This window comes from Prunus dulcis, chromosome 1 (assembly GCF_902201215.1).
Source record: "Prunus dulcis chromosome 1, ALMONDv2, whole genome shotgun sequence".
NCBI lineage: Eukaryota > Viridiplantae > Streptophyta > Magnoliopsida > Rosales > Rosaceae > Prunus > Prunus dulcis.
In genome coordinates, this window is record NC_047650.1 from 25,649,708 (window position 1) to 25,710,655 (window position 60,948).

General features: G+C 36.9%; 7 protein-coding genes and 1 pseudogene across 8 annotated transcripts; 4 read left to right on the plus strand and 4 right to left on the minus strand.

Moving 5' to 3' along the window:
- Positions 1-8,351: 8,351 nt before the first annotated feature.
- On the minus strand, positions 8,352-13,466 carry LOC117614037 (cytochrome P450 CYP749A22-like). Its single transcript, XM_034342709.1, has 5 exons — positions 13,098-13,466; positions 12,124-12,347; positions 9,755-9,987; positions 9,261-9,639; positions 8,352-9,140 (listed from the first exon to the last, which is right to left on the minus strand). The coding sequence occupies exons 1-5, from the start codon at positions 13,381-13,383 to the stop codon at positions 8,712-8,714; spliced, it is 1,551 nt and encodes a 516-aa protein (XP_034198600.1). The 5' UTR covers positions 13,384-13,466; the 3' UTR covers positions 8,352-8,711.
- A 10,107-nt stretch (positions 13,467-23,573) lies between these two features.
- On the plus strand, positions 23,574-27,433 carry LOC117614703 (annotated as a pseudogene).
- A 597-nt stretch (positions 27,434-28,030) lies between these two features.
- LOC117617276 (cytochrome P450 CYP749A22-like) lies at positions 28,031-29,787 on the plus strand. The gene is made up of 4 exons (XM_034346597.1): positions 28,031-28,416; positions 28,504-28,691; positions 28,753-29,034; positions 29,136-29,787. The coding sequence occupies exons 1-4, from the start codon at positions 28,131-28,133 to the stop codon at positions 29,562-29,564; spliced, it is 1,185 nt and encodes a 394-aa protein (XP_034202488.1). The 5' UTR covers positions 28,031-28,130; the 3' UTR covers positions 29,565-29,787.
- A 2,923-nt stretch (positions 29,788-32,710) lies between these two features.
- On the plus strand, positions 32,711-34,722 carry LOC117615324 (cytochrome P450 CYP749A22-like). Its single transcript, XM_034344390.1, has 5 exons — positions 32,711-33,002; positions 33,088-33,311; positions 33,439-33,671; positions 33,812-34,190; positions 34,294-34,722. Exons 1-5 carry the CDS (start codon positions 32,711-32,713, stop codon positions 34,720-34,722), a joined length of 1,557 nt encoding a protein of 518 aa, XP_034200281.1.
- An 827-nt stretch (positions 34,723-35,549) lies between these two features.
- On the minus strand, positions 35,550-40,060 carry LOC117614399 (dentin sialophosphoprotein). The gene is made up of 5 exons (XM_034343199.1): positions 39,709-40,060; positions 37,114-38,742; positions 36,524-36,637; positions 36,166-36,315; positions 35,550-36,021 (listed from the first exon to the last, which is right to left on the minus strand). Exons 2-5 carry the CDS (start codon positions 38,734-38,736, stop codon positions 35,875-35,877), a joined length of 2,034 nt encoding a protein of 677 aa, XP_034199090.1. The 5' UTR covers positions 38,737-38,742; positions 39,709-40,060; the 3' UTR covers positions 35,550-35,874.
- Positions 40,061-43,601: 3,541 nt separating this feature from the next.
- LOC117614338 (ACT domain-containing protein ACR4) lies at positions 43,602-46,785 on the minus strand. Its single transcript, XM_034343120.1, has 8 exons — positions 46,701-46,785; positions 46,147-46,219; positions 46,001-46,046; positions 45,786-45,900; positions 45,595-45,662; positions 44,922-45,512; positions 44,691-44,795; positions 43,602-44,270 (listed from the first exon to the last, which is right to left on the minus strand). Exons 1-8 carry the CDS (start codon positions 46,702-46,704, stop codon positions 43,929-43,931), a joined length of 1,344 nt encoding a protein of 447 aa, XP_034199011.1. The 5' UTR covers positions 46,705-46,785; the 3' UTR covers positions 43,602-43,928.
- A 7,956-nt stretch (positions 46,786-54,741) lies between these two features.
- Positions 54,742-57,081, minus strand: LOC117637452 (translin-associated protein X). Its single transcript, XM_034372340.1, has 8 exons — positions 56,962-57,081; positions 56,769-56,875; positions 56,567-56,646; positions 56,324-56,465; positions 56,090-56,239; positions 55,638-55,839; positions 55,117-55,218; positions 54,742-55,027 (listed from the first exon to the last, which is right to left on the minus strand). Exons 1-7 carry the CDS (start codon positions 57,023-57,025, stop codon positions 55,118-55,120), a joined length of 846 nt encoding a protein of 281 aa, XP_034228231.1. The 5' UTR covers positions 57,026-57,081; the 3' UTR covers positions 54,742-55,027; position 55,117.
- A 584-nt stretch (positions 57,082-57,665) lies between these two features.
- LOC117616614 (D-aminoacyl-tRNA deacylase) lies at positions 57,666-60,523 on the plus strand. Of its 2 annotated transcripts, none has more exons than XM_034345989.1 (8): positions 57,666-58,005; positions 58,087-58,416; positions 58,525-58,588; positions 58,686-58,738; positions 58,912-58,967; positions 59,149-59,223; positions 59,787-59,975; positions 60,215-60,523. In XM_034345989.1, the coding sequence occupies exons 1-8, from the start codon at positions 57,742-57,744 to the stop codon at positions 60,300-60,302; spliced, it is 1,119 nt and encodes a 372-aa protein (XP_034201880.1). In that variant the 5' UTR covers positions 57,666-57,741; the 3' UTR covers positions 60,303-60,523. The 2 variants fall into 2 exon arrangements, with proteins under 2 accessions (XP_034201880.1, XP_034201879.1); XM_034345988.1 differs by having other exon boundaries at positions 57,807-58,005; positions 58,912-58,979.
- Positions 60,524-60,948: the final 425 nt, after the last annotated feature.

The window sequence follows — 60,948 nt, forward strand, 5'->3', positions numbered from 1 at the left end:
CTTTCGAAGTGCTTTTGGGGCTTAATTTTTGAACTCAGGCACAGGGGGCAATTCCAGTAATTTCCGCTTTACGGCAGCCCAACCCATTTGCAGCTGCCGGAAGAAAAAGACCCCCACAACTATATACACTGGCCAAACATTGTACCTCTGCTGAAAAATTTATAGGTTAATCGGTGCTTGTTCCTACTCAACACCACCTCTGATTGGGCCTAATAGTATACTCTATACCTTAATTATTCACATAAAATATTTGTCACGTCAGTTGGTATATAAAATATTTATCATGAGTAAGGTCTAAAATATCGGTAATCCAAAAACATGAAAATTTCAATGAAAATATCAAGAAACTATCGATATCGGTAAAAATCACGGAAATTGTAAGAAAAATTTAAAATTTTTTATTGAAACTTTGGAGGATGTTTATTTAGTCATTAGCTATTAGTTTGTGAAAAAAAATAAGGAAATGCTTTGCATAATGAGTTTAACTGATTTAAGTTGATTATATAGCGGGCTGACAAACACTGCAAGTGTAAAAAATATTAATAATTAATTAAAAAATTAAACACATCATAATCATTTATTTATATTATCAATATTTTAAACCTTAATTCACGAGCAGCGTCGTTACTTGATCGGCATATAATTAGTTGACCTCTTTAGTATTATTAAATTAGGAACTAATGTCAGTTTTATTTTTATTTTTTTTTCAAACTGATGAAAGTATAAATTGCTGGCGGATTATTTGTGCGCCGATTGACAATAGCATAAAAATAATTAAAAATTCATACATCGCTAACTCATACCATTAACATGGGGAATATATATTATTATTAATAATCATGAGTGAGCATATTTAAATTGTGGAGTGCTGAAGGGAGAAACAGACGCAGAAAGGTTGAATCAGTCACTACTGGCATTCCGAATCAATTCATGAATTTTTTTTTTGGTGGCTGTATATGTATTTCCATTTAGACCCGGCAATTGTGCGGTCGTACACGGTAGACCCATCAATTTATTCAGTTAACAAAATTTCTAATTGTTGACCAATAATATGCGCATGTTACAACTAGAAACTATTTTTTTTTTTTTTTTTTTGAAGACCTTTCATATTAAACTTTCACATACTATATGGATGCTAAGATTCGAACCCAAGACTTTACCTGAAGGAGCAACTAGAAACTAATTTAATATGATTAATCCGACCCAAAAAAATTTAAACATGAGATCAACAGGTGCATTGTTTGTGTCATAATTGATAGATAATTATTCATAAATGATTACCTCATGGAAATTAACTATTATTATAATTTGGATTAAGAAGACTCAATGTTGAAACAGATAGCAGCAGGTAAATGTACAACTTGATTGAAAGATTCCGATCCGTGATTTGTTTGGTGAGCAGTACATAACATACTAGCAAGTTGTCTTCAAGTTTGGCAAAGTCTAAAATAATTTCGTACATGCCAAGGACATTTTAAAGAAATTACATATTTCATAACAAACTACAGAGTGCTGTCACTGTGAATCTATGATCAAAAGGGTCAGTTCACATTCAAAAGGTGGCCCGTTCGTTTGATGGTGCCCGAGATGGCTTCCTTCTCGATGGCTAACACACTTTCAGCAAAGGGTGGTCCCTCATATGGAAAGCACGGGTTTTGATTGAAAATTAACTTCTTGAATGAATTTTAATGTAAGGCCAATTGGAGAAGAAATCTAAGACATTGAAGATTAGGGGTGGATACGGTTTGGGTTGGATTGGTTTTTGCCTCAAATTAGAACCGATTCAGTACTATTCATCCGATTTGGTTCGATTCGATCTTAATTTAAAAAATTCAAAACTGTTCGGCTCGAGTTGAACTGGTTTTGATCCGGTTTCGGTTCCAGTTCGGTTTTAAACCGGATTATAAAAATTATTTTTTAATACAATTCTCAACTGAAATATTATTTTTTTAATTGAAAATTAACAAATTATTCAATTTCATATAAAAATAAATATTAAAGTTAGAAAAGATAGATATTTTGAAATTGAATTTGGATAAATATTAGTTTTTTTTCATGACATGATATAATTATACATTTCACATATCCATCTATCTCACAACAATGTAACATTTAAAACATCACCAACATATATATATATATATATATATTTATATATATTATTATTATTATCTACCTTACGAAGAACAAATAGAATATGATTCTAGTAATGAAATAGATTATAAAGATTGGAATATCCCTAAAATTCCTAGTCAAGAAATTTACCCAAAAAAAAAAATGGTCACTCTCAAGCTTCAAGTCAACTACCCATGTGAAAACAGTCGAACAAGTTTATGCCTTAAGTAAAGAACATGAAACATGCCAATTGTTGAATCTTGAGTCAATAAAGAAACACAAAAATGACGGAAACAATTTCCTTCACATTGGTCTAGTCCAAGTTGCAGTCAAACCTCTTATCAGATTAGGATTAAACGCCTCTATTCTACTCTGTCTAAGAGATGCTAGATTCACCAATTTTAGTGACAGTACCTTAGGAATAGTCGAGTCAAGTCTGTTTAATGGTCCAATTCATTTTGATTGTTACCCAAAATTTCACAATAAGCCTTAGTGATCCTCACATATTGAAAACATTAACATTAAATATTAAAACTTCAAGATATAAAGTCCTACCAGGTACCCAACCTTTAGCTTTAGTTTATAGAATCTATTATAAAGTCACAAGAACCAACATGAATTTCCAAGCCCTTAATAAAAGTCCCAAAGATCAAACTTTGCTAATTCATAGTAGTAAAGCCGATGCCAATATAAGAGTCCCTTATACAATCAAATGGTCAGAAGTCACCCTACCTCTAGATTGGACATTAACCACAGAAAATCAACCTGCTCCCATTCAGCATAGTTTAAATAATTTAGATTACATTCAACAATACTTAGATGGCACAATCAAAATTAATTTTGGTAATCAACCATTCAAAAGTCTTCAGTTCAATCACACCAACACCCAACACCCAGTCAATCTCAGAGATATATTCCTGCCAGACATTCCTTTACATCGCCTCTACTCTAGAACAAGACCTAGAGTTAGAAAAAACATTAATTGATTTGAAGTTAGAATCCTTAAGAAAAATCTCTCAAGTCAACCATCCTTGTTATGGTAAAAAACCAGTTAAAGAAGATGAAAAATCAAATTCGCTAGATTCTCCCACACAAACCGATTTTGAAGTCGAAGCCATCCCTGTAGACAATCAGTTAAGAACTCTTAATAAAGAATTTAGAATTAATTGGAAAATTTTAAACAGTCTAGAGAGGAGAAATACCTACCATACAGTCTACCCATGTAAAGAACAAAGGCAACAAATCTTTAATGAGTGGAAATTTTTTATGAAAAGCACTAAGTCATAAGTCTTCTATCTTGATTTTGTTGAAAGTCACCACATGCCCAAAGAGTTAAAAACTTTAATGCAAGAAAAATGGAAAAAAGAAGATAACACTGAAGTCATAGCCAGTCATCCCCCAGTAGAGACTATACTTATAAACCATAAAAGTGCCAAAATTACTGCCAGTCCTTTTAAAATTCCCGAGTCAAATGATAAAAAATTAGTTGAACAAAATAACTATGCAAACCATAGTCTAATCGTCATTGGAAAACAATTAGATAAGATAGAAACTAAAATTGACAAAATAGTTCCCCAACAAATGTCCCATAAGTCTCAGAAAGAAAAACCTTTAGTCAAATTCCAAGATTTAAATTCAAGCCCCACCTTTAAGACAAAACCCACGATGAAAAAAATAGACGAAATGCTTGAACAACTCACACCAGTCAAAGAAAAAATTGAATCCTCTACTTTCAAAGTCCTTGAATCTTTTGTTCTAGCCAATTCCTCTGATTTTGAGTTTATAACTAGTGAAACAAATTCCAGAAATATATCAAAAATTGAAAATGCTTTTAAAAATCTAGAAATCGATAGTAATCTGAAGTTTAATAGATTAAGAAACAAGGTCAATCCTACTAGTCTAACCAAAAATTGGTATCCCAGACCAACTCCCCCAGACATTCAATTTGAAGAAAGAAATTCCTAAAGTCAATTCTCAGTCTCCTCTGATAAATTATATGAATGGAATATTGATGGTCTTTCTGAAAAAGAAATCCTTAATAAACTTCAACACATGTCAATGTTGGCCAACAGTTACATAACCAATCACAATTTCAGAGAGTCGAAAATCATTCCCCTTATAGAAACAGGATTCACCGGAAACCTACGTTCTTGGTGGGATAAACACTTAGTCAAGACGACAAATCATTCATGCAGTTAAATTAAATGAAGAAGGTCTCCCTATATTTGATGAACAATTAGGAAGAAAAATAGAAGAAGGAGTCAACACTTTACTTTATACAATTATTGAACATTTCATAGGAACACCTAGTAACACTGCAGCCAGAATCCATGATCAACTTAGTAACCTAAGATGCCCAAAGCTAAGCGATTTCCGATGGTATAAAGATTTTTTCATTTCCAAAATCATGCTTAGAGACGATAGTAATCAACCTTTTTGGAAAGAGAATTTCATTAACGGTCTCCCTAATCTGTTTGCCCATAAAATATGCACAGTCTTAAGTAATGATCAAGGTCATATAGATTTCGATAATTCAACTTATGAAAATATTATTAGCACAATCAACCAAGTAGGAATGAAAATGTGTGTTGACATGATAATAGGTAGACAAATTCAGTTAGAAAGGAATTCAGCCAAGTATGAATTAGGAAATTTCTATGAACAGTATGGTCTAACATCCATTCCCCCTTCCAGAAAAGCCAAAACTGGTTACCATGACCGACAGGTTAATAAACGTCGACATTACTCACGCAAAAAACAATTCGACATAATGATGAATTCTATTGTAAAAAGAAATTTAACCCCAAGAAAAACTGGTCAAAAGCCCCAAGAAAAGATAAGAAAAGTAACTTTAAGAAAAATACAGACAAAAGAAAAATTGAATGCTGGAAATGTAAGAAACACGATCACTATGCTAATGAGTGCAAAGTAAAAGACACAAAAAAGCAATTAAAAATCACGGATGAAGAAAAAGACAGACTAATTAAAGTTTTAGAATTAAAAAACTCTGAGTCTAGTGAAACCGACATCACAGTAGCAAATTCAAGCTCAGTAGATTATAGTTCCTCAAATACCCAGTCTAGCTCCCCAAAAGTCCAATTTGGATGTAAAGATAAATGCTGTAATGTCCTCACTAAGTCAATAAAAGTCCTTACAAAACAAGAGGAACAAGAAGAATTATTAATTGATTTGATTAGTAAAGTAGAAAACCCATAATTAAAATCCGAGTATTTAAAGAAATTAAGAAAAGTCATTAGCCAAGAAAACCCAAGTCAGCATATGCCCTCAAAGATAAGTCTAAACACTGTCTTAGAAAATTCAATAAAAGAAAAGAAGCCACTTTACAGGATTTATGAATGGAAGTAAAAATAGCCAAAAAAGAGATAATATAGTTAAAACAAATGAGTCACAAATTACAAACTGAAAATTTTGAAATTAAACAAGATTTGATTAATTTAATTGAAAGCAACTGTGAGTCCAAAATTCAGCCAGAAAGTCCAATAAATTCATACGTGAACCCTCAAATAATGATCAAACTATTAATTTAATAAAACAAGTAAATTTTAGAAAATGGTATTCTAAAGTCACAATATTTGTAAAAAAATTTGAGTTAAATACAGTAGCTCTTTTTTATTCAGGAACCGACCTTAATTGCATCCAAAAAGGATTAACTCCTATCAAATATTATAAAAAGTCAAAAGAAACATTAAGTACTGCCTTTGGCAAATCACTCCAATTAAATTATGAAATTCCAAAAAGCCCAAGTCTGTCAAAATAAGATATGTTTCAAAACCTCATTTGTCCTAGTCAAAAACATTACTGATGAAGTCATCTTAGGTCTACCTTTTATAGCCCTCTTATACCCTTTTCAGGTAGAATACGATGGAGTCATATCTACCCACTTAGGAGAAGAAGTCAAGTTTGAATTTTTAACTAAAGCTGAGTTGCATAATTTAAAAGCCTTACAGAAAAATGCAGTTTCAAAAATAGTTAAGGTAATCCAAAAGAAAAATAAACAATTAAATTTTCTCCAAGAAGAATTAGATTTAAAAGAATTGAACAGCAGCTTCGTGATAAGTCTTTGCAGTCACAAATTCATAAATTTGAAGAAAAATTAAAACAAGAAGTCTGTTTTGATCTCCCCAATGCCTTCTGGCATATGAAACAACACGTCGTCAGTCTGCCCTATGTCAAAACCTTTAGTGAGAAAAATATCCCTACTAAAGCCAGACTGATTCAAATGAGTCAAGAAATTATGGAATTTTGTAAACAAGAAATTACATAATTACTTCAAAAGGGGATCATCCGTAAAAATAAATCACCATGGTCATACCCAGCCTTTTATGTTCAGAAAAACGCTAAGTTAGAAATTAGTCATAAAGTATAAACCCCTTAATACGGTTTTGGAATGGATTAGGTATCTAATTCCCAATAAGAGAGACTTAATCAACAAATTAGACAAAGCAATCATCTTCTCTAAGTTTGATATGAAGAGTGGATTTTGGAAGATCAAAATCCGAGAGTCAGATAGGTATAAAACTGCTTTTGTAACCTCATTTGGTCATTATGAGAAGAAATCTAAGACATTGAAGATCATTGTATCAAAGTTTCATAATTTTCTACCAAGCCAAATACTCCAGACTTGCAAGTCAAGACAACCTAAGTTGAAATCCAGTCAGAATTGCAGTGCTGTGGGAGATTGAAGATTTGAAGACTTTTATGATTTTTCCTAATGGCGTGTGATTTTTCCTTGTTTAATGTGATGGGGATTACATGTACTTGGATGCCTATAAAAATTCAATCCTCATTCACATATGATATACTAATATAATACCATACCCCCACAATACCACATACTAGGTGTGGGCATCTAAAACCGAAATACCGAAACCGTACACTAATCATACCAATTTCATACCGTTTCATTTGGGATAGGGAGATAATCCGTACCGTACCGTACCGTACCAATATAGTATGGTATGGTAGCGGTATCAAGTATTTAGTACCAGTCAATACCGTACCGTACCAAAATATAAACATGTTTAAATAGAAACATATAGTTGTTGTGATGAACTGTGAAGGAAGGAATGAGATTTTCCAAAGTCCCATTTTGCAAATTTGTACAGATAAAAGAGAAGAATTTCTTGAGGCTGCTGGGGATTTGAGTAGTTGTTGTTTACTTTCGTTGATCAATGTCTATGAATTGTAATTTTCTTTTTGCATCTTCTGTCAAATTTTCTCGGATAATCATATCTGTAAGTTCATTTTCATGGCTTAATTAATGTAAATTTCATTTCCTCAATTTTTGTTTTCCCCATTTATGCAATTGAGTTGGGTTTTTTTTCCCCATAACTAATGTCTTGCACATATAAGAAAATGTTGTAATTTAATCTGGGTAGCCAGCATTATGATGAAAAAAGTTGTGCTTTGGATTCTCAGGGCATATCAGATGAATGAATTATGAAATTTAGTAGCTATTTTTATTGTCTTATTCATTCCGTCTTGCATTTTTTAGTTGTCATTTTGGTACCGAAATGGTACTGATACCATACCGATGTCGATTTGGCATGGTACGATACGATATCAACTTTGACAAATAATAATCTCATACCGTACCATACCGGTTTTAATTTCCGGTATCGGTAGCGGTACGAGCTCAATACCGTACTGTGACCACCCCTACCACATACCACATACCACAATCTGATTCTCCCTTTTTTTACCTTTCATATATTCTATACTTATATTATTATTTTTGGGCAATGGTTTTGTGATTTGGATCCCTATCTCCAACTGTGAACGTGCTCATAGGGGACCTTGAGCCTATGTATTAGGGGTCATATCTTGGAGTCTTATAAACCGTCAGTATTGCACATAGAAAGACTACAAAGACTTTAAGACAATGTTTTTTTACGTACTTCACTATACAAGACTTGCTTTCATAATCTAAATGATTTTACTTTTATTTACTTATTATTGGTTTATTATTTAATTTTACTTTACCTGAAAAGAATTTTCAATTTATTTTATATATTAAATTGCGTATGAAATACGCACAAAGACTCTCATGTCTTTCTTGGTTTTGCTTTTGACTTTTACGGAAGGACAAGAATTATGATTTTTTTAACATGCTAAACAATAGCCACACAAATGAATAAAGATTACAAAGAGTAATCCAGAACTCCACAAAAGATAGTTGCTGGAAACATTAGACTATATGTCGTCAAATGAGAGTGAAGAATGAAGAATATTCTAGAACAAGAGTTGTTGCTTGATATGGTGAATGATCTAAGGCGGTGAAACAATAGCAATTGAAGTTTGGAGAATTATACATGCTTTACAATAACGTACATACCCTGTTTATGGCAACGAAAATCTGATAAATGATGGTCTCTAATGGTACGTACATAGGCAGCTTCATCTATTCATTTAAAAATTCCAATCCTTTTATCACATAAATCAACTCGGATTTACCGATGTTTTTTTTTTATTTATAAAAAAATTATGTTTCTAATTGAGCCTTATTTCCGTGATGGGCTTTAAAGCATTGAAGTTTTTAGAGAACATTATATATTAGACAAAAAAAACTTGACGGTTCACAGCGAGTGTAGTATGACAGGAATTCCATGCTGTGGGCGAACTGTCATAAACTGAATCGGCGAGTGGACATAACCAGGGGAAAGGGTGAAGCTGTAGCGCTGTAGAATCATTGCCAGAGCAATCTTTGATTCGACAATCGCGAAGTTCATGCCCACACAAGTTCGAGGTCCCAATCCAAAGGGTATGAATGCGACTATGTTGTTGTTAGTAGCTTTAGCAACCCCTTCTGAGAATCTCTCTGGTTTGAAAACGTTCACATCTTCTCCCCAATATTTGGGATCATGATGAAGTGATAGATTTGGGACGTGCACTTCAACATTAGCCGGAACAACCATCTTTCCCAGCCTTACTTCCTTTTCTGTTTCCCTAATAAGTGAAACGACTGGAGGATATAGCCTTAGAGATTCATTGAAGATCATACTCATCTGCATATGCATGCATCCAAATGAAAAATTAGATGACAATAAATTAAATGAGAATTTCAAAACTTAACCACTGATTAGATATATAAGTTAGCAATTAACTGATTGAGTTTCTTTTCTTACCGTTTTTAGTTTGTTAAGGCCATCAGGGTTTGGATTTTCTTTTCCAAATAATTGTAGGACCTCCTTTCTTGCTTCCTCTTGCCAATCCGTATTCAGTGCAAGAAGAAAGACGGTCCAAGCAAGCAAAGAATTAGTGGTTTCTTGTCCAGCAAAGTAAAACGTTTTGCATTCATCAACGATTTCATCCATGGAAATCCTCTGGTTTTCATCGGTATCATGATGAGCCTTCAAAAGTACTCCAAGAAAATCACGCCCAAACCCGTCTGCATCTCCAGTCATTGCTTTGCTTTCTCTTTTCCTAACAATCCCTGCTATGGTGTCGCGTACTCCTTTCTCAAGCTTCTCCATCTCGATCTCATCACGGGGTTTGTAAAACCGACTGCAAATTTTGAACAAAAGACTAAACATGAGTGACAACTCCAACTCTATTGTTGTGAATAGAAAATATTCCACCATCGTTGATTCTTTAGGATCATTTAGTTAAAAGAAGCTACCTGATGATAGGAAGTCTGAGACTGAAATTATTTTTGAATATAAGGAAGGTCAACTGCCCCAACATTTCAAAAATGTTCTTCCCGTCTAAGTAGCTGGTGCCAAATGCTGTCCTGGAAATAACTTCTGAGGTGAACAACCTAAATTCTTCATACACCTCGATCTCCTTGCCTTCATGATTTACCCACCTTTCTAGCATTGTCTCAGAGCTAGTTATCATATCTGGAATCATACTCTGGTAACACAAGATCATCATACAGTCAATTAGCAAATTTACATTCAATGGAATAATGTGTATGTATATATTTCTCATTAACAAATGACAAAACTACTGGTACAACTATAAATAAACATGGCTTATTTACTGTAGTGGCTTCCGAAACTATATTCAAATATCATTTTATCTCTCTTAAAGTTAAAGTGACCTAGAGTGCCTCTTTAACCGATATTTTGCTTCTCACTTTACCCATATTGTAAAGTCCGTTTCAAACTTTGTTAAAAATAATGACATGACACAAATAAATCCATTATTTTGTTAAAATGGATGACGCATAAGTGCACAAAAAATTAACAAATAGGAAAAAAGAAAAGAAAATTGCTTCTCTCCTCTCTCCCTTTTTCTTTCTCTGTACCCGACAACCCCTACCCCCACCAAGTTCAAGCAAATCTCCGAGGCCTACGACGTCCTCAACGACCACGCCAAGCCCCAGATCTACGACCTTTACGACAACGAGGCTCTGAAATCGAGCCAATTCCCGCCGCCTCTTCTTCCTCCTCGTCTCATTTCGGCACTGCGCCCCACTACTACACTAGCCACGTCCACCACCACCACCTCTACTTCATTTCAGTTTTCTGAATTAGTAGGTCAAAACTTGATATCAACCCTCGAATTGATCCAAGAACTTCAATTTCTGAAAACCCAGTTCTATATGTGGTACAATAGGAAAGTATGAACAAATTCCCATTTCGTCACTTTTCTAGTTTGCCCAATCCAAGAACTTCATTTACCCCCACAGAACAATTCCTTTACCCCTCCCCTACCAAAAAAACTTGATTTCATTTCATCAAAGCAGAGCTTGGTGGAAAATTTGGGAGAATATGGGTTTGATTTCATTTCATCAAAGCAGGCTAGAGGAGAGAGAAATGAATTTCAAAACCAACGTTGCACTGATACAACAATACGACACGACACATTGATACGGAAAAGCTTTAAAAATGAGAATTTGACTACGGCAAAAAGATGGCAATTAAAATAATATATAATTTATCAATAGGATATTTTTTTATCAACATAATTTATCAATGGGTTAAAAGGGTTTTGTTTATGGGCTAATCTTTCTATGTATTGGCCAACAGGAAATTTTTTATTTTAAAATCTAATCATTATCATAAAACCCAGCTGAGAGGTGTTTGTGCAACCAGACACTAAACAAACCGTTCAAATAAAAGGAGGCAATGGACACAAACGGTGCGTAGAATTTATTAGGTCACCAACAACACTCAGAGATCGTCTTCTTCGCGAGGCAAACAACAGCTCTACAAAATTTCAGGAAAAAAAACCCTTGTATGGCTTTGAGTCAAAACACACAAGAAACCAACCATAGCCGAAAAATTAGGGTGCGTTTGGTATCCTATTCAAATAGGAAATTCAAAAACTTTGATTTTTTTTAAAACTTTTATTTTTCTTAAAAATGAGGAGTTCTTAAATCTATTTTTAATATTCAAAAACTTGTTTGGTATACAACTTGAAAACTGTTTTTAAATCTTAAAAAATTGAGAACTTGTGGATTATTAGAAAAAAAAATTGAAAAACTAAATATTTTTTGTTTTTAATAATTGGGGTGTTTTTTGAGTTACGAAACAGGTTTTCTTTGTTTTGGACTAAAATTTTATTTTTAAATTTAAAAAGTTGAATTTAAGTTAAATACTACAAACATGCTTTTAAATTCCAATTCAAAATCATTATGAGTTTTATCTCTCTCTTTATTTGAGGCATTTAGTCAAAAATGTGGTGGGCAACAGCATAGGGGCAGATTCCGACCTCTCCAAAAGTCTGCCGTTGAAGGGGGAGGCAACGATGGCTGCCCCAAGTAGTTGGTGGAGGGGTCTCACTTATGTCACCTCAGTCACCAAGGGAGTCCCACTTGGTGGAGGAGAGAAGTAAACTTTTTTTATAAACAAAATATTTATTGATTATTTTCACACCTCACTTACCTGTATCCATTTCAATAAGGGATTGGGTTCTACTTGTGTCATATCAGTATTTTTAACAAAAATTTTGATGGATTTGACGACATGCGGTACAGTGAGACCTAATTTAACTTTCAGAGATAATAAATAAGCCTATAAATAAGTTTAAAGAAGAACTTACTTTTAAGCTCTCTCCATGGAAGGCATGGTTTGCGAGCCTTCTTAACTTGACCCATTTTTCACCTTCTGACATGGAAATGCTCTCTCCTAATATCTTCTTCGTATAGCCTTGGGACTTCTGTTTTCGGAAGATTCTATCTTTGTTGTTCATTACCTCCTTCGACAACTCAGGTTCTGCAACGACCAACTGAGGTTGAGTGCCATACCACTGAAGAAAATTCCTCCCTGTTGCAACAAAATCAATAAATTTAATTATCTTTGAACTGATATAAGACTATAAAAAATATAGTAAATTTGGTTTACACCCTTCAAATTTAACTTACTTTACCTTACCTGCAACCCTTCACTTTTTGTTCCTGTTAATATCCAATTTTTATAAGCAAAAACCCATGACTATAATCCAACTCATCAAGTTACCTTATTAAGCTCAATATCTGATTTATTATAATTTTTTTATTGCCAAAATACTCCTATTTATATTTCAAATTGTAATGGGGTGGTGTTTTAATTTTTGGTCCCTAATTTATTGTGGTGATTCTCTCTAAAAATTTTGTCCACAATTAATTATCCGTTTTATTATTAAAGTTTATCAATCAACAATGTGTTGGCCGAAAAATGTACCTATATTTTATTTAAATAATATACCTATATTTTAAGAAGTATATATTTATATTTATATTTTTTATAGGTACATTATTGGATATGTAATTTGCGGATTTTTTTTTTGTTTGCAATTTTAGGGGCAATAAGTTAGAGGGAATATGGCAACCAAAAGAAATGGGGTGATTGATATACTATTAATAGGAAGTATTAATTACAATTATGGCAGATAATAAAATGCTTGACATTTTACACATAGATTTATAGAGTGATAGATATATGTCTAGAAAATAAAAAATATAAGGACCTATATTGCACAAGCCCAAGAAAATAAGAATAAATAATCATGGTTAATGAAGAGTTTGTAAGACGTACCAAACATCTTGGACCATTTGTGAGTATGAGGCTGAACTGCAGAGAATATGTCATGTGATAAGCTTCTGGGCCTGCTCATAGCTTCCTTCTTCATGCTCATGATTTCTTTGGTGTTTCCATGGACAAGTGTGTAAGAAGGGCCTTTGACTCCCTGGAGATCCATGAATTTCTGGAAGCGGTTTGGGGTCCACCATTGTTTGTAAAATAGCCTGATGAGAGCTACAAGGAACACAAGCAGCATGCATGAAACAGTGAGTACTGGCATTCCAATTCCGAACCAACTCATTTTTCTAGCGTCTTTCTTTCTTTCTTCTTCTTCTTTCGGGTAAATGTGATGAGCCAAAACCCAAGAGGGAATGCTAGCTTGTATGTCAGTTTTCTGTGTACGGCATGCATGCAGCTCTCTTCGGTTTATATAGTAAATGCTTGAGCGAATTTTCTCTTAAAAAGTATATTAAAAAATTGAAAATGAAGCAAAGCTTGGCTAAAAGCAATAAGAGGAGCAGCCGAAGAGGACCGAGATAATATAATTTTTTATATCTTCTCATTCAGTCCAGTGGAACATGAATGTTATCAAAATGTTTTGTTCAACAATGTGGGCTACAATAAATAGAATAGCCCCAGTTGGCTCACTATCAAGCTCAAAATAATAACATAGTTATATAAATATATAATATTGCTACATAAATAAATATTATAATATTTATGCCCACATTGTCACCATTTACTTGTCTGCCACTTTTTTAGAATAATAATAATAATAATTTTGGTGGTGGAATATTTGGGCAATCTCCCATTCAAAAAAAAAAAAATTTTGAAAAGTCATAAATGGTGACCTCATACCATGAGATTTACCATCAATACTAGTCGTGAGTGACCAAGGTTGAATTGTGGGCTGGTGAAGGTCAAAAGCCAAGATAATGATCAAAAGAAGAAGAAGCCAATATAATGATCAAAAGAAGGAAAAACAGACGGAGAAAGGCTGAATTGAATCAGTCACTATCGTCACAAAATTCAGAGTCTCCTAACTTGACTTGAGACCCCCATCAATTTATTCTGTTAATATAATAATTTCATATTTTTGACCGATACATAGCGGAACATGCCCGTTACAATTAAAAACTAGTTTTTTTTATGGGAGATTCACTATTATACCCAATATGGGGGTCCAAATTATAAAAATACCCTATATAAAATGGACTTTAGAAACACACCCAAAGCCCATTTACAACATAACAAAAAAGCTTTTAACTTCTTATAAATTACAAAACTGCCATCAATTTCTTAAAACAAGCCCAACCCCAAAATCTCATAAAAATACCCAAAGCACTCAATAGGGCATCAAAGTAATTTAATAATCAATATTAAATTCAATAAGGCTAGCTATCATTTTTTGGATTTTTTTTGGGTTTGTTTATAGGAATTCAATTGTGTAGGGTTTATTTATAATATTAGTGCTAGAAATGGGTATATCACTAAATATCTCTTTTTGTATTTATAGAGGAACTAGAAACTAGTTAAACATATGATTAACCTGACCAATAAAACTTAAACATGATTAAGGTCAGCAAGTGGAAAGCTGTTTGTTTGAATCATAATTGATAATGTCCATAAAATAATGGATAATTCGTAAACTAAGTTCTATCTCTTTTTCAACAACACCTAGCGCGATCACCACTCCCTTTGCTTACATCTCCTTCTCTCCTCCCTCAAAACCAAAACAACACCCAGCGCCTCCACCACCACAGTCCCCAGCCTCGACTCGGCGGTGTCGGAACCTCAAGTATTGTAGGTTTGGGTGTGCAAAACATATCATTGGCACACCCAAAATCTAGAATATGAGTTTCCATCATAAAGAAGTAAAACAAGCTTTCGTGTTCTCAACTATTTTCCGAATCACGAATTGGTTAGCATGCTCAAATGGTTAAGAGATAGGATTTCACTTACGGATCATAGATAAGGCACTCACTATAGAATGACTCCACGAACCAAGACTTTGTCTTTCTTGTGTTGAGCCTGTTTTCTTTGTTGGGTTTGGGCCTCGGTTGCCTTGTTGGGACTTTTAGCCGCCATCTTGCCAAACTTCCTGTTGATGCACAAAAATGATCAGACACTTTTGGGTCCAACTTAGTGATGATGTCACCTTCGGCACTACGAGCTCTTCGGCAAGCTAAGCGAACTGCGAAACAAAGAATGAGCAGTGAGACCTTAGGAACCGGTGTGGTACCGGCCGAAGGCTCTCCGATGCTTAAGTTAATATTAAGTACGAAGTGAACAGGGATCTAGACATAGTATTGGCTAAGTAGCCGAATGTAACAATTACCTTGTTTTTGGGGGGTTTGTGCCCTTATTTATAGATTTTAGGAGGCGTGCATCTTGAGCAAAATTTCGATGTGGGGCTGTAGGCATTACTTGAGGAGGTGCCACGTGTCCTTGTGAGAAACCATTTAGCGAAGCGTGGTCTTTAGCCACGATTAGCAAGCCAGGGTGTCGAAGGCTCCAGACCTGCCGATTGTACTTTGTGGGACGTAATAAATTGCCATGCTTAGTAGGTCCCTTGTTCTACGTGTCTTTCTCTGATTGGCTTATCAGATACAGTATAAATAGAAGTCCCCCAAGTTTTCGATTAAGAAGGACTTCTTGGTTGGGGACTTGTTCTTGTCTTCGACATTCTAACCAGCTGATAATTGCCATGAGGATGATGAGCTAGACTCATCTTGCTGCCAATGGCTCTATCCTAGTCCCCCAAGTCTCCAAAGAATGAGGCCTTGCAGAGGAAAGGGCTTAGGGCAATAGTGCCTAACGGTAAGAGTGACAGGCTAAATGACATCGTGTAATTGGGCCTGACCTGGAGGTAATAAAGGCATTTTGCCGAACGGTATGGTGATGTAATCGTCAAATGATGCTAGATTTGGCCGCACATAGTATGTCTTTGGGGGCATAACATGACGCTTAGTCTTCTATGCCTAGAGTGCTAGTTATCCTGAATCCCAATGGGCCACATGTCTAGAGCCTCGTGCTACAGGTGTAGTAATGATAGTGTCGGTTGGTGTAATCGAGGTGAGCCCTTTGGGTCTATCGTATAAAAGGAGGTGGCTCGTGTTTGAAAAATCACTTGGCATTTGAGAGCGATTTTTGAGCTACAAGAGAGGCAATTTTCAGTGATTAGTTAGCCGAAGGAAAGGCGATTTTTGGTGGCTAAGCATACTGCGGAGCAATTTCCTCCTCCAATGGAGAATCATCAGATGATGATCAAGGTACCGACAATAAAGTACTTGAAATTGATAGTGTTGTAAGTGAGGGTGCCAATGATGAAGGGCCCGAACTTGAAAATGTGGATGATAGGGATCTGCAGGTGCCTTCAATCGACCAAGAAAATTTGAAAACGGCAATAGGTGCACTGTCGTTGGCTACTGTTCCATGTGGTGTTGAGTGTGCCAGCACCAGCTAATATTATGAATATCTTATGAGGGATACACATGTGCTTGATCGACATGTGAGTTACCATTTGGAGACTTCCACATATGGCAGCGTGGAAGCGGCTGCCGAATCTTCTTTTAGGCCGATACTGACTGCCGAAGTGGTGTGTACAGGGAATCCCAGGATACCAATGGGGCAGTCGAAGGGGCCGTTGTTTGGAGTTGATTATTTGGATCCAAATAAGGTTACGGAAAAGGAGCTAATGGAATACTGTGCCAAATACCAGATTCGGTAAAGTGGCAGATTTATGGAACTATCAAATCTCTGAGTACCGTTGCAACCTGCGGTACAAACCAAATCGGCCATACCCCTGACAAGCCTGTTCGGTTCCATATCCCCAAGACCTTTTAGACGATCGGTAGGTTATAAGTCAACCGTTTGATATAGGGGTGGGCACTCAAACCGGCGAATCGAAAATCCGAGCCGAATCGCACCGAACCAAATAAGAAAAAAAATCGAGTTGACCAAAAAGTCAACAACCGGTCAAAAATCGAACCGAACCAGTTTGGACCGGTTCTGGATCTGGTTCCATGTCTTCAAAAACTGGACCGGGCCGAACCGAACTGGTCAAATTAAAAAAATATATAATTTCAATATATAATTATATTTAATGCTATATTTTTAATTTCACAAAAAAAAAAAAAACTAATATTTATCTAAGTTCAATTTAAAAATATCTCTGTTTTCTAACTTTAATATTTATTTTTATATGAAATTGAATAATTTGTTAATTTTCAAGTAAAATAATAATATTTTAGTTGAGAATTGTATTTAAAAATAATTTTTATAATCCGGTTCAAAATCGAACCAGAACCAGAACCAAACCAAAATCGGTTCAAACCAAACCAGATAGTTTTTGAATTTTTTTATTAAAATCGAACCGAACCAAACAGAATGAATAGTATCGGATCGATTCTAATTTGAGGCAAAAACCAGTCCAAACTGAACCGTGCCCACCCCTAGTTCGATAGGTCTATAAGATTTGACTTGTTATGGCCGTGTTTTTACCAATGATGACATGACTTGTTATTTTGTTCGAGGTAGACTAAAGCAGTCGATTACAACAAAAGAGGACATCCAAAAGTTGAGCGTGTAAGGAGATCCGTATCAGCTGCCGATCGCTTATACCCGATTTGTTGTGTACTTGGAATTTGCGGCGGTCAAGCTTGTTGGAGAAGAGGAAAGTAAGTTCATCTGAAGTGTTGTTTGGTAATTTGCGAAAATTGTTCTTGTTTTATTCTTACTGAATGTTCTCTGTCGATGTTGTAGTGACAAGCGCAAGGGAAATGTCTGAGTCCTCCAAACAGCGGCTGATGGTGGGGAATCAAGTCCGACAATAGCAACGGCAGCCCAGGGCCAAGGGGTCTTCGCAGAAAACCCTGGTTAAGCAGTCTGAGTCAACTTTGGACAACCAGACCCTTGGTGGCCAACTTCAGCAGAGGCAAGCTGAAGAGGTGGAAGCCAACCGAGAGGCATATCGGCAAATTACTGTTAAAAGGATTGCCGTTATAAAAAATAAAAACAAAAACTGTAGAATGTATGTCAATGGATTTTGATTCGAATTCGATTTAATTAATAGGAGATGGATTGGACTTCTCAATCCGATAATCCGATTACAATTTGAATCCGATAATCTGATTATAAATGGATTCGGATATGGATTATAGTTGATCTGATTCGATAATAATATGATCTGACTTAGTATGAAGTATTTAGTTTTTCTATGCTTTATATTAATATTTTATATGTAGAAATGAGTAATTTTAGTTTTATATGCACTAAGAATACACTTAAACTAATTTTTATGATAAAATATTAAAATTTGATATAAAAAGTAGTGTTTGGGTCATTTTGTTGAGAGCTATAATAGGCTTGTTGGACTATTAGGAAATGGCTCGGGCTCTCTTGCGCCCATGTCTCAATTTGTAGCACCATGCCCCAAAATATCCCAAAATAGTTGAAGCCTTAGGGAGTGCTTTGGTCTTCTTCAATGGCTCCTTTGCACATTGCAAGTTTTGATGAGAAGGTGTTGAGGCCCAAAAAATACAAGGTTAGGCCCAAATGAATTCTCGGCCCAATGCAAAAGTTCGTCATTCACGCTTTCACGAGCCACGACCACGTGCCATGCCAAATAAATATGCAATTTATCACGCTAAGAATTAAAATGAGCCTATAAAAGGCACTGGCTCTACAAGCCCATGCTAATTATTCCGTCAAACATTATTTCTCTTTTCAAAGACGATAAAATTCAAGCACGCCAATCTACATATCATGCCAAGCAGGAAATCATTATTTCACACCTAGCCATGCTACAAGCTTAAGTTGGTCTAAGCCACGCAAATGCCTGGGGCTTGCTTGAGTGGGTTGTGGTATGGATGGTAACGAGCTTTCATGAGACCCATTGATGAGCCAAGACATGGAAGTTTTGGGCTGCTTGGGAGCCCCAAAACTCAAGCTCATTTCTTGAGCCTAAATATGTGGGTAAGCATAAAGAAGAGAAAAAATACCAATACTCCAGAAGAGATAGCCCAATACTTTAGGAAAAATTAGCTCATCATTTCAATAAAAATGGTCCATCACTTAGGAGGTTGGCCCATTCCCTTAATATACTAACCCACCACCTTAGGAAGGCCCAAATAGCCCAAGTGGCTTGGAAAATATCCAAAAAAATCTCCAGCACGTGGTTTGAAATGAAACCACGATAGAAAACCAGGAGATGTTCGTACGCTCAGGCTGCTGGGAGACTCCAGCACATGGCCAAAGACAAACCCATTGCGAGCCATCAGCAAAACCAAAGGAAATTTGTATGTGTAGGAGGAATACCCATTAGGCAAAAGCTATATCCATTCTCCTTTCCTCTGCGAGCTCTAATAGGGAAACCAAGAAGAAAAGCAGGTGGTGCCTCATCCCCATGGGGGAGGTCTAACCACACAAAAACCTTGGAACCCCAAAGAGCCTGTGACCCATCCACTCTAGTTAAAGAAATTTCACTAAAAATGAGTGAATGGAAATAAGCAAAGGAAAAGTGGGAATGGAGGATTGATAGAATTAGGGTTCTAAGTGCCTATAAAAGGGAGCTTCCTCTACCCAGCAAAAATCATCATCGAGAGTGCGACCAAGCTTTGTCAAGCAACTGGAAATTCACTCACCACATCCAGAGAGCAAGCTTCATCTCTCATATCTGAAACCTCTGCAATTTCATGCCCTATTCCTCCATCTCCTCCCATTTTCCCTTCTGCTAAATTATTCCAGAAGCTTGACAGACTTTTCGTCAGGCTGCCGGAAACTACTCAACACACCCATTTTACTCTCATCTCCCTCTCTCTTCAACAAACCCTCTTAGAATCCATTCCCTTTTCCCTTAAAACCCTTGTTTCTCATAGGAATTCATAGCATTCTCTCTATTTATGCTAAACTCATGATGGTTTTGTTCCCATGCCACAAGCTTCTCATGCCAAGCTAAGAATCTACATGTAAGCAGTTGTTGTTTTTTTTTTTTTTTTGTGAAGATAACCAAGATGTTTCCTAAGGCTTCACTACCCTTTCAAAGGATTCTTGGGGCTTGATTCTTGAACTCATGCATAGGGGGTAATTTCACCTATTTCTCTTTTCGGCAGCCCAAGCTCATTCGTCAGGCTGCTGGAATAAAAAGACCGCCACAGAAGGATACAATAGTTGTTGTAAGGACATTGCTTGATGATAGAGTTGAGCAGGTGTTGAAAGGGCTTTGCTTGAGACACAATGGGACAGGTGCTGGAACAGGTATTCCAGCAGCTGCTACTTGTTTGGATGGGCTTCTTATAGCTATGGAAAGAGTTGGAGATTGTGCATTTATGTTGTACAGGCTTGGCATGAGAGCTTGCTTTGGTGAATCAAGATATGGCTAGGCTTGGTGTGAAAGGCTTATGGTGTGGGAGCTAAGAGCCCATAAGTTTAGCAAGAGATAGAGAAAGTTGGAAAGGGAAAAGCTTGGGATTATAGCTAGACTATATCTTCCGGCAGCTCCAAAATTGCTTCCACAACTTGAATGGATTTCTTAAAACAGATAAAGTTTAATTCTGATGCTTGAATCTTAGGATGGTGATTTGTAGAAATGCTTGGGTGATGTTTAGGGCTTGGCATGGTGTTCTAAGACAAAAAGAGCACATGGAAAGATTAAGGCTTGAGATTCTGGGTGTTTCTGGCAGCTAAAAGATGGGCTTGGCATGCGTTTTCTCACCAAGAATGTGATAACCGTGATTTCAGTTTGGCTTGAGAAGATAGGTGTTTCAGATCTAGAATAGGCCTTTTGAGAGAGAGAGAGAGAGAGAGAGAGAGAGAGAGAGAGAGAGAGAAAGAAAGAGAGAGAGAGAGAAAATATGGAAGAACTAGAGCTTGAATCTGGTACTTCTAGCAATGGGAAAGTATGCTTGCTCCTGCTTGGGTTTTTTTAGGATAAAGAAGAATGAGATGGAATGGAATGTACTTGGGCTTGATGTTTCCAGCAGTTAGAGTGTAAGATCCCACATCAACCAACGGAGAGGGGGTGATGTGCCTTATATGTGCACACCTGCATCCATCTAGCACGAGGCCTTTTGGGAGCTCACTGGCTTCGGAGTCGTAGGAATTCCGAAGTTAAGCGAATTGGGGGCTAGAGCAATCCCAGGATGGGTGACCCACTGGGAAGTTGCTCGTGAGCTCCCAGAAACAAAATCGCGCGGGCAGAAAGAGGGGCCCAAAGCGGACAATATTGTGTTACGGCGGAGCCGATCCCGGGATGTGACATAGAGAATAAGCTCGCTCGACTGCTCTGGTTGAGTTGAGTCCCCCTTGCTGGGTAGCTCATGACCTCCTTTTATATAGGTGTTGGAACTCTTCTTTACCTCAAAAACCCTAAATGGTTTCTTCTCAATTGGCTAAGTCTTCTCCTTTCTTTCCCTTCACTTTCTCCAATATGGCCTTTATAACTGAAATTTCCCAAAAATCAACTGAATCCATGGCTATTGAGACAAAACATTTTGGTGTCCCAAAACCTTCCTGCAGCTGGACCTTGCAAAGGCTTCCTTTCTAAGCAAAACTCCAGCTTGGCTTTCCTTTCTCTTTTCCTACGTGAGCTCATAGGGATAAAAATGGGTAAAGTTGATGGTCAAACAGAAAGGTTGAGGCTTATCTCTTTCATCAGCCTAGATATTTATGTAAACTAAATTTTAAGGGTTTCAGTTTTAATTGGGCAAGGTTGGTTCGATCTCAAGAGAAAGGGTGCTAGAATTTCTCTCTTACTTACCCATGTATTAGGCTCACGAAAGTTTGGTGCTCCAAAGTAGCCCAAAACCTCCACCTTTTGAACCCTTCATGGGCCTTATGAACCCTCGTACTCATCTAACGAACACCCTCAGCAAGCCCCAGGCATGTATGTGGCTTGGGCCCACTTAAGTTTGTCTAGTGGTTTGGCACTAAAGGGAGTCATTTTGCGTGGCATGTCAATGCGTTAGATAATGCTTGACCAAGCAGTGGGTTAGATGAACTCGAGCATGTGACATTGTTAAACTTTACATGTTGGCATGTGAAATTGGTAAACTCGTATCATGACCTCCCCACGTACCAAATTGTAGTCTCGCTTGGCATGGCGAGAATATCAAAGCTTGTTTAGGCACTTTGTAGCTATATTTGTTGGGCTTTCACGTCCCTTAGCATAATAATGAATTGGACCTAAAAATATGCACGGACATTCCTTGAGATATTTTTGAGCCTCAACAAGTAGATAAATACAATAAAAGACTGTCTACTAATGAAATTTTGATTTTTTTTGTATATCACAAAATAAATCCGATAATAATCTGATCCAATCTGAATCGATGCGTAACGGATATGGATTGATAGGTGCAATCCGATAATCCGATTATAAATGGATTCGAATTTGGATTGAAGTTTCTCTTATCTGAATCCGACCCATTTACAGGTCTAACAATGGGCAAAAGGCCCAACAACACACATGATAAAGCCCAGGGTGTCAAATTTGGAATGTATTGCCTTTTTTGGGTTATTGGGCTTTTTTGTTTACAGTAAAACTAAGAGTGTCAGTTTTTGGCCTTGAAATTTAGGCTGATTCACCTTAAGAAAGCAAGCAGCCCAAACTCGACACTGAGACAGGAAATTCCCCATCACAACACGGGACTATAAGCTCGGTCGATGTGAATTATGAAGGGTTGGTTGACGAAATATGAACCGAAGACTAAATCTTGATATACCTTAGAACAATACATTTTTGTTACAGAAGAAGGCAAATTGTCAAATTGCGATGGAAGAGGAGAAACAGAAATCTAGCCTAATTTCTAAATTAAGGTTAGGGTTAGGGGCGTGATCGAAAGCTGACATAGGAAAGACGAGGAAGAAGAAAGGGGAAAAAGACAAAAATGAAATAGATTATAAACCATTCCATAAAAATTTCTAAATTGAGTAGTAGGAGATTTCTAGAACTGAAATTGAAGATAGGAAACAATTGGAAAATAGGAAAGGAAAGAATTAGAATTGAAATTACATGGTGAGAATGTGCCCAAGCCAATTAAGACATGGCACCAACCTGGACTCATTGCTAAAATCTTGGGACACATCCTCACAAAAAAGCTTTAACTATGAAAAGCCAATGCCAATTCAGTCTCAGGCACTGCCTATAAATGATGAGCGGTAGAGAAACTGCATTGGCATTGGCATTGGCAAAACTGGCTCAGGCAAGACCCTTTTATAAGATGAAGAAGATAGATGGAGAGCAGCATAGAAGACATCAAAAATCAGACGTGAACATGACTTCCTGGTGAAGCTCAGCAAGGCAGGTATCATGTTATCAAGTTATGTGTCTGAGAACTTGTTTCCAACTTTGTGCTCAACTTAATCCTGGTTTATTGAATGATCTTTTTGTCTTCTTCTTTTTTACACAAACAATACTGAGAGAGGGGTTATTCGAGTATTCAAACACTCTATGTATTCGAACACCGGACTTCAGGTGCAGAGGTAACTGTTCTTAATCACTTGAGCTTTGAACTTTAATCTTCAACTTGCATGAGAACCTATTTTGTTTCAAATCATGGATTAAGCTTGATTTATAATTGTCATTTAGGAAGTCATTTTATTTTGACTACATGTTGGATTCATTTTAATTACTATGTGAATTGTTATGAATTTGTCTTGCTTAGCCCAATGTTCTGCCCCCTTTTGATCTTCTTTTCTTTCTTTGTTTATCATTTCCACGGGGGGAGATGTTATTGGGCCTATGCTCATTGCAAAGCTGTCCAAGCGATGTGCTTCAGCTCTGTTGTTCAACAGAACAAAATCTAATGGTAATGAGACTCAATTTCTCATACCATTAATAGTTGGCATGACATGAGTGAGAGCTTGCTTTAAATTGAGCTCATCACAGACATTAAATCTTGCAGAATGCAGAGCTCAGTATGGACAGCGCTCTCCACCCCCATCAGCTGCTAGCTTTTGGGTGTGCCAAAGCAAATATTTTGCACAGGTGAATAATGGCACATATCCAAATTCATTTTTCCTTTTAACTAAATTCTTCCTACAACACTTTTTTTTTTTTCTTCTTCAAATAACCTTTTTCTTCCAGATCTCATTCGGCAAACCATAGCTACCATTTCTATAATGAAGGAAGGAAACAGATAACTATAACATTTGTGAGTTTTATATACTCTCTTCTCTTCATTAAAGAACCAACAGAAACAGATGTCCTTCTAATAGCCGAACCAAATTGAAAAGTGTAAAGCCAAAACTAAGAGTCAAATAACAAATAGGAAAGACAAAGAGTAAATCTAAACAAAGCAAGGAAACAAAATCAAGTTCTGTTGTCATCTCTGGGCGGACTATGATGTGAAGGACATCTCATTGGAAGAATTTGAATATGGCATCTCATCAGCGGCAAAGCCAGGAGATAAGATATCCTCAGTATGTAGTTTGGGCGCTACAGCCAGATAAAGAAGCAATACAAAAACAAATGAGTAGTTTGGGAGGCCCAGTGGTCATTGTATCTAGCTTTCTGTGTCTGTTTGTTCTCTTAGCTCTCATCAAGGCCTCACAAAGTATGGTGGACTCCGAGGCATATACAGAATCTGATGGCTTTGCAGGGAATCAAAGGGCCTTCTTACAGACTTATCCATGGAAACACCAAAGAAATCTTCAACATGAAAATGGAAACTATGGGCAGTCCCCGAAATTTATCAGATGACGTGTTATCTGCAGTTCAACCTCATATTCGCTCATGGACCAAGATATATGGTATTTACAAGCTCTTCATTAACTATGGCTTCTAAATCTTAGTTGCAAAACAAATTTGGTCATTTTTTATGCAATTACAGGGAAGAATTATCTTCAGTGGCCTGGTTCTCAAGCTCAGTTGGTCTTAATGGAACCCGAGTTGTGCAAAGAGATACTAAGTAACAAAGATGGAGCTTATCCGAAAAGAGAGCCCGAAGGCTATGTCAAGAAGCTAGTAGGAGATAGTATGGGGACAACAAACCAAGCTGACAAATGGTCAAAAGTGAGAAAGCTGGCCAACCATGCCTTTCATGGAGAGAGCTTAAAAGTAAGTTCATACAGTTACTGTTAACTATTTCGAAGAGTTCTATAATATGAACGGGAAACTAAGAAAATATCATAAATTGAAGGTAAATTTTCTAACAGCAAGATGGTATTGTTTTATTAGAGTATGATCCCGGCAATGATAGCTAGTGCTGAGACAATGCTAGATGGGTGGAAAAATCATGAAGGAAAAGAGATTGAGGTTTATGAACAATTTAGGTTGTTCACTTAAGAAGTGATTTCTAGGACAGCATTTAGCAGCAGCTACTTAGAAGGGAAGAGTTTTTTTGACAATTTGATGAAGTTATCCTTCTTATTAGTCAAAAAATTCTTTCAAAGTCAGATTTCCCGGCATCAGGTATCTTGCTTTTAACTGAATTAATCTCAAATTGGGGAATAATCATATGAACCATCAATTGACCAAAAAAAAAATCATATGAACCACATCATCTTTATCTATGTTCATTCCAACTTGAAAGAAGGTTCTGAATAATAGATCTTTCTTAATTAGTTGTTGAATCGCTCTTTGATTGATCAAAGTATGAAATTATGAACCCTCATTACTGATGGAATACAACTTATCTGTAGACCAATCAGATGACTATTTCCATTGGCTAGAGTCCAGTACTTGATTACTTAGGAGTAGTGCGAGATGCAAGTCTCATGCCCGGTTTTGAATGAGAGAAAGAAGTAAGGAATCCTCTTTTCGACTCTGAATCTCCCACTCCAGTTGTACTAGATATTTTCAAATCATGTAATATCCAGCTATACATTCCGTACCTTGCTAAAGAAGTAAAGAAACAATCCATGTTAGCAACTACACATTGCCTAACCAATTCCCTCTCAATATGTTCCTAAAAAAATCCTATTTATTCCTGCATGTGTTTCCTTCCACTAACAATCAAATTGATCTCAGTATAGCTACCACATATGAAATTGATCACATGTTCAATTTAATTTTGTATAGTTGAACTCAGCTACTTCTGAGGCATTAGGCTAGTTGTGCAGAGAACTAATCTTCTTTTTTTCTTTTTCCCCATCTTCCAATCTGCTGTACAACAGATAAAACTATTCTCAATTCTTTGGAAATAATTCGTCTGCTGTCACTTCTTATGCATAATCTCATTCCATATTGCAGTAAGATTTTTAAATCCAGTGATGACATAGAATCAGAGAAGCTTGACAAAGCAATGCACGACTTCATCATAGCGATTGTTAAGAAAAGAGAAAAGGCTACAACGACTGGAGAAGAAAACAAATTTGGGAATGATTATCTTGGATTACTTTTGAAGGCTCACCTTGATACCAATGATTTGGTTGATGAATGCAAGGCGTTTTACTTTGCTGGACAAGAAACCAGTAATGGTTTGCTTGCTTGGATTATCTTTCTTCTGGCACTTCATACAGATTGGCAAGAGGAAGCAAGAAAGGAGGTCCTACAATTATTTGGCAAACAAAATCCAACACACGATGACATTTCCAAGCTGAAGACAGTAAGAAATTCATGAACTCTACCTATTTCTTTTCTAAGTGGCAGAAATGTTTTGAATAGAGTTTGGAATTTTCTGTTCTTTTCAAATCAATTGTCCATTTTCATGCAGATGAGCATGATCATCAATGAGTCTCTGAGGTTATACCCTTCTGTTCTTTCCATTGATAGGAAAGTTACAAGGGAAGTTAAACTGGGAAGGCTCATTGTTCCTGCTAATGTTGAATTGCTCATCTCATGTCTAGCACTTCACCATGAGCCTGAGTTCTGGGGGGAAGACGTGCACCTTTTTAAACCACATCGATTCTCGGAAGGTGTTGCTAAAGCTACAAATAATAACATAGCCGCATTCTTACCCTTTGGAATGGGACCTCGAACTTGCGTTGGTTTCAACTTTGCAACCATTGAAGCAAAGATTGCTCTGTCAATGATTCTACAACGCTACCAGTTCACCCTTTCCCCTGGTTATGTCCATTCACCCGTTGATTATCTAACAATTCGTCCACAACATGGAGTTCAAGTGATGCTACACAAACTGTAACCTGCAAAGACGAGAACTGAGAATAGATCAGGCACTTGGTGTACGGAAACATTGAAGCCAGTGGATGTGGTACCCTAGTATAAAAGAGTGCAACTGATTTACAGATTGTCAAAGTAGTAATACACATGTAAGAGAATGGTTCGTCTTAGCAAAGACAAAAGCCTTAACATGTGAAAGAATAAATAAGCTTTCAAGCCCATCAGGGATGTAATTGGTTATAGCCAGGTTTGAAGTTTCAATAAAGACTCATGATTGTTCTTATGCTTTCAAGCCCGTCTGGCCCTTACTGTGCCCAAATTGTTGTGAAATTTGTCTTGTTTTTGCACAGTTTTCTACCCCCTTTTGATTTGCTTTTCTTTGTTTCCTTCATCATTTTGTTTTTACTACATGTTGGATTGTTCTTCCAACTATCATTCCGCAAGCTACAACTACCATTCCTATACTTATCAATCACCATTTTCCATTTGTTTTATCTAAAGTAATAACAGTTGTTAGTTGTTTGTACTCCCTCTTCAATGCCTTCAATAAACAACCCCCCGAAACATATGTTCTACTTATAATACTCAAACCAAATTGAAAACTAACAGGCGGACTACGTACTACGATGAGTAAGTTAGATAAGACCAATTGATGTTAAGAGGAAGGTACGTAGACAAATACGATATAATATATGATACCAAAAGTCTAGGAGGACATAATAAAACATTACATGAGGGGAGGATACTATGTTGCCAAAAACAAAGACCCAATTAGCTAGGTATGAAAACGTACACCAAGAAGTCTGAATGGGGCCCAAAGGTGGCAACTTCTTCACCACATGCATCCACCCTGATTCATTCATTGTTTTGAATTCATGCTGTACAATATGTGACCTCACAGCAAGAGCAAGAAACTTGATAGCAGACTGTTGAAATGAGATATTAGATTTAGATAGAGCTAGAGAGGAAAAACTATACGAAAAAATATGAGTAGTTTGGGAGGCCTAGTGATCATTCTTTCAAGCTTTCTCTGTGTGTTTCTTCTTCTCTTAGCTTTCCTCAACATCTTTTACAAACTATGGTGGGCTCCAACTCGCATACAGAAGCTGATGGCTTTGCAGGGAATCAAAGGCCCTTCCTACAGACCTATCCATGGAAACACCAAAGAAATCTTGAACATGAAAAGGGAAATTATTGGCAGGCCCATGAGTTTATCTCATGACATACTATCTGCAGTTCGACCTCATGTTCATTCGTGGACCAAGATATATGGTAACAAACCCTTTCATTAACAGTGGTTTTTAAAAAGTTTTTGTGGCTAAGAATCTTCGGTCATTTTTAATTTAAATGCAATTGCAGGGATGAATTTTCTTCAGTGGTATGGCTCTCAAGCTCAGTTGGTCATTATGGAACCTGAGTTGTGCAAAGAGATACTGGATAACAAAGATGGAGCTTTTGCAAAAAGGAAGCCCCAAAGCTATGTCAAGAAACTTTTAGGAGATGGTTTCCTACTGCAAATAGATTTAGGAAAATGTCATGATTTAGGGGTCAAGCTATATCAACCAATGACAGCCAGAGAATCAACCAATGGTTTCCTACTGCAAATAGGAAGATCAAAATGACATTTTACCTGATTTCCTACTGCAAATAGATTTAGGAATTTATTATTTACTTTATACCAATGACAGCCAGAGAATTTCGGTTGATGATTTGGTTGATGAGTGCAAGACATTTTACTTTGCCGGACAAGAAACCACTAATAGTATGCTTGCATGGACTGTGTTTCTCCTGGCACTAAATACAGATTGGCAGGCGGAAGCAAGAAAGGAGGTCCTGCAATTATTTGGTAGGCAAAATCCAAATCCTGACGGCCTTTCCAAGTTAAAAACTGTAAGAAACTCAAGAACTCGACCTATTTGCTTTCGATTAATTATGTCTGCAATCCTGTTTTCTTTTTAAATATCCAATCATTTATGTTCATCACCATGCAGATGAGTATGATCATCAATGAGTCTTTAAGGTTATATCCTCCTGTTGTTTCCGTGGAGAGGAAGGTTAGAAGGGAAGTTAGACTGGGGAAGCTCATTGTTCCTGCTAATGTTGAATTGATAATCCCAATTCTAGCAATCCATCATGAGCCTGAATTTTGGGGAGAAGATGTGCAACTTTTCAAACCAGAGCGATTCGAGGAAGGGGTTGCTAAAGCTACTAACAATAACATAGCTGCATTCTTACCCTTTGGAATGGGACCCCGGACACGTGTGGGCTTCAACTTTGCGATCACAGAAGCAAAGATTGTTCTGTCAATGATTCTCCAACGCTACACCTTCACTCTTTCCCCTGCTTATGTTCACTCCCCGTATGAGTATCTCACAGTTCGTTCACAACATGGAGTTCAGGTTGCGCTGCACTCTCTTTGAACTGTCAAAAGTACCACCAGAATTGCCCATAATCTTGATCTTGTTTATAGTATATAGTATACCGGGCAAGATAGCTTAAATAATATACAGGGCAACCTCTGAGGCCCTGTTATGAGGTGGCACTAGCTCCCCCTTTATCTTTTTCTTTGTTTTTCGCTGCTTTGCTGCTTGTAATTACGCTTCTTGTAGAACCATCATTCAAACAAGCATCGATATTCAGGTAACAAAAGAACCATCAAGTCAATTGTACCAACAATACTTGTAGGCCTCATCATTTGGCCCGCAGGTTCATGGGCCGATAGGGGCCCACTCTGCCAATCAAGAAATAGCCCGGCCCAATTCGCAATGGGCTTTGGGATGGCCCGGCCCGCTTTGGGCTGGGTTGGGCTTGGACTTGGACTTGGGTGTCTAAAGCCCGGCTTTGCCCAATTAAGCCCAAGAAAGCCCAGTCCAGCCAGCCCACAAAATCCAGGCCCGTATACATATATAATTATGTATAAATAAGGGTTTATGATTAGGATTATATCACTTGAATCACAAATCCCCCTCTTTCATTTGTGTGCGTGTGTGTGTGTGTGTTACTTGTTTGAAACGTTGTGTTTGTTTCCACTGAATTCTGCTCATTTTTTTTAATTCATTTTTACATTTGGTCAGCGTTGTGTTCTTCAATTTTCTGTGCTGAATCCAACCATATAAATAACACAAAATTTGCATAAACAGTTGAAAAGTTATATGTCAAAAACTGGACAGATGTCGAAACTAAAAAACAAAGGAAGTTCATAAAACGTGATAAACTGGTGCTACCATGGTAATACAGTGGTGATAAAGGGATGATAGAAATTGTTGTTTGTGTTTATTTTGGGTTTCTTATTTTGTTTCATTTAATTTACTTTTCTTTACTCATTCCTAGTTTATAATTGGATGATTAGCATATTAATGTGTGTCAATTATTAATACAACAATTATATAAATCAAGAATAAGACGAACAACATATCATATCACCAAACATATTCATACCACCAAACATAATCATACCACCAAATATAATCATGCTTTTCTTGAACCCATCACTAAGTATTTGCATATTTATTCATACCATCTTTTTTTTTAAAATTTATTTTTTCATACTTATTATTTTTTAAATTTTTTCTTAAAACATCTTACGGTCTAATTATGATGCAACAGAGTGCCTCTTTTTGAGTGGCACATTGTTGAGCTTAGTCCGACCTGGCCCGATGGGCTTTTTCAAGCCTAGCCCATGAGTCAAGCTTGGACTTTGAATTTTCTTAAAAACCCCAACCCGACCCGGCCCGTTATTTTTTATCTCTTCTTTGAAGCTCTGCCCGGCCCTACCCAAGCCCATTAAATTTGGGCCGGGCTTGACGAGCCCTAAATACTTGTGTCTACATGCAGCTTAACATGAGAGAGAGAGAGAGAGAGAGAGAGAGAGAGAGAGAGAGAGAGAGAGAGAGAGACTTTACTTTAGTGACAACATGCACATGCTTCGGAAAGGATGTAAAGTTAAATTTCAAATTTTCTTCATCCTAAATATGATTACAATTTATAGCTATATCTTAAATTTAAGAGAGATAGGTCAGCCATTATTAGCAACACCGATTTTATCTTCAACTTAATCATCTATAAAACCCGATAATTGTGAAGTTTTATTACAAAAGACATCGGTGTTATTAATAATAAAGTTGTTTTTTACTTTGTTAATGTTTCTGATGTGAGAACACTATACATCAGAAATATCAAATTTATTCTGCTTGATCTTGAAATTACGGGACAGAGAGTTCTCAAAACTCGAAAGATAATAAAGAAATAGCAAATTGTTGTACAAGGAAGAAAAAACGAAAAGATCGTGACGAACGTTCGAATATGTCAATTCAAATTTAAAACCTTTCCTTTCATTCTCTTTATTGTCATCACTCTTCTGCACCTTGAGTTTTCTTTTTTGGCCTTATTTAAATGAGCAGGTCCAGCTGCTAACCGTTGACACATCAGAGCTCAGAAAAATCATGAGTAGTTTCGTAGAAGAACCAGTCAGAAAAAGACTCAGTTTGTTTCTGGCTGGCTGCACAATTTTATTATATTACATGTACGCTATTTTGGATATAATATACGATGCAGCTTAAAACACTCTACCATATATATATCGATAGAAATGATGGGAAAGATATATATATATATAGGGAATGTGGCCAGCCTGCTAGCAATATATATCTATTCTAATGGGATTAACCTATAAGAAATTCCAAATCCATGTATGACATGGGCAAATATTATAATCAATCAACCTTGCATTTGGCCAACGCCAACTGACGAGCATCAATATAATATCATGTCAAGTTTATAATCTATAATGTATGTCAACTATGGCAACTACTTTTTGTTTGTTGCATATCGTAACACACACATATACATCAATTCCTTATATTAAGAGATTTCTTCAAATAATTTTATTTGAGGGATGCTCTTTAGGGTATTTTATGAATTTTGTTTCCAACGATTCAAACTATTTATTTTTTAAGTCTTTATTCATAGATCTTCTTTGAAAAAAAAATTAGACAAATCGAAAACCGTTTAGACATCTAACTGTGTTCTACAAAATCAATTAACACGGTGCTTCAATAAAGTACTAAAATTTCAATAATTTAATTGAGTGGCCAAATGATATCAAATTCAAGTGATTTTTTGCAGAGATGATCTTCGAATGAATATCTACAAAATAAATTATTTGAATTAATGAAATACAATGTATGGTATACTTTACAATGGTGTCTCTCATATAAGCTTTTATATATATATATATATATATATATATATATGTATATATATATATATGAGGTCAAAAATGGCATCTTGTTTGTTTCCAATAATTCATAATGCTCTTCAAAGGGATGAAAACATATGTCGATCCACAAATATATCTCGTTTTTAAGACGCTGATACTGATAATAGGGTCGAAGTAATTTCATGAAGTCTACAATTTGGACCCTCATTATTCTAATATAGTAGCTCTGACCTGACCGATTCTAATTATTAGAAATTATCGAAAAGAACAAAGAAACACTCGACAGTTGAAATTGAGTATAAATAGATACATCCACAAAGAGGAAAACATATCAATCAAGAAAAAGAAATGAGTTGGTTATTAGGAGACTCGATGTTCACTGTTTCAAGCTGTGTGTGTGTGTTCCTTGTAATTCTCTTAGCTCTCATCAGGATCTTTCGTAAAGTATGGTGGGTTCCAAATCGCATACAGAAATTCATGGGTCTGCAAGGAATACATGGCCCTGCTTACAGACTTGTCCATGGAAGCACCAAAGAAATCATGAGCATGAAAAAGGAAGCTATGAGCAGGCCAAGAAACATGTCACATGACATATTCCCTACAGTTCAACCTCATACTCACCAATGGACCAAAATATATGGTACGTACTTCTTCATTAATTAACTTTGGTTTTTATAAATCTTTAATTAGTTCAAAGATAAATTTTAGTCGTTTTGTCGCAACAGGGAAGAATTTTCTTCAATGGCAAGGTACTCAACCTCAGTTGCTCATTGCGGAACCTGAGTTGAGCAAAGAGATACTAAACAACAAAGATAGGCTCTTTCGAAAACAGAAGTCCCAAGGCTATGTGAAGAAGCTATTTGGAGAAAGTATTTCCATGGCAGAAGGTGAAAAATGGGTCAAGTTAAGAAAGCTGGCCAACCATGCCTTCCATGGAGAGAGCTTAAAAGTAAGCTATTTTTACTATATAAAAAAAAAAATTTATATATATATATATATATAGTTTGAAGGGTAAAAGTAAAATTTTCTACCGTGTAAATTTGGTTATTGACCGCATGATGTTGTTGTGTTACTAGGGTATGGTTCCTGATATGATAACTAGCACTGAGACAATGCTTCAAAGGTGGAAAAATCATGAAGGCAAGGAGATCGAGGTGTTTGAAGAATTTAGGCTGTTGACTTCAGAAGTGATTTCAAGGTCCGCATTTGGCAGCAGCTACTTAGAAGGGAAGAGAATTTTTGATATGTTGATGGAGTTGACCTCCGTTATATTCCAAAATGCTCTCAGGCCCAGGTTTCCTGGCATCAGGTAGCTTCTTTAAACTAAAATGATACCAAAAGAATCCACCATGTTTCTTTTAGCTATCGAAATTTACACTTGCGAGCAGCAGAGAAGTATTCACAACAAATTTAAACTTCTCATGTTTAGTCTATCATTCAAATTTGCAGTATGTTTTACAAAACCAGTGCTGAGATCAGAGCGGACAAGCTTGAGAAGGGAATACGTGACACCATAGCCGAGATTGTTAAGAAAAGAGAAAACAAGGCCATGAATGGAGAAGCAGACGAGTTTGGGAGTGATTTTCTTGGAGTACTTCTGAAGGCTCATCATGATACCAATGAAAACCAGAGGATTTCGTTCGATGACATTGTTGATGAGTGCAAAACGTTTTACTTTGCTGGACAAGAAACCACTAATGCTCTGCTTGCTTGGACTGTCTTTCTAATGGCACTCCATCCGGATTGGCAAGAGGAAGCAAGAAAGGAAGTCCTACAATTATTTGGTCAACAAACTCCAACTCTTGATGGCATTTCCAAACTGAAAACGGTAAGAAAGTTAACCAGTTGATTGCTAGCTTATCTAATTACAGGCAGAAGCATTGTTCTCAATTAAGTTTTGAAATCCTGATTTTGTTCATTGTTTAATGCAGATGAGTATGATCATCAACGAGTCTCTCAGGTTATATCCTCCGGTTGTTTCCCTAAGTAGGCAAGTTGAAAAGAATGTTAAGCTGGGAGGGCTCGTTATTCCGGCTAACGCTGAATTGCACGTCCCGAATCTTGCATTTCATCATGATCCTAAATTCTGGGGAGAAGACGTGAACCTTTTCAAACCAGAGAGATTCTCAGAAGGGGTTGCTAAAGCGACTAAAAATAACACGGTCGCCTTCTTACCCTTTGGATTGGGACCTCGAACATGTGTGGGCATGAACTTCGCAAACGCAGAAGTAAAGATTGCTCTGGCAATGATTCTACAGCGCTACAGCTTCACCCTTTCCCCTGGTTATGTCCACTCACCAATTCAGTATATGACAGTTCGGCCACACCGTGGAGTTCAAGTCATACTGCACTCACTGTGAAACGTGAAGACCAAAATTCATTAATTTCAATAAATGTTGCATTTAATTTCTCCCCTCCCCTCCCACTGGTTATGGTAGCTTTTTTATTTTTAAGCAAAGACGAAATAATAAATGGAATGATATCTTCTTTTTTTTGGGGGTAAATCTCACTTTATTATTCTGAAGTTTATCGACCTTCAGACTTTCACTGCACGAAGTTTCTTTATATAAGCAATAGTCTAAACTAGGGGTGGGCTCAGTGTGATTTGGTTTGGTGTTGAGCCAAAATCGCACGCTGAACCGAGAGCCTCGGTGGAGGAAAACACAGCACCGACGCCAAACCAAAGCACCAGAAAATTGGTGTTGTCGGCAAACCAAACAAACGGTTTGGTTCAGGGTCTGTTTCATTGTCACGCTGAACGAAGTCGCTTCCACGGCCTCAGATCTGTGCGCGGCTGCGATGGAGGTGAAGGGGAGAATTCAAGGCAGCGATGAAGTCGAATGAGATAACACAAGACAGTGAGAGGAGAGAAGATACAAGGAAAGAGATTCAAACCTAAACACAACCTAAACTACTCTAAATTAATATAATCTACAGATTGACAATTATATATAATCTACATGAGATTCAAATTTAAGTGCAAAAGGACAAAGTCACTCCCTGACCAACTAGCCTAGCTCATGTCTGCATCTTTTATTTTCTTTATATTCGCTTTAATAAGGATTAAAATGCAAAGTTCGATGACAAAAAATGGGAGGGGATGCCTTTAGGAGATTGGGGGTTTGCTACAGAGAACCCCCTATTTTTAGCCTCCTATAGGAAAACAAGGAAAGCATTACCACAAGGATTGGCCTGAGAAAGCGGAGAGCCTTAAATTAGTCACCCAGAAAAATCTGTGGGGCAAATGGCATTACAAGACCAAACAAAATAAGCAAGTTAGCATTTGTACATTGAAACAATAATTTCCTTTGCTAACTACGAGAGACTACAACTGATTTACAATATAGATTTGTCACCTGCTAAAATCAGGTTGAAAAAATGCCAATGGATCCAATGACGAATCTGAAGCTATGAGGCAAATGCATCTGCCGCCAGAAAATGGGGAAAAAAAATACCTAATCTATTGCAATCAGAAAATCGATCAATTGTGAAACAAAATTCAAACTATGTGTTCAACAACATGAAGTTAATAAAAGTTTTTCCTTCATGCGAGATATAAGCTTAAATTTTTCCTCAGCTTCAACCTGTTGGCGGACGTCAGTTCTTGATGCCCGGTCTGGGTGAAATTTCAGCAATGCCCGTTTATAAGCTGCATGCACCTGAAATCGCCATTTCCATTAAAATAATTTAGGTAAAATATATGAATGCATTGAAACCCACATAGTTCAAATTTTCATAACCCATTCAACCAAAAACTACCAAGAACCTAAAGCATCTTAGATCAAAAACTTATTTTAACTTACCTCATGTGGCAGAGGACAGAAGCCAGCCCCCACTTGTATTCCTAAGCCACGAAGCAAAGAAGCCATATCTATACATGTCAATTCCAATCTTTTAAGCTCCTTCCTTATTTCAGCACGAAGTTGGTCTTTCAAATTTAAATTTTCTTCATCCTGAATATGGCATTATTGAACACATCAGAAATATCCAATCAATTGTACTTGATCTTAAAACAAGATAGAGAGTCCTTTAAACTTGAAAAGTAAATAAATAGCTAACTGTTGTATCGGGGAGAAAAAAAAAAGTCAAGACAGAAGGAAAAGCAGCATTCAGGGAAAAAATAAGATATGATGAATGAATATTGAATATATGAATACAAACCTTCTTTTGCGTCTCTCTTACTTCTTCCACACGTTGCTTTTGCCTTCTCTGCATGTCTAATAACCGCATGTTTTCAGCCTTTCTCCTCTTGCGTAATCTTTGTGCCTCTTCTGCCTGAAAAACAGAAATATACTCAATGTCAGGTCAAGTGGTCATTCACTAGAGACTACTGAGCTCCTTTCAAGCTCAATTTGTACCAACAGAAAGCTATTGAAATGCACAAAAACTACAAGTAACAAAAAATGTATTGATTATATTTAAAATATTGGTTGGATTATGTCGAGCATGTATAAATACATTGCATATGAAAAACACTAAAATATTGGTTGGAATTTATCAGAACCCCTATAGCAAGCAAATCATAATATGTACCAGGGAAGACTGACTATAATACTAATTAATGAAAAATTAACTTATACTACCAGTCACAAAAGCCAAGTGGGAAGGTTCAACTCACAAGAAGGTAGAGGGTGAAAAAGGGAAATTGGCTCTTATTTTTGTGTAGTCTAAAGGCCCGATGGACCAAAATAAACAAACATGAACTTAAATATAAAAGTAAAACAAAAAAGCTATGTATGCATGTGCAGAACCTGAATTTGTACGACTTGCTGCCTGGATGCCATTTCTTCTTCTATTGCTCGCTTGTATTCAGCAGTCTCCTTGAGCTTCTCTCGATCAGTGATTATATCTCCTTCTACAGTGGCTGCATCTCTTTGGACAGGACTCGCATAACCATCTTCAGCATGTAACATATCCCTTAAATCACATGATTCTTTCCCTCTTTCTGAATCAAATCCCCCCCGATCACTACTTGCTCCATTACACGATGTGTTGCACAAAGATACTTCCTCAAAGTCTACCATCACATTCTCCTGGGAACAAGATTTTTCATGGACAACACCAATTTTGTCTTCAGAAGGGGTGAAACCACAATCCATCTGTGTTTCATCAGATGGTTGTCCAGAAACTGTTTTGTCCTTTTCCTCAAAAGTAGCTCCATTTCTGCACTCCTTTGGCAAAGAAGTATTGCAACTGGAAGAAGCATCATGAAATGTATTATTCTTCTTGCCCCTTAATTCAACTCTGTCATGGTCACCAGGTATTTCACCAGAATGTTTGTTTCTGCAGGAAAAAATTTCATCATTCAAAACACTAGGTTTCCCTTTATCATTGTCAGAACCCGGCAAGGAATCAGAAAAACTAGTTTCATCCCTGAACTTTTGCACATTATCCATAAAAGAAGTCCCTGTATGTTCAGATTGTTTACCACCTGGGTCTTCCTTAGACCACAAGGGAGGCTCTTCAGGACTTTGTTCTTCTTCGTTATCATTTTGGGAACTCTGCCACTCATAAATAAGAGGATCTTCTTTTGGGACATTCTGATTTGATTCCACAGAACCATCCATTTGGGGACCAAATGAACTACCCTCCCCGTGGCCATCACGGGTTCCCATAAAGTCTGGAAGGTTTTCCTTTTCATAATTTCCATTTTTTGAACTTGAACAAACAGGGACATCTCTCTGTGCTGTCCTATTCTCTACTTCAACATTAGCATGGGTATCACTATGAGATCCAGATCCACTAGCTTGATCAGCTGAACCAGACTGACCATTATGAACAACATGTTTTCTCTTTTGAGAAGCCTTTTCCCAATGTTCATGAAGCTTCCCATAAGACCCTTCTATTAGCTCGCAATCAGAATAATCACTATCAGATGAATCACTCTCAGACTCAAAACCTAAACCATAACGATTTCTGCCAGGAGCTTTACCAGAGCGGGTTTGCTTGCAACTTGACCGCTTTAATGCAGAATCCTTTTCCTGGACAACCTGACATTCATCGCCATCCGAAGTTACAGAATTCTGCCTATAGTTAGAAGCAGGAAAAGAACTTTTGCTTGAGGTGGCATCACTATCCAGGTCTCCAACCTCTTCAACAGAGATTACAGGAGTAACGTAATTATCATCATCATTGTCATCATCTATATAGATGAAACTACGGAATTTAGATTTTCCATCTTTTCTCAATGTACTGGAACCTCGTGACTGTGGCTGTAAAGACTCAGGATAATCAACATCGATGACATCTTCATCCTCAAGATCGATGAACACAACTTTATCAACATCCCCTTTAACCTTGCAACTTTCCACAGTTTTTTTCCCAGAACAACTTCTGAGTTCAGAAAATTCTCTTGATGGTCCTCTCCGTCTCATCTACTTCTGCATCCAAAAAAAATGAGAGAAATTTGAGTTCCCATCACATACATTTCAGCCTTCGTAACTGATAAAATAAATATTGGCAATCAAAATCCAAAAATTATGTACTGTAAAAGCATAATAATAAATGGAAATGGAATCCTTTTGCACAAAGGTGATAATTTCATATGACTCATCTAAGCATGCTTATAAGTATACAATTCAATAGACTCATTTAAACATGTTCATAAATATAGAATTCAAACGGAATCAATATTCGCATACCCTGCATGCTACTTAGTTGAAAGAAATTAGCTAAAGACAAGGAATAATTGTCAGGAACTTAGATAAAACTTTCATGGGCAGATACCGCTTTTCGTCTCAAGTAAGTTTCATCAGGTAAGCATTACTCCTAAGAAATCTAAAGATCCAAATGGATGAGCCTTGTAGGACCGGTTTACTACAACCAATTCTCATCAAACAAACTTTTAATGTGTCTTTGTGTTTGTGTCTGTAATTATGATGGAAATAGGTCATCAAAGCACACATTCATCTTTAACTCGTACAAATGCCACACCAGTGGCTTGCAAATACAAAAACTCTTCACCTAAAACTCTGTTAGGGCTTGTTTTCAGTCGAAGCAAAAATATTATAGGTGAATAACACCAATGAAATCCCGTATACGCAATTGAAACAACGACCCAATAAAGTTTACGCAACTCTTACTTGAAACCCTAAAGAAAGAAATCAAATTTCAACTATTTTAAATGAAACAAAGCATAATCGCTTACCGAAGGGAATTGCATAACAACCAAACCCTAAATTCAATCAAAATCTCAGGGAGCCTATTGAATAAAATCATTTATCAGGAATCCATATATTGACGCGTAAACATAACGAAGACACAGAAATTCAAAAATCATAATCGAAGGCTGAAAATTGGACAAATATGCAGAAAATCAAATGTAAAAATGGACGACTGAACCTCACCTTTCCAGGAAAAAAACAGGGGGAAAACCCTAGCTCTTCGTAGACGAAGCCACCACAGTGAAATACCCAAAGAAAAAGAGAAAGCTTCAGAGAATAAGGAGGATAGCGAAGTCGATATTTCCCTTGGGAGGGTTTTGAAATTGAAACCAAAATGTTTTGGCACCAAACGGACGAGCGAAATCAATTAAGGAAAACATGAACAGAAAAATTAAATAAATAAATAAATAAAACGTTGAATATGAAAAGATATTGCGACTGTGGTAAGTTGCGTCAGCCCTGAGGGTAGCAAGCCTCACATACGAACCACATTCACGCATTATAGTCAACGAGGGTGTTGATTGGTCTGTGATTTTCCTACAAACCTTCCGCGGGTTCTTTTCATTACTGCGCGGTGAAGACTTGGAATTTTTTCCATTTTTTGAATAAGACTTTGTATTTATTGCTGGTGAGACCAGCCTGCCAGGCCCATAAGCCTTGGGGGCTTTTTTTTTTTTTTTTTTTTAAGTGTTCTTAAACAAACTTTAAAATTAACTGGTATATCTTATTATTAAATTATTTATTAATTTATTAATTTATCTTAAAATAAAATGACAGTCCCGATCTCTTGGACCACATGAGTTCAAAAGATTGTGATCACCCACCGTTGGATGTTAATCCAATGGTTCAAAAAAAAATTTAAAAGGAGTGCAAGAGTGAGTGAACCGTTGAATTTACATCCAACGGTGAGTGACCATAAATCTCTTGGACTCCTGTAGTCCAAGAGATTAGGACTGTATAAAATGACTAGAAGGATATATTAAATTGTGAAATAAATATAATTTTAATAAGTACATCCGACTCATCATATTCAACCTTAATCGAAGATAAAGAAGTTTTCGTATTGCTGAAAAAACGTTCATCACAAATATAATTAAACGTAGCCAGATATGATTACATCGCCCCATCACTTTGAGGCGTTCATTGGAGATCAGACAATGGTAGCTAATTACTAAGCGTCTGCTTTGTTCACAGGAGATCAGACAATAGTGAGGATTATTTGTAGCAAAAAAAATGTTGATAAGGCCCAATATATTGAAAGTGAAACGAAAAGGAAGATAAGCTAAAAGTTTTGGTATAATCATTTAGGCCTGGATCAATTTGCAAGATGATTGATGGGCTCGCAAGTCACATCTCAACTGAACTAGCTGCAGGACTTCTTTTATGATCTGTAATTCATTGGCAACCATACAAAGAAAATGTACTCAATTTACAGAGCCATGGGAGGCATGTACATAAGTTTATATGACATACAGGAGATAAATCCCAATAACATACATGTGCCATAGATCATTTTAGATAGCATAAACTTGCCATAGAATATAAACCTCGTGAAAAATTCAGTAAGATTTTGTGGCAATTAATTTAAGGCAGCAACACTAGAGGGGAGAGTAGGGGAATGGGATCTTTGCTCTGATAGAAGGAATTCAATGAAGATGAAGAAGAATTTGAGCTGCTCCCCACCAAGTTCTGCATACCGCTGCAACTCGAAGAGACATTGTTATTAGGGTTTAGCTGAAGAGGACAAGGAGCTCGTCTTTGCAGCCGATGACTCAAATGCCTTCTAAAAATATTGGTGTCACTTTTGTGAGCACAAGTTTGGAAGCCTGGAAACTCAGCACCAGCACTGTCCTCCATTTGTGTGTGTGTGTTGCCCTGCCTCTATTTTAAGTCATTTGAATCTCCCCATCTTAGTTATATAACTTTGAGAGAGATCTTAAGCATTATTTAATTTAGCTATGAATCATAAACGCTACAATAAGATTAGTATGTCACTGTGGACTTCTTTTTTTTAAATGATTCAACAAATGTCATTCATGAGATCGGTGGACTTTGATAGCCGGATAAACACTAGGCACGGTGCCACTTGGCCGATGGGGACTGGTCCAGCTAATTGCCAATGGGCCCTCATAGTGGTTTGCCAACTATTGCTAGAGAATGGGACATCATGTGCAAATGTGCAGAATTTGCACAAGAGTTGCTGCATAGTTAAATGGATAGTGTAATAAAATATCAAAATGGTCAGCTGAGAGACTGAGCCCTTCATGTGAGGGGGAGGTTGCGGCTTCCTTGCTTTGGTTCAAAGAAAGCTTGCATTGCCCAACGCCCACTTTCTGTCATGTGAGGAGGAATAAGTGCACATCTTCAAAAGCCATTGTTTTCAGTGACAGGAAATTCAGAAGCACGTGATACTTGAATTACTAAGTAGATAGTACATGCTCTCTCTCTCTCTCTCTCTCTCTCTCTCAATGAATTTAATTGGTTTGTTTAACCAAAAAGAAAGAAATATCTCAAGGTCTGCAGATGAATTTGGTTCACAGAAAGCACTGTTGGTTATATTTTATATGTACATGCATGGTCATGACTCATGATTCTGCAATAATTGTTATGCCAACCTAGCTGATCAAATTAACTAGTGTTTTAGACTTTTGATTGTCATTTGTTTTTCAAAAGAAAAAGAGTGGACATGTTAGGAGCATTGACTGCTGACTGATCCAAGCACAAGACAGAACAAACAGCAGTGTGTCTGTTTTGTGCAGTTCTGCATATTTTGGTGTTTCTTTGTCTTTGCAATATGCATGTATATATTGATATATCATTAACTGCATCTTCTGTCCTGTGTAGAAAATATGGACATTCATTTTAACTAAAGAGACACAGAAACACATTGGTCGATTTAAAGAGAAGAGAACATGGAAATGCAGTATTTGTACACTACTTGTACAGTTATACTGTGCTACCAGTCTATTTCAAAACATACTTTTTTATTATTATTATCATAAATAAATGAAAAAAATCAATCAATCAATCATTTTTTTTTAAATACTGTAGCTTGACAGACAATGACAATGAAAGACAGTCAACCAAAAAAAAAAGCAATCAAAGGCCTAACATTATGCTATGAATATGATACCAATTATCATGTTACTTTTGGGGTATTTCTTATCTATCTTTTTTGGGTCAATATGAGTTATCTCTTGATTTCTTGTTGAGATAGCCAAGTGGCTGCACCCCACGATTATTGCACACCAGCCAATAATGGTGGAGGAGGATATACAATTATTGACATTGGTTAGAAAGGAGGCTGGAAATTCAAGAGAGGGCGCATTTCCTCCCTGCCTTTTTTCTCTTTCCATGTATTTGTTGGTCTTTTTATGCTTTTTGTGCTTTCAAATCACACACTTCCTTAGCTCAGCATTCGGTCAAAAGGAATGTTCAAATTGATTTGGATTGGACTAGAAGGATTTTCGTGGAGCATTCCAAGTTCCAACCAGAAATTGGTCCGAACCAGTTTCATGAAAACGTTTGGAAAGTTTATAGAATATACATCCAAATTTTTTCAAGTTTCACCCCAACTAAAAAAGACTTTCATTCAACAGAAATAACATTTTTTGTTATCTCCGATTAATAACGCATTATGTTATTAGTTGAAAATAACAAACCCCGTTACAAGTTTTTCTGCTTGCCGAAGGTTTCAAAGAGTGAAACAGACGCAATCTAGAAACAGCGCAGTGTTGAACAAACCAAAATGGATTTAGACAACCAAACTAGTCAATAAGTGTCTGTCTCCATCTGATAATGATGGGATGCTTAAATAAAATTAGAATCTCCATAGACCTGTGTCCAATGGGAAATTGAGAGGTCAATGTTTGGTACCCTCACACCCACCAAGAAAGAAACACAACTTTGAATGGAAACTATATCACTCAGCAAAAAGAAGCCTTCCATGCAGCCTCTCATATTGGACCACTGTTTTATTATATGTCAAATTGTCAAGAAAATTTAAGTCATTGGACACTTTATAAGAAATCAGAACCCCAACCAGATTATGAATTAAAAAAAACAAAGAAAGGAGATTGATGGTAATATGAGGCTACCTACCAAAACATTGGATAAGAAATATTATGTACAGAGTTCTCTGATCATTTCACAAATCAGATTATCCTTCTTTGCTTTCTTGACCCAACGTTAGGTTGGATCACAGTAACAAATAAAGGCTAAAGGGGAAGCTGATAGGGGGGTGTATTTACAAACACTTCACTCTATTGCTTTCGTTTACCAATGGCTGTGTTTCCTAAGTTTAAGTCAATAAACCACTAAAATGGTCTACTTTGGTGAAGTTGGACTAGAGCGGGTTCTTATGTACAAGAGGAGGCGAGATGTATGACCCATTCACCAGTTCTTCAAGAATAGGACCTAATCAATTTAAAATTGACAAAAGATCTGGACTTGAAGAGACCCCCAAAGAGAAACCTGGTTGGAGATTCCTCAGAACCTGGTTTTGGGTCTTCAGGGCTGCCTTTCACTTTAAGTATGGTCTGCCCAATTACTTGCCTGATTGCCTCTATGGTCTTGGAGTCAACAGGGTAGCCTGATGCATCACGAACATAGAACGTATTAACAGCTTTGCCTGCTTTGGTTGCCACTTCTGCTCGGGTTACGGTAAGGCTATTCTCTCGAAAGATCCGAGTGACATCAGATAGCAGCCCAACTCTGTCAGTAGTGCAGAGTTCTAACTTCAAACCCTGAACGAGGAAGAAACAAATTATTTGTCAACATATCAATGGAGCCTCTCAAAAAATAATTAACAACTCAATAAAGTACGTTAAACATTACTCTTAACCTAGGGACGCATTGTTAACAGAATCAAACAGGTGAATGCAGTAGAACATAGTGAGACAAAGAAAAATATACCTACATAAGTAGTTGATTCGTTAAACAAAAGGGTCGACATCCATGTTTTTATAACGGCAATTTGACTCATAATCATACAAGTGCAACAACTAAACTACACATTAGAAAATTAAAATATCCATCACTACTTGTCATGCATTGGAGCTATTAATACCCTCAAATGTATACTTTTGGTCACCATAGGAAGCTTTCTAGCCAAACCACAAGCAAAAAAAAAAAACCAAAAAATTGAAATAAAATAGTCAGCTCACCTCAGATACTCTTCTCTCAATAGCTGCTTCAAGGCATTGTATCACTCTTTGTCTCTCTGCATCTGATTTCACAGGGGATCCATCTATATGCCTGATATAGTATTCCTAGAAATGCATACAAACAATAATTAGGAAAGCCAACTCTAACCAAATCAAATCCAAGTAAGGCTCATCTCACCTTGCAGCCCAAGAACACAATCATATGCAAGTTGAAAAGTGAAAATGGCATACCTGATAAGCTTCTGGACCCTCAGCATCAATACTTGCATGAAAAACCACATATTGCATGTCTGTCAAAGTGCAAACTGTATCGAAGAGAAGCTTTGGCCTATCTTTACTCCGAATAGTCACCACCGAGTAGTCTTTGTCCTGCCAATTAACAACATTCACATTTGGTCTTTGGTTGTCATCCAAGAGACCATCATCAACTCGTTCATAATCCCTATCTGCAAACATCATTTGGTGAAGCCTTCTTTCAGTGTGTGTAACAGCGTGAGATACAACAGTCCTAGCTCCCCTGGTTTTGTTGCTGCCCTTAAGCACATTGCATAATAATTCCTTAATCCTGGCTAACCTCTGAGGATCAGTAACTGCCAACCCCGTCTCCTCATCGGTAACGTGCATCACTGATGCAGCCCTTGTGTTGTGCGTCCAGACTTCCGCACTCACTACATTGCATTTGAGATTGGTGAGGACAGCACTCACTTCAGAGAGTAATCCCGGTCTGTCACTTCCAGTTAGCTCAATTGCAGTATGGTCCGTTGATTGTTTAACCCCAACAGTTCTCATTGAAGATGCAAAGCAAGCCTCCGGACCCAGAGACTGAAAATAAAGTGAGAAATTAGAGGCTTTTCATATCAAAAACAACCAAAAATAGGAAAAACAAACGTCAAGCACAACTCACCTTTTGAATATACTCCAGAACCCCTTCATCTGTAACCTTGTTTCCATCTTGATCGGTGACATTAAAAACTGATTTAAAAAATAAATCACGCAATTAGTTTCTAACTCCAGAACAAAAAAACACTAAATTTTTACACTGATGAAAAGGTCTTCCACTACTAACAGTCACAAAGGTAATAAAAGGATTGTTACCGTCCATGAACCAGCCACCATCCGAAGAGATATACGCTTTGGTTACGATAAGGTTAAGATCAGTTAGAACTTGTACCACTTCCAGAAGTATCCCATACTCGTTTGCACTATCCACCTGCATCAGAAAACTAGAGTAAGTACAAAACTTCCGTAACACGGAGGAAAAAGGCCACGCTAAGAAAGACACATAAAACGATGAGAAATGAGAGCCATACCCTTATCACCGTAGCATTCTTGCAGGCTTTATTATCAATTACAACCCTGACAAAACAGAAGTGGACAACGAGATGTAAATCTTAAGATGCGTATCGTACAAGATTATGTTACTTTAAGTCACCTTGAAGAAAGTGAGATTGCATACCTCGGTGGGTTCATTCTCCGGATGAGTTTCTCATATTCATCATCCATGTCATGTGAAAAGCTCATGCTAACCTCTGAAGAAAACCCACCCAAAAAAAAAAACAAAAAAGGAAAAATATAATTAGACAAAAAGCTAGGAGAACAAAAAGAACCAATTGGAGAAGAAGAGAACCATTGTAAAAAAGATACTTGTAAATTCCAAAGAATATAAGGAAATGAAAAAAGCCATCGAGTAAAGCATTTGGAGGACTTGTTCACAAAGAAAAGATAACTCAAAAATCCAAACTTTCTCACAAAACACAACTTTCATAAGCAGGCAGCAGACAGAACCAAAACTGAGAACAAAGAAGTATCTTTACAAATTTCCATCACCCACTTCACAACTAAACAAGCCCCACCCCCTTCTCCAAGACAGGCACAAAGAAGCCAAAGCAAAAGGCAAACCAAGGAAGACACTGAAAATCAGGAAGCACACAGAACCCGACAGACACCACAAATCGAAGAACAGAGTACGAGAAACCAAAATGAAATGGAAAAAATAAAAACAGCACCTACCCATTTCAATTGCTGAGGATTAGTGAATCTCTTACACCAAAAGCTTTTTCCTTTTCTTGGTTGTCTAAAAACAAAGGAAGAGGAGAGAACAAAGGCTTGGTATGTATGTAGAGTACAGAGAGAAAAAAAGGCAAGTGGTATGTGTTTATATACAGAAAGAAGATCTTAGAATCTTAGGCTTTCCTGTTCTTGATCTCTCTCACTAAGGTAACAAATAAACTATAATAATTCTACACCTTTAAAGAAAACCAAAAATACAAAAATTTAAAGCCAACCCATTAAAACACTCTCCAAAATCAGACAACCCCCGACACAATACTCCAAAAACCTGCAAGTTCAAAAAGTACCACAAAACACACTCACACAGTTTTCCCTGTTTCTCTCTCTCTCTCTCTCTCTCTCTCTCTCTCTGTGGCATGCCCTCGCTTTCTTTATATGGCCTCTCTATGTCTCTCTCTGCCACTTTCCAAATCCAATTTTCTCTATAAAACGAGAATAAAAATGACCCCGTAAAAAGAAAGTTTCCTAAAAATACAGAGTGGGGGTGGCTTGCTCGCTTGCTCGGGCAGGGCCCTGGCTGACTCTTTGAATCTGATAAACCAACTACACCCGCGCATTTTAGCAACGACCTCCACTTTGGGGGATTGGTGACGTGGCAGCGTGCTAAAGTGCGCCGGTGGGGTAGGACTAGGTTCGGTAAAACGATAAAGCTATGGGGGAAAGTAAATCTCTTCAACTCCTAGGTTTGTGGAGCTGACACGTGGAAAACCAATGGGATGCAGTCAATGGACGGACCATGGTTTGGTCCGGTCTGGTCTTCGACTTTTACTAAATAACGGTTTGTCCTTGTCGCCTTTTAGGACGCGGTTAAATTTTGACGGAAACGCACCGGTTTGGTCAATCTTTTTGGGCCAAGTCGGTAACTTTCTTTTCAATTAATATGTACGATTTAGCATTTAAGTGAGTTTTTAATTGTTGGTTAGTGAAACCGAAAAACGATGGAATCTGAATCTGCATCTTTTTTTGTGGTGAGATTAGTTAATTAATCTGCACATAATCTCCTTTCTTATTGCTTGCCTATTGGGCCTGCCCATGGGGCACTCTTTAAATGCTGGTGAATTTTAATTAAATATGAAAATACGTAATTTCATTTTGTTTATGGTCTGTTCTGTTTCATGTCTAGAATTAGTTGGCATGTGTATGCAATATTCATGGCATAAGCCATAAAACTTAACCCCACAACATTGGCATGATCTTTAATTTCATTATCCAATGTCCATCCCAAATATATAATAAAGAGATATTTAGTGATATACCCATTTCTAGCATTAATATTATAAATAAACCCTACACAATTGAATTCCTATAAACAAACCCAAAAAAAACCCAAAAAATGATAGGTAGCCTTATTGAATTTAATATTGATTATTAAATTACTTTGATGCCCTATTGAGTGCTTTGGGTATTTTTATGAGATTTTGGGGTTGGGCTTGTTTTAAGAAATTGATGGCAGGTTTGTAATTTATAAGAAGTTAAAAGCTTTTTTGTTATGTTGTAAAACTTTGGGTGTGTTTCTAAAGTCCATTTTATATAGGGTATTTTTATAATTTGGGCTCCCATATTGGGTATAATAGTGAATCTCCCTATAATAAACAGCATTTCTGCACAAATGGACTGCTTGCTTCTATAGCGCAAGGATTATAATTTTTTTAATGTTTTAATTTTGTTATGGGAGACATGGTATGGTAGTGACGGAAAACAAAACAGAGTCCAAATCCTCTCTATCCGCGGACTAAATAAACCTAGCTACTATATATTCATTAACATAATTGGAAATTCAGAATCAACCAAGTCATGAATCATCGCGATTCATAAGTGGTGTCTCATGCATGTGTTTGTTAATCAAAATTAACTGTTTTTTTTTTAACAATCGATAGTTTAAAACTACACTAATCTACGTGCAAATAGGAATTCAATCTCGAGTATAAGAAAACAGATAAATACAATTGACATCTACAAATATTATATAAACAACGAACACAATTAGCGTATTTAATTAGCCGTCTATAAATGAAGCTAAACTCTAATACAAATTGTAGTGTGTATCACCAGACCTCTCAGTCTGTCTAATAAGCATAAGTTGGTGGCGGGGGTAATGTAACAATTAGGGCGCCGAAATTGTAAATTCATATGTTTTTGTGAATATTTATATTCTTATTTTCATAGGATAATGTTTTTGGTGGATCTGCGTGCCCACATCCACAAATCCCACATGGTAAGGCAAACTGCAAGCCAAAGCATATAATAATACGGTTGTGTTTGTAGAGTATATGAAATAATACAAATATTTATCACTATACGATCCACCCTCTCCCTCTTTGCCTAAATATTGGTCGTAAATATAAAATTAGAATATTAGAATTGAGTCAAAACATTTGGTGCGCGCGCACATACGCGTGTCTTGTGGTTCATGCCGGCCTCATGCTCCTCGCACGTGGCCCCATCTGCTATCGCTTACCTTTCATATTTTGAATATCAATTGTAACATGCCTTACTCCCACCACAGACAGCCAAAAAGCTTCAACCCATAAAACTTTTAGCAACATTAATGTCTTGTTGTATAACAAGAAGTTTGTAGCTCGACTGGTTATCAATCGTTATTTAATGTACTCTTGATGTGCTTTTGGTATTCTGACAATCTGCCCATTTTTCAGGAATGTGCCCTCACCTTGCATAAATTCATTGCTAATGGTAAATTGGGTGTGAATTTGGTGGCATCCACCTAAAGAGTGGCCTGAGTTGATGGGTATATATAAGCACACCATGAGTGAGGGCAATAGGTGGTGCTACATCTATGCGACGGCCACTTGACCACAATACTTACTAAGGGGAGCTACCATTTGTGACTTTGTCTTGTTTAAATGTCCACCCAAAACCCACCACCTTCATCCATAAACACCCGACTTTCTATACAATCATAGCCAGAGCCTAGAGCCTAGAGCTTATAGATAAAGAGAGACGACCCCAGAAACCCTAAGACCCAAGCCAGATGAATAACTCTAAGAATTTGTCTTCGTACGATTGACCCCCCCACCACTATATATTGTGCCCCATTTGAATGGGTGACCACCCCCGTGAATTGAAGAAACCTTTCAAGTGGTGTCCTAATCATCCTCCTTTTCTCTTTCCCTTCTTGTTCTTGAGTGTCCTAGAAAGAGCACACATATCTTGGAGATGACTTGCTTTCCAAGTGCCCTAAATATCTTATCTTGTAATGTCTTGGAAATTTATGCATGTACGCAATTGTTTGAACCAAATTAATTTTTTCATATTGTAATTTCATTAATATTTATAGAGTATTATCATTTCATTCATGCCTACTTATCTTGATGAAATCTTCATTGAATCAAGAATCTAAACTTGGATGATTAGGATAGTATCAATGAATAATCAAGTTTTAAGTTAGAATAATTGAAAGTAACAGAATTAACGAGCAAATCACATTCATTATGTCTAAATGCTTAGTTAACATTTTTAAATTTATTAATCAATACACCCGGATTCTTTATTTTTATGATTGAATCATATATATCACTCTACTACATTGTTAGTTAGTAGTCTTTCCTTTTTACACGTGCACCAACTTGATTATCATAATCATGATACATGAGGGTCTCTACTCAAACAAATTCATAGATCATGAGCCTCTACATTTAAAGTTTAAGTGGTAATCCGCATTTCGTAAAATCTTGACCATTCTAATAATCTAACCATTTAAAGATATGACATGTCAACAACTTAAGTATTTAATTTTATTTTCATCATAAAATTATTTAAATTTAACAATTATTTGTTTAAACAAAAAAACATAAAAGAAAAATCCACGAGGTGAGGGAAGATGAATAGCATTTTATTTTATTTTAATTAATAATAGACATCGCTCGTCCCTTATCATTATCAAGCACAGTCGAACCACCGTTAACCACTAACTACCATTCTAACTGTCTCCAATCCCATATTAAAATTTTCGTAGAAACCCGCCGTGTTACGTGACACAGTCTTTAACAAAGTTCAATCAATCATCAAAATCCTAACCATGGTTAATTTTAGGTCGTTCCTACTTTTGTACTATCGGTCAACGGTCAAAGGGCCAATAGAAAAACACCGATCACTTTGTTTAAAAAAAAAAAAGTAGGGTGTTTTTTCCCCTTAAATAAACACCTTTTTGGGGGGTCGTACAAACGCACGTGACAAGAGGCAGACCAGTGAGCAGATTTACATATGGAGCTGGCATGGCAGTCACGCACGTAACACGTGCGTGTCATTATCCTTCGCTCCTTTCCCCTTTTAAATAATTTTTTATTTTGAGGAAAAAATAAAAAAATAAAATAAAATGGGCTTTTCGATGGCACGAAGCGTCCTGTGGTAAGTATCCAGTTCATGTCCACGTCAGAAAGCCGAAAAAAGGGGAGGGTCCGAATCCGATTCTTTTTGGTTCGGATAACCGGGTTTGGGACCCCATTTTCAGGAACAGGGTCTCCTTGCTGCTAGCCTATATATCCCTAGTCTATTCTTAGGTTAGGTTGACAAGAGTTTTTGTTTGTATTTGTGAATAATTAGATACCATATTTTAGTAACGTACCAACATGATTATTCAAACATAATTATTAATATTTAATAGGGCAAAAATGACAAAACTTGCATCTTAATAATATTTTGACTTTTGGTCAACAATCAACATAATATAAACAAAGATATATATATATATATATTTTTTTTGGTAACCAATTTCATGCCTTAGTTCCACTTATTATAATATTTTGTGGTAAGAAAGCTTTAGGTCGAGTCAATGAGGTGTCAAACTCAAACGTTTCTTAGCTAGAGGGAAACAACAATTTATTAAACCAGTTGAAAATGGAAAGAGAAAAGCTAGTTGAAAATTTTCAAATTTTATTTCAATATTGTTTCTATTAAAAGTGGGTGATAATATATTAAACTCACACATGCTACACGAATGTTAGAACTCGAATTCATTCACATTCAAGTAGTAAGAGTACGACTTGAACTCCATAAGTCTTAATAGAAAAATGTACATGAAAGCTATTCGTAAAAAATGTAAAAAAAAATTCACATATTGTAAATTCTTTTCTAAAGGAGTAAGGAATAACGTTTTGTACTTGGCGCCGATACATGTGGTTGTAGAGTTGGTAGGGTGGTGTGAATTGACTAGAGTAGAAAAACCAGCTACTCACAAAGTGGTCCTTAACAAACTAGCACCAGGCCTACGCTCTGCACTCTGTCCACATTTCGTACGCGGAGTCGTCCACGTAATAAATGGCAAATGGGATGGCCCACTGCTATAGTATTTGGGAGGGAGAGGGCCCACCCAACATGAACGTCTGGTCCACACTTCCTCGCTGCCCTCCTAAAGGCCAAAGCCCAATGCTGATTGATTACATTTACAACTTACAAGCAAGCACCCTAGCTATACCCATATACGGTTGGATCCAGATTCCGCTACGACCGACCAATCTGTATGTTTGTCACTTCCGAAATTACTACCCCCCAATTATTACAAATCAAAACATAAAATAACACTATTTATCTTGTATTATTAGTTGTTACTAAAAAAATGCTAGCATCAGTTGAGCGTGACCCTTTTTTTGTCATTAATTGGTTTGTATCTCGTGACATTTTTTTTCAAGTCAAAAAGTGTTGCGCTAGCTAAATTTATGTACGTGGATTATATTCTAGGTAATTGAAATCATTTTGTGTAAAGCTTGGTGTTAAGATAGATGAAAGTACAATTTTGGACCAAAAATAACTCATGTATGGAAGTGAGAATAAGCAATGGTAGCTAGCTACCTTAGGTCGTGGATAAGATCCTCATAACAAGTTGAATTGTATTGCAAGATTTGTTAGCACAGAGGCTCGAAAGATTATTCTTATATGTCTCGATTAATTAATCCACCTAATTATATTTCATGTCTATAATTTGATTAATTACTAGCAAATTGCAATTAGCATGCAACCCAAAAAAACTTATGGTGTGGACCTGTCGGCTCATGCTCATAGACATGTCACCTTTAAAAAACAAATGAAAATAAACTCATCATGGGTTCCAATTGTTTTCGATTACGCACGTGTTACTCGTACTTGTTTTAAATAACGATTTAATGCAATATAATAAGTCCAAGTGGGGCCGTTGCCTCCATGAATTTGCTTCTATTTGCCGGCTTTCCCATCAAACTACTATTTCATTTCTTGCTCCTCATTTTGGGTCCATAAATTGATTACTTAGAAAAAGCACTTTGGGTCCATAATTTGATTATGAAAAAAGCACATAGCTAGGAGGGTCCTAAGCCAACTAATAACAATTACAAGTTGCACAACATGGATAACACGTTTGCATGCATTCTTTTTTAATGTTTTAGTCCAATGGACTTAGCTTTTTCGAGGATAATTAATATCCTCACCATGATGATCATATGGCTCAACAACTGTGATAAGGGCATATACTTATAAAAATATGATTGGTCATTTTCAAATTCCAAGGGTAAAATCTCCAAAATGTTAATGAAATATTTGTACAGATTGATTTTACTTTAAGAGAATATGTAGATTATAATACGGTCAATAAATATGATATACGTAAAATTATTAAAATTGTGAGAGGAAAAAAAGTAAATAATATAGTTGTAACTAACACGTTTTCCTTTATTGAGCAAATCCCTATCGGAGCTTGTCTAGAAAAGAATAGACATGTGGGTAATTGACAGGGAAGCTTGGCATTAATATCACTGGAATTTAAAGCATAGGCTTAAAAAAAAGGTTGAAATTTATCAAATGGCACAGTGATTTATTATTTGTGGTTGGGAGTAATTTTGACAACCAAAAATTTGGTTGCAACAACAGCTAATGCTAAGAGCAGATGGCCAGCTTTGATTGTGGCTATAATTTATGGCTAAGTGGGGGCACAGTTGAAGTATTATTATGTATAAGTTCAATGATCGATTTGATGGGAAAAAACACTCATAAAATCTGAGAAGTATGGAATTTGTCCAAAACAAAGTTATCCAGAAAAGGCTCGTGTTTTTTATTTTGATCATGAAATCCATCTACAAATCTAAGAGACTAAGACGGGTTTGACAAGTTGATTGAACCAATTATATGTTATGCTCCAAAGTATGACCAAGGTTTTGTTTGTGTGCCTTCTATTCTCCTTTCCTTCTTCTTTTTTTTTTTTTCATTTTCTTATCAAAATAAGCTTTAAATCAAGTTTCTTAATACAAGCAGTATTAAAAGACGGGGGAATCAAACTTAGGACATCGATCGAGTATAAGGATAGATACTCTTAAGAATCATTTGAGCTAGAAGCTTATCGCGTCTTAAATCAAGCACATCAAGGTTGATGAATTTTAAAGAGAACAAGAAGTGGTGATGGAGAAGACAGCGACTTGGGAAGAGAAGACAGCACAAATATCACACTCAAATTGAGACAGACAGACAATGTTGCATTGCATCCACTGCCAAAGGGTCCAGCTCCAGCCTAACCTAATGTCCCAATAAACCAAATGCAGTTATGGGCTTGTACTGGTTTTGGTGGTGTTGGATAAATAACCGACATATTTGGGCTGCTTCTCAACACCAAAATTTATGGGAACCAAAAAAAAAAACAGAGGGGCATCTCACAATGCTGATAATTAATGTTGGTAGAATTTCATAGTTTGATTCAACGGTTTAGAGATATGGAGTGGTTACATATATGAAATTCTCATTATAGAATTTCGCAAGAGATATGATCTTATCTAAGAGCTTTAGATAAGAGACTCACTATAGAATGACTCGATAATATTGTTATAAATGGATGTAGAGATGTGAATAAAATGATAGTGCTTATGAAAAGGAGTGGTGCTGACCAAAGTGAATGTGCTCCTAACCTTTACAGATTACTTTTTTACTAAGATTAGTAATGATGGGATGCACTAGTGATAGAGTTTGACCATGTATACAAATAGGGAATGTCTCTTGTAAACATATGTGAGAAATATAAAACAGTTTCTTCAATATATTCTGAGGTGAACCTCATGTCTAACACATCTTTGGCAGGGTTTTATTACAAGCTCTTACCTAATTTTCATCAATTTACAGAGAAGTAGAAGAAAATTGTTATAAAAAGCCTACACGAAATTGTTCCTCAAAAGTCACAATCTCTTGTCTGCTGTGTGACCGTGAGTAGCGACCACATGGTGATGAACTGCAAACAATTCTGAACAAAAATGTATGTGCCCCATCATCCATGCCCATTGAAATCCAAGCCTTTTTCCCTGTCGAAAATAAGAAACTCATCTCCTTGGTTAAAACCACATAGAAGTAATCATGCAGTAAGAAAGAGAATGGGACAAGCAGCAATTACATCATATTTCAACATCAGGCACTCCCAATAAGAATGAAGTTGGATCGTCGGAGCCAAGTAGGGGCATATACTCTGATCCTCTCACATGAACACCGAAGCAAGCTACAGAAAGATCTCCAGTTATTAAAAGGATTCAACCATAGAATTAAGAATTTGTTAGGTACATGTTAAGTATAATTTATACAAGTTTATAACATAAATTTGAAACTTAGTTACGGTAGATTACTACTTCAGAAATATTTAAATTTCCAGCTTTTCTTATTCTCAACTCTATTGAAAATATAAAACATGTAAGTGTTTGTTGTTCAATTTTGAAAGAGATACACTTGCATGACTTAAAATTCAAGGGTCCTAATTTGATTCCATACACAGATTGCAAGTAGAAAATTTCCCTATTTCCTATTATCTTATTTAGTTCTTCCTAATATTCCAGTCTGTAGCAACGTTCCAAAGCATGAGATTAAATACATTTATAACATTTTTTGTCATGGTTAAGTGCAAGAAAACTGTCGACACTATACCATTCTCTATCTTCATTACACTTTGAAGCATTGTATCCATTTTCGTCTTCATGTCATGACTATCATCCATAAATGGGACAACAAGGGTTAGTTCCCTGTAAATTTCACGCACAAACTCGCATATCTTCTTAGCGAAATCAAGTTCACCATCTGAAATTCGACCAATTGCCAACCGCATCAGCTCTCCAGTTAAATCTGCAAGCTGTACAACAACGAGTTACTCTTCTGGTGTTTGAGGAATGGATATAGTATGTGTTTATATGAATGCCCTCCAGTCAAATCCAAAAGGTGCATGAGAATACCAAACAAATCCTCCTAAAATATATATATCCGTCCATGTGTTACAGATACACAGTTAATGTCACTTAATCCAAAAACAATATTCAGCTAATCAACTGGCCTATAGTTTGCTTTTCGCACAAAGAATGTAAGAGCAAAATTGGAAAAATTACCCCGAGGAGATAGTCAAGGACATTGATCTGCAAAGGCTCAAGAGAAGGATCACTGAGTGGTAACAAAGTAGCATTCATCTCATCAAGGTTTAAAAGAGTCCCAGTCCTGCAGAATTTACAGAACGTTGCAGCTTCAACATATTCTTGTACCTGCAGAATTAACGAGGCATACAATTTAGTGGACATCACATAAGAATCAAGCAGAAGCAGACGGAGAAGGAGAATCCACCCCACCCCAGGTGAGTATGCTCGTCTTAGCTTCCAAAAATCAGTCCCTTGCAGCTCCCTAACCAGTCGGGAGATGTACTGATCAGTCACAGTCGCTAAATCCTTTTCTGCTTTCTGCAGAACTTCCTCTTTGTTGTGTTTACTGATTCTGTTCAAGTTCAAATTTACAGCAACAACATTTCAATGCATGCCACCAAAGCAGTTGCAAGACAAATTACAAAACAAACGCAAAGGTCTCAGTTTTCTTACCTGTGCACCTGAAAGATGACCTTTTTGCTGTTAATGGTGATATCACGACTTGCTTTTACGACTCTTTCCCGTTTTTCATTCTACAATTAAATGGCGACACAAAACCCCACATTGTTAAACAAAAGCCTCCAGCTTCACGCAAGTTGCATACATGAAATCACTCGTATTGCTGCAATTAGAGAAATTGAATTTAGGGATTTACCAGGTCATTGAGGTAATCGGTGTATTTGGCGAAGGCATCTTTCATGGAGGATTCAGTGGTCATCGTCCTCACCCTTTTTGCTACGCTCTGCGATGTCGTCTCTGCAACTGTGAGCGAGTCAATGGCTCAATCTAAACTCCAAAAAGTCTGCGTTTTCAATTCGAAACAAAAAGAGAAAGAGAGCGATAGGTACTGTTGTGGAGGCGCTGGGGTTTGAGAGCCATCATCCGCAGAGATAAGCGCTGCAACTTCAACATCCTTCCCCCACCTCTTGCAATTTTTAACGCCTAAATCACTGTGCTTTTTTCATGTCGTTTTTCTCTACCCCTGACGACGCCACCCTCCACGTCGTTTTTGTCATCCTCATTCGAGAAGAGAGCTAGCCCGTTTTGGTGAACCAAACGAGTCTAAACTCGAAATCGTAAATCCTCAAATAAAATTTTTGTTTTTCTTGAAAAACACTTCCTTCCTAACTTTGTAAGTAAAAGTTTCTACATTCATGCCAATAACAGTATAATATATTTGTATAATTCTTTTTGTGTGCGTTTTTTATAAATTATTTGTATATCAAACTGTGATTTGCTGGAAGGAGGCAAACATTATCTTTTTGCTTTTTTATTAGAGTAGATGCTTTATAAAATAAAAGCACCCTACAAGAGTACAAAAGATAGAAAAAAAATATCTGAAACCAAACCTTACTTGATTTTTCAATTTACACACCTGTTAGAAATTTTTTTTTTTAAAAAAGTCAATATTAGTCTATAATTTACTAGATAAAATTGTAATTCTAAATTATTAATAGGGATAAATTAGTCATATTATCTTTAATTTCTCATAAGAAAAGAAAATGAATAGAGGATTTCATTTTCCCCCCATTTTTCCAGAAATCCCTTTTCCATGTGCCAAAAAACCTTTTCCTAAACTTACCAAACATCCTAAGCCCATTTTCTCATGAATCGAATGCACTCTCTCAATGGCAATGCTCCTAAAAACGACGTCGTCGGGACTGCTCACTACTATTGCCATTAGCAAAACATTAAACAAATGCTTCTTTACCAAAGCCGCAAGTCCCGCAACTCTGCGTTTGGCGCGTAGATTTCACTGCTCCGTACCCAGAAAAACGACAAAGAAGATGGTGACGCTGATCGTGGCGACGACGACCGACCCGGCCTCCATCAACCCGGCCAATGCCCTCCTAGCCATGCCCGGCTGGGACCCGACCCCTTCTTGCTTACAGGTCTGCTAAACCAATGATAATCGTTTATTCTATAATTAATTATAGTTTATCTCCCCATTAACGTAATGAATTGAACAATAGGATATGAAGGGGTTTGGCAATGGAGCAGGAGGAGTTAGGGTTTTGCTGCACAACAAGGGGATAGTGGAAGAAGACGACTTGGACAGGCGGTGGGAGGAGGCCACAGCTGAGCGAGTCGATGAGCTGATATTTCTGAGCAAGCACACCGCCGTCTCCAACCGACCTGCCCTGACCGTACACCCGATCGGGGTCCCTCATCTGCGTCCTGGTGACCCTGCGCCGCAAGGTGGGAGGCCTGGTTGGGCCGCGCCCCCAAGTCCGCGCATTGGGCCCTGGCTCAGGCACTTGAAGAAGCTTGCTCAAGCCCACAATTTGGTTCCTGAGTTTGAGGTTTCTCTCTCTTACTCTGCATTTTTCAGTTCATGTTTTGTCATTGGCAATGTGTGTGTTGTAAGTTGTATTGGTATACATACTTAACTTGAAATACATTGCATGTAGATAACTTTGGAGGGCACACATCACGGACCGATCACAAATACACCTACTATGTTCTTGGAGATTGGTGAGTTTTTACTTTTGAATGAATCCCAGTTGGCTTCTGCTTGCCTTTGTTGGTAGTTACAGTTCATATTTGATTGGTTTCTTGTGCGTTGATATAGGCAGTACAGATGAGTACTGGAAGAGGCAGGATGCTGCTCAAGTTATTGCTCTAGTTGAGTATAACTATAGCCTTTACTTTCAATCATTTGAGCATGAGCCATTGATATGTTCCTGCTTTCGGTTTTTCGAATAAATACTTTTGCTCCCCTTATTTTTGCTCTTATTGGATTATCTTGTACCTGACTTTTGGAGAATAATGGTTGCAACTTGTGTACTTGCTTGCAGTTAGTTTGGGAAGGACTTGGGCTTGGAGGGGGAGCTGCTGTGGGAAACTGGAATGGGTACTGTCAACAATAAGTAGATGATTTATCATTCTCTGTTTCTTATTGATTTTGATGCAAAGCTCATGTATTTGTTTGCACTTTAAACAAAAGTTGCTTCTCACCTCAACATATTGTGTTGTCTATTCCGTTTCTTGATGATGCTAATCTAACCCCATTTTCTATATTATTGGTTTTCTAGGGAGAATGATAAGAATAGAGTTCTTCTTGGCATAGGTGGTGGACATTATGCACCTCGGCATATGGATATAGTTCTGTAAGTTATAGTCAATTACTGTTTTTCCATTTTCTTTCAATTATTTGGCATTCCTTTCTTAGTGGACGCATCCAGCTTTTTTCTTTTTTCCTTTTGTTGTTGAGTGCGATGCATCAGTTACTATTGTTGTGGTGGACATGTCAATGTGAACTGGAATCCCTTCACATTGATTGATCATGTAAAAGTAAATGGGGTAAATAGGTCTGTTAAAATGGATTACCAGATTGTAGATGATACTTTCTTCATCGTATTTACTGTTTGGAGCTTAAGGCTTGGTCCCCTTTCTGAAACCTCGTAACATCCCTCACCCCTTTCCTCTCTTCCGAATGAGTGTGCTTTGCATTTCGATGGAAAATTAGTTACTAACTTACTCAATGCATCGATTTATTTGGCCCCCTTTTCACCATGTTAACCTTTTCTCTGTCATGTGAAGGACATTTATTCTTTGAATATTTTATACTAGTCTGTATTCGATATGTAGTGTACAAATACTTGTTGATGGCCGATATAGTGAAGATATTTGGTCTACTCCATGAACATATCCCCATTCTTTGCAAGTACAGGAAAGATGGTGTGTGGGTGGGCCATCTACTGTCGGGTTATTCCTTGCCAATGGAAGATCCAAGCCAGTCCAAAGCAGAAACAAATACAAAAGAAATTGGTGGAACTTGGAGAGAAGCAATCAAAGCAGGATTTGAGGCTACGCAATCAGCTTTCCCTGGTGGGGAGATTCTAGCTCATCTCGATCACAAGTAAGTTTTGTTTGGCGGTTGCTTTAATATGTGATTTGCATGTCAAACATCTCATGTCAGATCGTTATATAGAGATTGGATTTAGTGTAGGTTCTAAAACTCAAAAGAGTAGTTTTGAGAGATATTAAGGTACAGCTAGAACCCTCATGCGACCCAACAATTGTTGATTGGATCCATTAGTAGAAATAGAAAGTATTATTGCAAAGTTATCTTATACAACTTTTGATTGTCAATGGCAGGAGTTTCAAAAGCTGGCAAAAGAATGCTATAACGGGTTTCCTAGGCGAGCAGAACATCAAAATTGGCAAACCCAATGATTTCTACTGAATTCGATGAATGGCGTTGCATATTTATAGTTTTGATTTTTGCAGACAATAGCATTCTCTCATTTGGAAGACCACACTGAGATGTAGTTGACAAATTAACATCCTATATTGTACCTGGTAGCACTCAATTTTACTGCACAAGTTATGGTTATTGCTAAAGGATATATATTGTCTTGCATCAGCTCTGTCAATAAATGTCATGTTGGATTTGGGCCTTCATCATATAAGATATGGGCTGCCTTGCGCCGGAAACATTTAGAATGCATAAAAATGAGAAACCCAATGCAAGAAAAAATTAAATCAACAATAGAGGATCAAAGAGCCAGCACTTGAGGCAAAGGGCTTGTATAAAATATTCATCCTTGTATACGAGGTCATGTGTTCGATTCTCCCATCCCCGTCAAAACTTAAATTTGCCTTTCGGAGCCGAAAGAGTGAAATAAAAGTAACAGCACTTGGCGTTGGTGATAAAAGCTTTCCGTGGTTTGAGGGGGTGGATTGGTGTCCATACTGAGTTGTCGATTATATTTGTCAAACTTTGTGGTGATTATGTTTCTCTTGATTACGTGATTATGCAATGTTGTCAACCAGTCATTATTAAGCTTACACTTTATCAGACCACGGCCATACTAAGCATGCCAAGCGCA

Excerpts from the sequence above, each read along its gene's own strand:
- LOC117614037 (XM_034342709.1), bottom strand. The coding sequence starts at position 13,383 with ATGAGTTGGTTCGGAATTGGAATGCCAGTACTCACTGTTTCATGCATG. Across the intron at positions 9,988-12,123 it reads TCCATGGAGAGAGCTTAAAA|AGTATGATTCCAGATATGAT; the intron begins GTAAGTTCTTCT and ends TTGTGTTACCAG. Across the intron at positions 9,640-9,754 it reads CTCAGACTTCCTATCATCAG|TCGGTTTTACAAACCCCGTG; the intron begins GTAGCTTCTTTT and ends CAAAATTTGCAG.
- LOC117617276 (XM_034346597.1), top strand. The coding sequence starts at position 28,131 with ATGAGTAGTTTGGGAGGCCTAGTGATCATTCTTTCAAGCTTTCTCTGT. Across the intron at positions 28,417-28,503 it reads TTCGTGGACCAAGATATATG|GGATGAATTTTCTTCAGTGG; the intron begins GTAACAAACCCT and ends ATGCAATTGCAG. Across the intron at positions 29,035-29,135 it reads GCCTTTCCAAGTTAAAAACT|ATGAGTATGATCATCAATGA; the intron begins GTAAGAAACTCA and ends ATCACCATGCAG.
- LOC117615324 (XM_034344390.1), top strand. The coding sequence starts at position 32,711 with ATGAGTTGGTTATTAGGAGACTCGATGTTCACTGTTTCAAGCTGTGTG. Across the intron at positions 33,312-33,438 it reads TCCATGGAGAGAGCTTAAAA|GGTATGGTTCCTGATATGAT; the intron begins GTAAGCTATTTT and ends TTGTGTTACTAG. Across the intron at positions 33,672-33,811 it reads CCCAGGTTTCCTGGCATCAG|TATGTTTTACAAAACCAGTG; the intron begins GTAGCTTCTTTA and ends TCAAATTTGCAG.
- LOC117614399 (XM_034343199.1), bottom strand. The coding sequence starts at position 38,736 with ATGAGACGGAGAGGACCATCAAGAGAATTTTCTGAACTCAGAAGTTGT. Across the intron at positions 36,638-37,113 it reads AGCAAGTCGTACAAATTCAG|GCAGAAGAGGCACAAAGATT; the intron begins GTTCTGCACATG and ends TCTGTTTTTCAG. Across the intron at positions 36,316-36,523 it reads TAAGAGAGACGCAAAAGAAG|GATGAAGAAAATTTAAATTT; the intron begins GTTTGTATTCAT and ends TGCCATATTCAG.
- LOC117614338 (XM_034343120.1), bottom strand. Across the intron at positions 46,047-46,146 it reads CGGAGAATGAACCCACCGAG|GGTTGTAATTGATAATAAAG; the intron begins GTATGCAATCTC and ends CTGTTTTGTCAG. Across the intron at positions 45,513-45,594 it reads TTCTGGAGTATATTCAAAAG|TCTCTGGGTCCGGAGGCTTG; the intron begins GTGAGTTGTGCT and ends CTTTATTTTCAG.
- LOC117637452 (XM_034372340.1), bottom strand. The coding sequence starts at position 57,025 with ATGTTGAAGTTGCAGCGCTTATCTCTGCGGATGATGGCTCTCAAACCC. Across the intron at positions 56,240-56,323 it reads GACGAGCATACTCACCTGGG|GTACAAGAATATGTTGAAGC; the intron begins GTGGGGTGGATT and ends TTAATTCTGCAG. Across the intron at positions 55,219-55,637 it reads TGTAATGAAGATAGAGAATG|CTTGCTTCGGTGTTCATGTG; the intron begins GTATAGTGTCGA and ends ATCTTTCTGTAG.
- LOC117616614 (XM_034345989.1), top strand. The coding sequence starts at position 57,742 with ATGGCAATGCTCCTAAAAACGACGTCGTCGGGACTGCTCACTACTATT. Across the intron at positions 58,589-58,685 it reads TACTATGTTCTTGGAGATTG|GCAGTACAGATGAGTACTGG; the intron begins GTGAGTTTTTAC and ends GCGTTGATATAG. Across the intron at positions 59,976-60,214 it reads CTAGCTCATCTCGATCACAA|GAGTTTCAAAAGCTGGCAAA; the intron begins GTAAGTTTTGTT and ends TGTCAATGGCAG.